The sequence below is a fragment of the Solanum pennellii genome, chromosome 8 (assembly GCF_001406875.1).
Source record: "Solanum pennellii chromosome 8, SPENNV200".
Taxonomy (NCBI): Eukaryota; Viridiplantae; Streptophyta; class Magnoliopsida; order Solanales; family Solanaceae; genus Solanum; species Solanum pennellii.
This window is the reverse complement of record NC_028644.1, coordinates 57,423,200-57,495,288: the sequence shown is the minus strand read 5'-3', so window position 1 is coordinate 57,495,288 and position 72,089 is coordinate 57,423,200. Positions and strand designations below refer to the sequence as shown.

The 72,089-nt window shown below is 35.3% G+C and overlaps 3 protein-coding genes and 1 pseudogene across 4 annotated transcripts; 2 read left to right on the top strand and 2 right to left on the bottom strand.

The window, feature by feature from the left end:
* Window positions 1–17,351: 17,351 nt before the first annotated feature.
* LOC107028019 (serine hydroxymethyltransferase 3, chloroplastic-like) lies at window positions 17,352–21,506 on the top strand. The gene is made up of 11 exons (XM_027919368.1): window positions 17,352–17,814; window positions 18,735–18,930; window positions 19,027–19,201; window positions 19,291–19,408; window positions 19,486–19,598; window positions 19,696–19,818; window positions 20,152–20,256; window positions 20,423–20,509; window positions 20,587–20,694; window positions 20,861–20,933; window positions 21,011–21,506. The coding sequence occupies exons 1-11, from the start codon at window positions 17,613–17,615 to the stop codon at window positions 21,283–21,285; spliced, it is 1,575 nt and encodes a 524-aa protein (XP_027775169.1). The 5' UTR covers window positions 17,352–17,612; the 3' UTR covers window positions 21,286–21,506.
* Window positions 21,507–24,830: 3,324 nt separating this feature from the next.
* Window positions 24,831–32,453, top strand: LOC107028978 (ferrochelatase-2, chloroplastic-like). The gene is made up of 9 exons (XM_015230246.2): window positions 24,831–25,283; window positions 25,837–26,173; window positions 26,282–26,425; window positions 26,535–26,636; window positions 29,498–29,601; window positions 29,726–29,852; window positions 29,997–30,149; window positions 30,814–30,914; window positions 31,761–32,453. The coding sequence occupies exons 1-9, from the start codon at window positions 25,198–25,200 to the stop codon at window positions 32,074–32,076; spliced, it is 1,470 nt and encodes a 489-aa protein (XP_015085732.1). The 5' UTR covers window positions 24,831–25,197; the 3' UTR covers window positions 32,077–32,453.
* Window positions 32,454–32,821: 368 nt separating this feature from the next.
* LOC107028979 lies at window positions 32,822–35,723 on the bottom strand. Of its 2 annotated transcripts, none has more exons than XM_015230247.2 (3): window positions 35,587–35,723; window positions 34,347–34,539; window positions 32,822–33,315 (listed from the first exon to the last, which is right to left on the bottom strand). In XM_015230247.2, the coding sequence occupies exons 2-3, from the start codon at window positions 34,526–34,528 to the stop codon at window positions 33,129–33,131; spliced, it is 369 nt and encodes a 122-aa protein (XP_015085733.1). In that variant the 5' UTR covers window positions 34,529–34,539; window positions 35,587–35,723; the 3' UTR covers window positions 32,822–33,128. The 2 variants fall into 2 exon arrangements, with proteins under 2 accessions (XP_015085733.1, XP_015085734.1); XM_015230248.2 differs by having other exon boundaries at window positions 34,347–34,556; window positions 35,587–35,696.
* A 5,874-nt stretch (window positions 35,724–41,597) lies between these two features.
* LOC107026768 lies at window positions 41,598–45,925 on the bottom strand (annotated as a pseudogene).
* Between the last annotated feature and the right edge of the window lie 26,164 nt (window positions 45,926–72,089).

The following is a 72,089-nucleotide window of genomic DNA, read 5'->3' as shown; positions in this document are numbered from 1 at the left end:
TCACATTGGAGCGGCGGGTCCTTACAGGGAGTCTCCCGACGATGCCTGAGATCCACAATCTCTTCACGAGACATCGACTGGAGTGGGCAGCACGTCCGTTGGGACGTTATAGTGAAGAGCTGGTCCGAGAGTTCTATGCATCCTACGTAGAGACTCTCCGATCACAGATTGATAGGCGGGCTGGCCCCGCCAAACAGGCCCCACTGAAGCAGGTCCGAGTACGGGGAGTTCAGGTCGATATCTCCCTGCCTGCCATCTGCGGTTTCTATACGGCGAGGGTGTTGATGCTACTCGGACCCCTCTCACTGCCGAGTTTGACTACAGGTGGCAGCTTGTTAAAGATGGTCAATTCTTGCGCGAACCATCGCTGAGAGAGACCACCAAGAGGTGGATGGCCCTGCACTTGTTTATTGATAGAGAGGGTGCCGACTGGGTGACCGAGCCGAAGGGGGCCATCAAGAAGGCCAACCTGACTTTCACGGCGAAGTTTTTGTGGTTGATTGTCCGCCACTGCCTTTCCCCCACAGCCGCTGATAATATCGTTACATGGGATCGAGCAGTATTGATGGCGGCGATGATAGCCGGGTTCGAGGTGGATTTTGCGTGGCTTCTACAGGCAGTCATGCACGAGAGGGCTTTTAAGGTCACAACTACTTACCCTTTCCCGTGCATGATCTTTTCTCTATGCAGGTCCGCAGGTGTGCCTATATGGCACGTTGATCAGCTCAAGACCCCTCTGGGCACCGTTGATGTCGGCCTCATCAGATGATGAGGCCAATGAGTTGGCTCCACGCAGAGGGCCCCGTCCAGAGCTGCCCCCACTTGCTGACGATCTGACTGATACGGTAGCCCAGTCCCACACGGCTACGCAGGAGGCATCCACTGACACTACCCCGCTCGAGTCTATCCCGGGTAGTAGCACTGCCCCGAGCTCCTCTCGCACAGCCCCTTTACCCGCTCTGGTCCCGCTTGCTAGGGTCCAAAAATTAGAGGCGCAAATGGCTACACTTCTGCATCATATCCAGCCGTGGATTCAGAGATCTATTACCGAGGCAGAAGAGCGTTTGGAGCGGAAAATGGTTCAGCATACAGAGCGGAAGATCGCTGAGGTTCACCAGCGCTTGGACGCTTTTGAGTTGCGGGTGCTAGCCCGGCCAGCTCCTCCGGTGGATGTGTCGACCCTTCAGGCTGCGGTCGACAGTCTTCGCGCAGATATTGACATGATCTTAGAGGCTAGGGTGCCTGAGTCTGAGGCCCCTTCTGTCGAGCTTGCTGAAGACACAGTGTTGACGGCCCTATTCGCCACCTCAGAGATTCCACCACCTCCCCCTCGAGAGCATGCCAAGAGGCGTAGAGGTCGAGCGGAGGATGAGAAGCGAGCACGGAAGAAGGAGCACCGTGAGATGGAGGCTGCGAGGAGAGCCTCGCTTGCTGAGGAGGAGGCGTTCCAGATGAGATCAGGAGAGTTAGCGTCTGGGGCGTCTAGCTCCCGAACTGTGGAGATAGCGGGAGGCACTGCTGATAGTGCTGTTGCTGCTGAGGACACCACTGAGGGTGTCCAGATTACAGGGCAAAAAAGTCACTAAAGTATACCTAAATATACCCTACCTTACCCTGAGCCTATGTTACAAGCTAAGAAAGTCCTATCGTGATCCTAAGGGTTGTATAGCGAGCTTAAAGCAGTGAAAATAAGGGCAAGCTTATGGCAATAGGTATGAATGACTGTGAATTTGTTCTGAGAGTGAGTGTTGAAAAGTAATCCTTATACTCAAACTGAAATCATTGTGTGAAAAATGAGGATTTTGTTTTAAAGTGAGGACACTAGTTGCATTACCTGAAATATTAGCACCTAGGTGAGAAATTGAAGAGGATAGGTGTTAGTGCATGGTGAGTCTATGTCATGGTCTGATTCCACATAATTCAAACCTAATAGTGATAGCATGCATAAATATGATGAGATTAATCGGGATTGATAGCCAAATGATTGCAAAGGATAAAACATGGATACTATTGTACAAAGATTGTGTATTGAGTCATAGTGCGTCGCTTGAGGACAAACAACGAATTTAAGTTGAGGGTGTTGATATACCGTAATTTCACGGTATTATTAATACTTTTTCCTTAAGTGTAGTGTGTTCAAAAGCCTTTTTCTTCTAATTTTTATATAAGTTTCTCTTTATTTGCAGGAAATCCATCCAAAGATGAATACGGAGGTTTTTGAGCGAAGAAATACAGAAGAGACCACCTACGGAGCTTGTGACGGTCCGTCATGCCTGTGACGATCCGTATGTGGCAGCATAGTGCAGCTGCTGAAGGAAGATGGGGAAGTCTGACCAAGTGTGGGGTTACGGAAAGCGTGACGGATCGTCGTAGCCATGACGGTCTGTCCTGCAGATTCGTAATGAAGATCAGAGAAGTAGCCCCAGTACCCATATTCCAAGAGTTCAAGTGTTTTGAAACGGAGTCCCTCGACGGACCGTTGTGCTCGTAACGATCCGTTATACCTGCCGTCGAGGGTAATGAAGAGAGCAGCAGAAGAAAGTTGCAAAGTATGGGACGACGGAGTCCACGACGGCCCGTCATGACCACGACGTCCCGTCGCGAGGTCCGTCGACCCAGCCGCGTTTTGACAGATTTCCAGCAAATAGAGTCCTTGTTTAATTAGGTTTTTATTTTCTATAAATAGTTCGAAAAACCTCGTTTTTGAGGTTAGACTCTGTATCAAATTTAGACCTTTGAATATTGTGAGACTCTTGATTATTTTGTAGACTCTTTGAGAGATTATTGATTATCTTGAGACTTTTATCATTGATTGTTGGTGACTTTTGCTGATTAATCAAGTGAACTTTCGGATTTTACTCTTTCTCATTGAAGTAACTACATGAATTCTTATATCACATATTCGAATATTGTAATTATGACTATGGGTAACTAAACTCCATAACTAGGGTTGTGGAAACCATAGGCTAATAATGAGGTAAAACTTAACTAAAATAACAATTCTAGAATAGTGTCTTGCATGTATTGATAATTCTTTCGCTTAGAAGTCTTTTTAACGGATGGCCAACGTTAGAACTCGCCTTAATGCTACTTGCCGGACCAAGGAGGTAGATAATAGGAAAAGAATTATCAACATAGATTTAGTGTATACTATCTAATAGGCTAGTATTGATTGGTACGAGGTAATAACTTAGTCAAATATCGAATACGATGCTTAATATGAGGTAAAGATAAGGGTTAGGATAGCAACACACGTAGCCGGACCAAAGTGCGGAGTGAGATTTTCTAGATGCCGGACCAAGGATTTAGAAATACATAACTTATCACTTTGCATGCAAGATACTAGGAAAGAATTGTTATAGTTAGACTTATCGAGTTATGAACCTGTGGGGAACACGTAAACCCTAGTTACTTTGATTAATTGATTAAACTCCAACATTCGAAGCTGTTAGTTGTCTCCTTTTATTTCGCTAGTTATTTTTATTTATTTAGGAATAGAAACCCCCCTTTTTATCATTTTATGCTTTCCAAGGAAGTAATTGACTGAACAATAGTAGTAAAAGATTGAAGTTAAGTCTAAACTATTTTCCTCGTGGGAACGATCCCAACCTCACTAGTTTGGTTATTTACTTAACACGACCGCTTTACTTCTTATTTGAGAAGTAAGTTTGAGCGTATCACTCCACGATTTAGAATTCAACCAAGTTCACAAATATCAGTATGAACTAATTCTAACAAATCAGTTTTTCTTTCAACTTGAAAATGAGGCCTTTTAGTGATCTTGGCTTTACTACAAGCCTCACACTTTTCAAAATTCTTTTTAACCATTGGGATTAATCCTAAACTACTCATAATTCCAACATAACGATCATTAATATGACACAAACGAGCATGCCAAAAATTAGTAGAAGAAAGCATATAAACAGAAGTAGAAGTTTTATTCATTTCAACATTCAATTTAAACATCCTATCACATGCATACCCCTTCCCCACAAAAATACCTTTCTTCACTATTACATATTGATCAGATTCAATAATCTATTTAAATCCTGCTTTATTAAGAAGAAAATTAGACATCTAATTTTTTCTCATAGAAAGAGTATAAAGTACATCTTTCAATGTTAATATCCTTCCAGAAGTAAAACACAATTCAACATCTCCCTTTCCAAGAACTTGAGTAGTGTGAGCATCACCAAGCATGATGGTTTTGGTCTTCTCAAAATGAGTATATTTTTTAAACAGTCTTTGTCATAACAGACATGACGGTTTGCACCAGAATCAGCCCACCATCCATCAACATTCTCAAACATGTTTATGTCGGTAATCACCGCCACAAAAGGTTCTTCGATAACGTTTGCCTGAGGATTAGGACCACGTTTCCGGAATCTGCAAAATCGAGCAATATGCCCACTCTTGCCACAAACAAAGCATGGTCCCTTTTCTTGAACTTGTTATTTTATGCTTGGTGATTTTCACCATTATTTTTCTTGGGAGGTCTACCATTATTTTTCTTGAATTTTTTCTTCTTAGGCTTTAAAGAAGTATTTTTGTGAGTTTCAGGAGTAGCATTATTCGAAGTAATTAAATTTACCTTAGATGTGATGTTGTTCTCTTCTGTTTGTAAAAGTGCATCTTGGCCCCTTGCTTCTTCTTCCATGCGGATTTCCATTATCAAGGTTTCAAGAGAGGTTTCCTTTTGTTTGTGGCGCATAGTTTTTTGTAATTCCTTCCAAGAAGGTGGAAGTTTATCCACTATGCCACAAACAATAAGGTTATCTCCAATTTTAACCTCTTCGGACCTAAGCTCTCCAACAATCATGATGAAGTCTTGATCTTGATCTACCACTGATTTGTTGTCCACCATTTGGAAACGAAAAAATCTACTAGCTGCATATTTTTTCGCTTTAGCCTCTTCGGTATCATACTTACTCTGCAATGCCTTCCAAATTCTTTTGCACTAGAGTAAGTTCTATCATAATAATCATAAAAATTATCAGATAGATAATTAAGAAGATAATACCGACACTTATAAGAATCACCATCGTACTTTTCCACTTTCTCTAGATGAGAAATAGTTTCATCATCATTCATAGTGGTGATGTCTTCTTTATTTGGATTCTTCTCGGTTAATACATAAGAAACATTGAGAAGACTTAAGTAGAAATGTATTTTACCCTTCCATCTCTTGAAATGGTTATCATTGAACCGAAATGGCTTGTTAAGATCTCCCATCTTGACATCTTTTTCCCCACGGTTTTTTCAATTGTAGCCATCTTGAATTCTCCTTAAAATTGTTGGTGAAAAAACTTACAAGAAAATAAAATTGCAAGATTATAATTGAAAATAAAATGAAGAAATTAATCTCTTCAGGCTGAGGCGCGAATATCTCGCTCTCTTTAAGGAGATTCAAGCTCACTGCAGCAAATGTTTTCACCGGTCCAGCAGTAGTCCTCTTTGACTTGTTCCCTCCAGGATACAACAGCCTTCACAAAGTATAACTCAACAACTCTGGACAAGAGTTGAGTCCAAAGCTCCACAAAAAAGAACACCTCCCTTCAACTAATAAGAACTCTTTTTAGACTAACTCTTTCACTCTTTGTTTTCTCTTGTGTTTTTTGTGTGTCCCAAACCAAATGAAGACCACCACTATTTATACTACAAAATGTCTTCCTAGCAATGAATAGGAAGATAATGGAGGTAGTAAATAGTGAAGATAATGGCCTTAGGAGTTTCATAGGTTACATAGGTTACAATAGGAGTTACATAGGTTACACAGGTTACAAAGAGTAATGGAGGAATTAAGAATGAAATAAAATGATGGAAAACCAATGCTAATGGATGATGTTGAAGTTATCCATTCCAATGTTTATTGGAATGTTTTTATCTCACAATGAATTCAACCAATAAAGCCAAAAGTAATGGCATTACATGGCTACCAAGTCACACATGAATAGCATGATTAAATTGGTAGTTTAAAATACAAATGCCTATCAATGGTCATTCTTATAACTCCAAATAAAGCAATTTAATATGTTAAAAATTAATATTAAAATGCTAATAACCTAACATGTCTTAAACCTAGCAGCTGAAGATGAAATTGTTAATGTAGGCTAGTTAGTTTTCTCTGTTCATGTTCATAGATATATGTTGCTTTTTTTTTACTTTGAAGTTCAAAAAGTGTTTTGAAGTATTTATTAACCTAACAATAACATATTTTTATAATTTGGAAGGATTTTGAGGTTTAAAATTATTTATTTTTGCTTTTAAATTTCTGTTTAGTATCGTTATGAATCTACAAACTATATATATGTAAGTGTGATATTAATGTCATTATTGTATCAGATAACTATGATAATAACTACATTAATGAAATATTGTCTGTGAAAAAAAATCATATTACGATATGATACAAAAAAGAATATTATGTACATACTTATTATGTACATGATACAACAAATATCAAATTTGTTTGTATCACAAATAGTGATACTATTTTTTTACACTTGATAAACGCCAGGTAATTTTTAAACAATTAAATATCTTTTGTACTAATCACAACATATGATATATTAAGTAATATTATTTATCAAGATGAAGTTTATATATATTACAAATATTATGAAAATCCATTCAATATATAAACACATGATATTATATTAATAAACTTAACACACTTAGTATATTTTAATTGGGTAAGATATCCTCAATTAATATTAAGTGAATTACATTTGCAAAAGGCTTACAAATTGAAGGATATGATACATAACTATGTTGTCAAATTTAAACAGGGTATAACAAACAAAAATTAGAGAACACATTGATAAATGATCCAAAAAATTTTATTGTATCAGAATCTCTGTGTAATAATAGAAACAAATGCTACACTATGAGAATTATTAAATAAGAAACATCCATGAAACTCTTGAAACATAATCATCATGAATCTTTTGGAAAGAAAGTACATGTTCTTCTATTATGACCTTCTTGTCCACATCGTCCACAACAATTCGTGTTTCCGGTTAGCTTTTCATCCACATTTTCTTCCTTTTTTTTTCTTGGTCTAGCAGGCATTTTTTTTTATCTTGGTGGCAAGACAACTTCTTCCAACAAACTTTTCGGAACTATCCAATTACTTTTGTCTGGCATTGGTTCCATTGGAACTGCATAGGTGTTGGCTAATGCATCAGGTTTATAGTAATCAGAGCAGTATGGGTGTACATCTTTGATATTCTTCTTCTTCAAAACAACCATTGCGTGCGCACAAGGTATCTCATCATGCTGAAATCTATCACACAAACAATTCTTTATCTCAAGGCAAACAATGTATCATATACCACCTTCATAAACTGAAAAAATGAATCCAGACGATGCAACAACCTGCAATAATTTTTCAAAAAGTTAGTGTTAGATTATATGATACAAAAAAATCTTAAAATATTTATACAAGATACATAATAATTGATACATGAAAAAGTACCTTCATTTTCGAACATTTTAACACGTTTATAATCAATATATCTTCAAATTTTCTCCCTAATGTTTCCTTTGTATAAGATGTTATTTCTCTATTTTTGCAGTTCCAAGAATCAAATAGAATTTTGTCTTCTTCAAAAAAATCCAAAAACAGGTAATTGTCGTGCATCAACAAGACAACCACTGATACATTCCGTAATGTTAGAAGTCATCATTCAACCCTTTTTCAGGGTTGCATGAGATCTAAACCACCTTTCATATCCAGCCTCTTCAAGATACTTTTTAACTCTGCCATCTACTTTTTCCACTTTAGCCATCAATTTTTCAAAACCCTTATTTCAAAAAGCCTTGGTCATCGAATAAAACAGATCACTTAGTGTGTTTCTACTTCTCTTGTAGTATGTACAAATATTTTTCCACAAGTGCCATATGCATGCAAAATGTGGAACATTTAGATAAACTATACTAACACTCTTAATTATGCTTTCGTTTCTATCAGAAACAACACACATTTTTTCTCTCTCACCAAATGCATTTTTGAACGGTGTGAAGAACCATGTCCATGAACAATCATTTTCCGTATCAACCATCCCATAAGCTAATGGTAATATGCAATCTTAACACAGTCAACACACAATATTAAGATACTTGATATATAATGTTGGCAAAAGGTTATTATTACTATTTAAAATAATATAATTAATCAACACATGACATATCAGCCCCATCCAGAGTACTTGCGAATACAAACGTCCCTTTGTAAGCTCCACTAAGATGTGAACCGTCATCAACAATAACAGGCTACAGAACTCAAACCCTCTCATCAAAGGCCTTAATGCAATGAATAGATACATAAATTCATTTTTTTCTGATTTGTGCATCCGTATATAAGAATTTGGATACACCTTTACAAACATATGTTTGTATCTTGGCATATGTTTATATGCAGGATTACCCCTTATCAAATCTAGTGCACGTTCTTTAGCACGCCATGCTTGCTGGTAAGAAATTTCAACACCATACAGTTCCATAACATCATTAATTATATCATTTGGAGAATGTTTTCTTTTATGATTTACCAGTTTTGGAGCTGTCAAAGCACCAATAAATCCAACAGTAGCTTGTACTTTACTTAATACCCTATCCCTTAATGGACATGTATGCTCACTTTTGAAGTATCTTACTTTGAATATGTCAGTGTTTTTCCTAACAGACACCTTTAATCCCAACAACAGTCCTCTGAATAACAAACTAAAACATAGCTGCAATTATACCATATAAATTAGTTAGTTATTAGGAAAATTGTATAATTTCAATGGGAAAGTTAATGCTTGATACATTTTTTAAGACTTAAAGCCAATGTATGTAAAGGTATGTATCATTTAAATTAACTTTATAATTCATATCAATATCCACTAAGTTTTACAGCTTTCAAACACATGTCAACATAATGATACAAAACAAATCCAATTGTCACAATTATAATTCCATCTTCAATGATACAAAATAATTTGTAATTGTCCCACTCAAATACATATACTCAGCAAGTAAATTAATTCAACAATTCTCGAACTTGATCCAAAATGGAATTCTCTAAAGTGTGTAAACAACACTTTATGAACATCACTTTTTGTATAAACAAAATTTAAATATGAAATAGTTACATACCTTTTTGTATCAGAACGTAACTCTAAAATTGAAGCTATTATTTATTTTGTATTTTGTCATTACAGCCACAAGAGTTGCTTTATCCCTGTACAATTGTTTCGGCTCCACATTTGTAATATTTGTATCTAATATAAAATTTTCTTTCTCCATCTCGGGTATGTAACAAGAATCACCAATGTTCGATTCAACAATGCTTAGATCATTAGCATCACTTTTTCCACCTTCAATACACATAATTTCACCATTGCTTGAATCAAAATCTTGTAACTCCTCTGCACTTTTATCATTCGTATCGACGCAAAGCGGATACATATTGAATCCAACCTCTTTCTTATTTATTTCGATGAACAACTTCACTCCATTATCATTCCTAATTATCATCGGAGAAGCATTGTCTTCTACAATATATCGGATGATAATATTTTTTTTCAATTCATCAATATTCGATTCAGTTGCAATGGCTGAGATTAGATTCATATTTGAAATATTTTCACAAACCACTATCCCATCACTTTTGTATTGCTCGTATCTAACCTCACTCTCCCATATTCCTGAATGCCTTAACAAGATTGAAATATTCATTACGGATATACACAAAATCACTTTCAAAGGAAATTATGAAACACGTTTATGAAAATCTTTTAGGACGATCACTGATTAACAATTATAATTCTTTTAGTATTTTATATAGACCAAAACTGAATGTTTGAAACAAGTAAGTTAAGGAGTATTTTATGGTAATAGTAACGGTAGCGTATTAAAAGTAGGGCTTAATTGAAATTTTAGTTTTTAATCCCCCAAATCACGCAAAAAACTGATAAACCTGCATAAAATATAATGTAGCATACATTTTAATTTTGTATCCGAAACTTAATAAAAATAAGGAATTTTTGTAATTTGAAAAAGAGTAGGGATAGGAGGTAATTTATGTTTTACACTATGTGGTTTACATAATTTTTACTTTTTTTTTCAACTTTTTCTGCATAGCTAATTTTTTTTTTTGTCCTTTTTTTGTGTATTTTAAAATTTATTTTCTTTCTTACCTTATTTTGCCTTTTAACTTCAATTATTTTTTTTTAGTGATTTGATATGATAATTCTTTAGGTTGGTAAACAGACTAACATTGGAAAGTAATTAGTGATGAAGTTATAACAAAGAGGAGGAAAAACTCCAAATTAAAAAAAAATATTGATGTAAAAAGCTAATACTTTCAATATTAAAGAGTATGTACCTTATAGATGAATTAGAATAACAATTATTACAAAATATGGATATATTTAATTGATTTTTCATATCTTATCTTTTATGATTTAGTGTAAAATTTTATTTGAATTCTATTCATAACCGCACGAATCGCAGCCAAGTATACTAGTATTACATAAGTTAGAACTTGGGTGAACATAAGACATAGAAATAGGGTGAACAAAAGACAACATTTTCCTGTCTTCCTCGATGGCTTCTCGAACAAACAAAGGGGCATTATGCCATACTTAAAAAAGAATATTTATTGGTAGGGTTCTTCTGAAACGTGCTAGCAAATCAGCCACTCCATTTTGTTCCCTAGGTTCATGCTTCTTGGTTCAGTCGCATTTCCATTATTTAGAAGATGTATTACCTCGGTTGAGTCAGGGGCAATGGTGAGTGGTGAAGGCTTAGGCTATGTGCCAGCCTTAGGCCATGAACTAATGTTGCTAGCTCTGTCTTTGTTATTGAGGTGGATGTAATTCTTGTGCTTTAACCTACTATCCAGTTGCCTTTTGATTCTCGGACTACACACCCTGTCCCTCCTTTAAAGGTGCTATAATCAAAGGAACCATCATCATTCAATTTTAGGCCAGCTGTCAGGGGTGCCAGGGGCAGAGATTGGCAGGAGATGTTATTTTCGACTTCGGATTTCTGCTAGGACCAAGAAAGGCATACTATGTTGCTCTATCAATTATAGACGTGACATTGACCTTTACCTTGATTTCTTATAGATATTGTTGTTACGATTAATTCAAATGGGAACATCTCGATTTAGTGAAAAGAGCTAAAAACTTCTTAATATCTTTAATACTATTGAGCCAATTTGGATTATTATTTATTTTTATTTTCTCGATCAACTCATGAAGGCCCAGAGTAATCCAGACCTTTCTAACTAGGGGGTAATCGAGGAGTATATGTTTGTTAGTTTCAGGTTGGCAACAGTTTTTGCACAAGGGGTCTATATCTGTACCAATGCTATGAAGATAGTTCCCTGTTTTTAGCTTCGATGGTTACATAGCCAGAGGAAGTATTTAATTTTGTTAGGGAATTATAGCTTCCAAATCCAATTAAAATTTAAAGGTTGGATCTTTTGGTGGTATCCTTCTATATAAGGGCTATGTAGACCAATTTGGTAGTGAAATTTCCTTTATCAGTTAGTGTCCAATTCAATTGTGTCGCACATGTTTGGGGCTTGGGGTATATGGATGGAGGTAATTTCAGAACTAAGATTCATTGATAATTTGAAATTAGATCTTCAAGTGTTTATGTCCCATTATGCATTACGTCCCTATCTTTGAGTAACAGTTCAGCTTTACAGAGGCGCCTATGACTCTGTACCTTAAGGGGTTGTATTTGAGAGCCATTTATCCTTCCAGAAGTTGATTTTGCTAGCATTTCCTAGGTCCCATTTGGTGTATTGTATGTTGTTTTTCCAGCCCTAGGTGATGTTTATCAAGGTCTTACTAACAGTTTTGAGGTGGTGCTAGTAGGTGAATAAGTCAGTATTTCTAGCATATTTGTTTAGCAAGAGTGAGGCCGAAAGAGAACGAGGAATCATAAAAAGGTGCTAGGCTAGTTTGGTAATAAGTGCTTTATTGCTTGTGCGACCAAGTTAGACACCCAACCCACTTGAATCCCTATCCTTATTAATTACGTCTCACTTTATCATGTGCAGTTTTCTCATAAATTCAGTGGTTCCCTAAACAAAGTCCTTTTGAATTCTATCATTGGTTTTTAATTTACTACAGAGCGGTCTAATATATTACATAACATGAGTTGCCATATGGTTGAGGAAGGATTTTACCAAGGTAGTTCTTTCTGCCATGTCGAGAAAGTTGGTTTTCCAATACTAAGCTTCGATTGAAGAATTGGAGGTCCTTTCTAAGTGGTATCCCATCAAAATTGGAACATCCAAATATGTCCCAAAGAAATTGTTGTGGTGGATATCCAGATCCATGGATATACTCTCTGTTACTTTGCTAAAACATTTTCTAGAAAAGATTTTTTCAACTTTTTGGCCTGACCAGTAGCAAAAAGAGCCTATAACTTCAGCAATGATTCTACAACTCTAAGAGGTTTTGGACATGAGTAATATTTTGTCAGCAAATAAAAGGTGTAAGACACTTGATCCTCAAATGCTAACTTTTACAGGGGCTCAGGTCTTAAAAGTGACTGGTTGTTCAATATGTTGAGATATGACCTCCATACATAGTATGAATATGTATGGGGACATAGAGTCTCCTTGACCAATTCCTCAAGTGAAGTTAAAGAACTCAACTCTAGTACCATTTATTAGGATAAACGATTGGCTAGAGCTAATGCTAAACATTATAAGGTTACTAAGTTTTTCTAGGAAGTGAAGTATTGGAGGGTATGCCTAGGGAACGACCACTCAATTTTATTAAAAGCTTTCTCAAGGTGTATTTTTGCCATGAAGCAACCTCTCTTCCCTTTCATTTTTCAAAAATGGGAGACTATTTCTTGTATAATTATAAATTTATCTGTTGCTTGTTTTTTTTTAGGAAGCTAAACTGGCATGGGGCTATTAGTTTGTCCCTGAGACCCCTTAATCTTCTAGATATAGTTTTGGTGATAATTTTATTGGAGGTATTATTATAGAGGTTGATAGGGCAAAAATTCTTAAGAGATGATGCAGTCTTGCACTTTGGAATGAGGCTTACATGAGTGAGACTTATGGAGTCGAGGATAGCTTCCTTCCAGAAGGCTTTTTGGCATAATGAGTACACCCATGGACCCACAATATGCCAATATTTTTTGTAGAAGAAAGGGTGGAAAGAAAAGACTGTGGATGTTATTTCCTCCATAGTAGGCAAATTACTAAGGAGAAGGTAATCCTCTTGTTTGATCGTAGTTGGACAAACCTTGGTAGTAAGGTTGTGTGATTGATGATGCTGCTTAGTGAACAATTCATTATAGTAGGGATGTGGTGAATTGGATAATGTCATTTTGATCATGAATCCAAGTCCCATCGTCTGTTTTGAAGGTTTGAATACAGTTTTCCTACGCCTATTCAGGTATTGATATGGAAGAACTTAGTATTTGCAATCCCCTCTTGTAGCCAGTATTTCTTAATTTAAGTTTCCAGAAATCCTCATCTTTTTTTAGAATTGTGTTGTAGTCCTCAATTAACCTTTGTTCCAATCCTAACTGTAAAACACTATTGAGGTAGTTTTTTTACTTATGAATACCTCCTATTTTATTAAGGATTACTCTCTTTTGGTGAAAAATATTCCCAAATGTGTCTCCATTCCAATTTGTGACATCCTTTTCAAAATTTGAAATAACTTCTATAAGATTTAAGGCACAAGCCGAAGGCTTATTGATAATATTTGGGAGCTTCGGGTGTGAGGTCCACATGGTTTCAAATCTAAAGATGCGGTTATTAGTGGTCACCTTTATATATTAAGGGAAAGTATGAGGGGGCAATGATCAGAGTGGGATCTGGGTAGGTATATAACTTGAGCATTTGGGTAGAGTAGCAACCATTTGTTATATGAAGGTAGAACCTTTCAAAAATAAGAGCTTTTTTTTCTTAAAACAATTATTTATCCAGGTGTACCGGCTACCCTTGAAGCCAATATCAATGAATTGGCAATAATTAACTATCTCAAAAATCTTCACTACTGAATAAATTTAAAGGGCTACCTCCTTTATATATGTACTATTGAGAAGTTCATTAAAATAACCCCTAATTAGCCATTTTCCATTGTAGTTATTATCAATTATGCATAGGTTTTCCCATAAGATTTTACGCATATTCCTGAAATTCTAGCATATATACTACTAAATAGCCATTGGTCACTAGAGCCATTTACCTTGATCATATCATGGATTTCCTGCTCAGTACTAGCTATTTCGTCGAGCTCCAAATTATCATCCCATAGGAAGACAAAACCACCAACATTACGTACTGCTACTTTGATCATTTGATTGAAGGGAAAGTAATCTAGCAAGTCTTGGTGGCTTTACATTTTCATTGTCAGTAATGCCACTAAAGGGGGACTATGTCAATCAAGTAATGCCCTAAAGTTCCTTCGGAAGTCTGCACCATTCCCACATCTAAAATTCCAGACTACTAAATTCATAGATCTATTCATGTGGTGAGGGGGGTTATCATTGCATCCAACCTTAAGTTCCTATCCGTAACCTTTTGGTTTTTCCTTATTATGAGGTTCATTATTAAGACGTAGTTTCCTATTTTTGGGTGAATGGGGTCTTGATATCTATCGAGCTTTTCGACAAATCGAGGGGACTAATAAGGATGAACTTTCTTTTCGAATCTCTCTCAAAATATCATGACCCTTACTTATTTTAACACTGAGACTTTCGTTCATGTTTCTCTCATTACCTCTAGTGCCTCTTCTATTTCCTCGGTGTTTGTCTATAACGGGGAAATTGGAACTAAGTTCAAACGGGGAGGTACCTACGAGGTTGAAACAACATTGTTCGTCGTCTCAATACCAGTGCTGGACACTGATCCCGTTGGGGTTGTAGCAGGTTGGAATTGAGTCACCCCCATTGTGTGTCCTTACATTATCCAATAGTGGTAAAGAGGATCCATGTTTTGTAGGCTCTAGAGGATCGGGGTAAGAAATACAGTTTTCGAAAGCTGCGGGGTTTGCATGGGTGGTGGAATGGGGGTTTCCCAGGTTGGTATATGGAAAAATGGCATGACCAGGGTTGGTAGTTCGTTGGGAGGTGGAACATACTCATTATCCATAGGTAACTGTTGTATGATTCCGTCACCATTCATATCCTATCCGACACCAGCAGATCCAGGAGGGGAGCACTTTGGATTATGATTGTACTTCTCTGTTGTCCATCAGAACACTGAAAGTTAGGTTCTGGTTTTGGAGACTCATCTCCATAAGATGGGATGGATGGAGAAGGTGGAAGACTCGCACACACTGGGTGGCCCTTGGTAGTTTTTAGCTCACCCAAAAGAGTTGTATCAGAGTATTTTGGTTCATTATCGGAATAGTAGGAGTTTCTGGGTTGTTCAAATGGTTGTTCGTTATCATCATAGAAAGGACGAGAGTAATGTTCTGGCCATTTTTATAGAGAGAAGAAGTTTGTAAAGGTGTGTAGGTAATAACTTTATTATCTGAGACTCCAGGTACTTACGAACTAGTAATAAAAGAATTATTAATGTTGGTCGGTATTCCTTAAAGGGTAAAAATTCTTGTGGGGTCAATGTTACTAGAAATAAGGGTTAAAAATCTTTGGTAGTTGCTCTCTTGTATACGCCAACTGGAGGCGTGAGTTGTCTAAATACATAGCTAAGGGGGTACCATATCAAAAAGGTTACCTTTGGAGTTATTATTTGGGGAAGTCGAAGGGGCAACTACTAGGTCAGTAGTAGTTGGGTGTAGGGAGTAGATTTTAGGAGGCGTGTGAGGTGTTTGGTCCTCAACCGCTTCTTCCATAAAGGTAGTGGCATGTCTTGGGTTTGGAGCAGTTGTTTTGTCATCATTACTAGCGTCAAATCTATCCTCAGATCTGGTGGGTACAAGCTATTATAGCGATTTGAAGTACCGGTTAGGTCCCAAATAGTGCGGGAAACTTTTAAATGTGAGTTTTCAACGTACTTATAAATTTGAGATTTAATAAACTTACAGGTGATTGCGTGAGATAATTTGACGTTAATACCTTCGCTTACCGATGATTGTGGAGTGGTGGCCTGGGGTTTTTGCGCTTGATTCATCCTCCCCTTTTTGAAGTTTACAAATCTTGCACAGAATGTCCGCACCCTCATACACTACCTTTTTCTTGAGATGGTCAATAAAGATATGTTGTTTAACCGGTATCCCAACAGGTACTTCAATACAAATTCATGGATATCTCTCTCTAAGTGTCGAGGATGTGTAGATGTCAGTTTTCACCAATCTACCAAGCTTTGTCCAAATTTTGCTAAGATTGTATGACAATAGTACTTTGTTGGCAGCTTGGGAAGACGTCTCCAAATGGCAGAGCAGGTTTCGTCCACCTCAGATGCGACGAAGTTGGGGTCCCATTTTTTATGGATAGAAAGAACCCATTAATAAACCATGGTCCATTATGTAAGGCAAGATGCATGTTTTCCTCTTTGAGGAATTTAACCATGTAGTAGTCATAGCCTAGATCAATGAGTATTATCTTCTCGGATGGGCACCAGATTTTTGTCAATTTTAAAATGGTCATGGCTTATCTTCCTTTCCATTTGTTTGATAATAACGGAGAAAGACCACGGTTTTTGGATCCTTATTCTTTCCTCCGAAGAGAGATGTAGTTGATTTCCTGCGTGGTATCCTTGCTCAATAATGGTGTCTATTGATTGCTTGTGGGTCCCTTTCCCGCATGAGTGTCATCAGTATCAATATCCATAATCGGATCAGTGCTTGTCATGTAGACTGGTTTAATAAGGGCATATATGAAGGACGGGAATCCTTGGGGGTATTTGAGGGTACTGGATCTACTATTATCTCGCTGCTATCAGATGGATCTGGTGGATTTTGAGGGATGTTTTCTAAGTGTGGCATTTGTTTCCTGCAGCGAGAATGTGCTTTTTCTCTCTCTAAAAGTGTTGGATTAGGGTTAAGAGCTTATCCCAACTTATTTTCCGTTTGTTAAACTTTGCAATTGTAATAATACATAAAAGATACCAAGCGTTCATTTTTTCATGTTAGAGGTCTCACGTTCGAAAATTCTTACTTTCTAGGTCGAGTTGAATGCGTCATACTTGCTTAGTGAGATCACTTCTCCTATGTGTTTCGTGAGAGTTATTGTATAGGAGCATAGTTTTTACCTTGTGTGCACCCAAAGAGATAGTAATTGCAGGTTTCATTTATCCTTTGAAAATGTCTTTTAATTTGATAATTTTAAAATAATATACTTAACAAAATGAAATTTAAAAAGTATTAAAATAAATAAAATATACGATTGAATTGAAATGAATGAAACATATTCGAGATATTAGTGCATGAGCGGCGCGCGAATTTCCAAGCTAGGGTTCTTTTTCTTCACCTTTTGTTGTTCCTATATATTTCCAGAGTTCTACAAACGCAAAACTGAAAATCTAGTGAAATTTCAATAAGGTTAAACGATTTATAATTCTTGTGAAAAATCTTCAGTTGAATCCCCTGTTTCCTAGTTACAATTTTTTTTTCTTCCTATTTGCAGAATAACTGAATTTTGAATTGAAGGGGTTGCTGTTAATTAATTGCATCATGGAAGCTTGTTGTGGAGCTGCGGTTATGAGTTCTCTTCAGCAGCCTCTTTGGGTTAAAGGGTCGGCTTTTCCTTCAAAAGGGGTTGCTGGTATTAATGTAAATTCGAGTCGGGTAAAGTTATGCTCTGTCAAGCCCTGTAGAGCAACTCCAACTGAATGGAGCTTGATAACAGAAAGGCCTACTTCTTCTGCTCCTGAAGGTAATTTGTAAATTTTGTTGTTTTATTCTATATAGTATTTGTATAAGAAAAGTGTTCTTTATAACTATTTTTGGATGTATAAAAATCTGTTTTTTATCGGGGGAAGAGGTTTTTTTTTTGGTTTGGTCAGATTCTCCTTTAGTGCAAATGGTGGTTGATGGACCCTTGATTATGTTTTTTATGAGGAGTCCTAGGAGAGTTAGCATTGGTGAGTTTGGTTTGGTTTTATGTATCATGGGTTTATCGGGTTTTCGGTTTCAAATAACAGTAAACTAATAAAGATATGTTTTATCTGTTTTCAGTTTATTAGTTTTTGATTTTTAATGGTTCGATTTTCGATTTAACCATAAGAAAATGCAATGTTCATAAAACAAATATATGACTTCTCCATACAATAGTGTAACTTTAGAGAAGGCTCATAAAACAGATTCAGCAGTAATAACTTACCTGAAAAGAAGTTTTCTTATTCTCATGATAGTAATAGGTTTTGACATTTTGTATAATGTGATGTTTTGAATTCAAAGTTAATGTGAAGTGTGAATTGAAGGCTAAAGGGAAAAGGCACTAATATTTAATTTAATATTTATATAGGGGTAAATAGTAAATTATTACAATCATTTACCAACGAGAGATATGAAGAGTCATCCACCTTGTTATACAGCACCTTGGAACAAAATGCAGAGACTATAATTGATGTCAGAACTGATTCTGATTATACATTTTACTTTGTTTTTCATTTCCCAGCGGAGATGTAAAAACTAATGGGTACGGAATTCAATTATGATGGACGAGGAATGTAAAAACTAACTGGGACTTAATCCATTTCTGGTGGTTACATATCCCTCATGAACGTGTATGATGATGATATTTACTTTTTAGACTTTCTTCATTTACTCATTGGTGTCTGCTGCATTCTCTAGGTGCTGCGAGCAGCTTTGAAGACTATGGGTTGCATGAAGCTGATCCTGATGTTCGTGCTATTATTGACAAAGAGAAGCAACGTCAGTTTAGGAGCTTAGAACTTATTGCCTCTGAGAATTTCACATCTCGAGCAGTGATGGAAGCAGTTGGTTCTTGCCTTACCAACAAATATTCTGAAGGGCTTCCAGGCAAAAGGTGAAGAAATTGATCATAGATTTTTCCTCCCTACAGAAAATGTGTCTTCTCTTATATAGCTTGTTAATTCAATTTTCTAGTTCTTAATTGTATCAGATATTATGGTGGGAATGAATACATCGATGAGTTGGAAACTCTCTGTCAAGAAAGAGCATTGGCTGCCTTTAGCTTAGATGGAAAACAATGGGGTGTGAATGTTCAACCATTATCTGGATCTCCGGCAAATTTTGCAGTTTACACAGCGGTTCTTAATCCACATGACCGGATTATGGTTAGTTATAACTAGTAAGCAGTTTTCTTATTATTGGTCTTTTAGTAGTTGCATGGACTGACATTTATATTGTGTGATTTGTACCTTAGGGATTGGACTTACCTCATGGTGGCCACTTGTCCCATGGATTTATGACTCCAAAAAGACGAGTTTCAGGCACCTCGATTTACTTCGAATCCATGCCTTATCGACTTGATGAATCTACAGGTAACAACAGCGGGCCACTTTAACATGTTGCATTTGGACTGTTCAGCTGATTGGAAGTCTGTTTTAATTCTACACAGGTATTCTCGATTATGAAATGCTTGAGAAAACAGCGAATCTTTTTCGCCCAAAGCTTATTATTGCTGGTGCAAGTGTATATCTGCGTGATTTTGATTATCCTCGTTTGAGAAAGGTACAATTATATAATAACTGGATCTCTACGTGTTAACGTCTTCTTTCTGTTTTCTTTGTTTGGGATATAATATTATGTTTCTGGTATATCCTGGTAGATAGCAGATGCTGTTGGAGCTTTCCTAATGATGGATATGGCTCATATCAGTGGGCTTGTAGCTGCTTCTGTACTTGCTAATCCATTTGAATACTGTGACATTGTTACTACTACTACTCACAAGGTACTGTAATTTCTTGCCAAGCTAATACTTTTGTTCTCAGCATATCCCTCCCTTCCCCGCTCCTTAAAAGAAAGCTAAATAGTTATACCAGTTATATTTTCATTGCACTTCTCTATCTTTCCAATGCGCTTCTTCTGTTAGATCTCCTACATGCATCAAGTCTCATTTTCCTTAGCAATTTTTCAAAGTAAGATATAAGAGAGTATACAGTAGATAGAGGAACTTTGGGAAGGCTACTAACTCCTCATCTTTAAACTCAAATGTTTTAGTAGTTACCGATTAATATTATATTATATCTGATTAACTATGCCTAACTTTGACTTGTCTGTTCAGTCTCTTAGAGGTCCTAGAGGTGGAATGATCTTCTTCAAAAAAGATCCAGTTCTGGGAATGGATCTAGAATCCGCCATAAACAATGCTGTTTTCCCTGGTTTGCAGGTCAGTTCATTTTCCTTTTGACTGTCCATGTTGCTCCTTTTGTTTTATGAAATTTATTCCTTGATTGCTAGTATCTTACCAAAGAAAGAACAGTGTTCTCTTTTGGACTCTTTAATATAATCTAGATTCCGTGAATTGATCTATGAATATTTTTTTTTCTTTGAAGGGTGGTCCTCATAATCACACAATTGGAGGACTAGCTGTTTGCTTGAAGCATGCCAAATCACCTGAATTTAAGGTTTATCAGAACCAGGTAAGAATTATGTCTTCTTTACCCAAACACGGGCTCCATCTGTTGGAATTTGACTTCATTTAATATTTATCTTGTAGGTGGTTGCCAACTGTAGAGCTCTTGCAAGCCGATTAATGGAATTAGGCTACAAGCTGGTCTCAGGAGGGAGCGACAATCATTTGGTTCTTGTGGATTTGCGGCACATAGTGAGTTTTCTCAATTATGCCTTCTGTTTCCCTTTTATTGTGAAGCTGGGATGGACTTATATTTTGTTGGTAAACAAAAACAAATTATACTAACAACAACAACGATCTATATACTAGTTTGTTTAAAGTAACCAGCATAGGTTAACCGTGTTCATTTGTCAATTAGGGAATTGATGGTGCTAGAGTGGAGAAAATACTCGACATGGCATCAATCACTCTCAATAAGAATTCAGTGCCTGGTGAGTGAAGCTTTTACGCAGTTCATTATTTTTTTAATGTTCTTTTTTCATTTACACTGTCAAAATCAAAATTGTAGGTGATAAAAGTGCACTAGTACCGGGTGGCATCCGCATAGGCTCACCAGCCATGACCACTCGAGGTTTTACAGAGAAGGAATTTGTAGCAGTTGCAGATTTTATTCACGAGGGTGTGCAAATTACCCTTGAAGCCAAGAAGTCCGTCTCTACTACCAAACTCCAAGATTTCATGAAGGTTGTTACATCCCCAGAATTTAGTTTGATGGATAAGGTGTTGGACTTGCAAAAAAGAGTCGAAGCTTTGACGTCGCAGTACCCTTTGCCTGGTTTATGAAATGAAGGCCAAATTGCCTGATGAATGATAATTACATACAAGGCTACCCTTTCCTCCTACCGAATTTTGCAATGTGTTGTTTAGAATACCTGAAGATCATCTATGTTTCTTCTCCTGGGAAATGTAGCAGACTCATAATCCATGGCTGTTGCAAAAACAATTGAATCAATTTGGAAACTATATCATGGAAATTGTAGTTAAGTTCAGTCAATTTGTTGGAATTTGAATATCTACAATCCTACATATGTGATTTCACAGTAAATGTCATGATGAGGCAGTGACAGAGTCAGAAATTTCGCCGAGTGTTAAATCTTTAAAGAGTTAGCGGATTGGGTACACAACATTTCTTTTACCAATCCACTAGACTATCTTCCTTTATTGTGTGAAGATTGTTCAATTTATAGTATATCAAGATATTAGACTGTATTTTACATACGGAAAAGAGCCTAAAATATCCTTGAAGTATTGGAAATGGTACACAACTACTTCTCATCCACCTATTGGCGGCAAAATACCCTCCTCATATATCTATTGGCTCACAAATATCCTCTCCATCCACCTTTGGGTCCAATTTTAGTCATTTCATTAACGGAGCACTATCTAAAATAATTAAATAATTCTTTTATTTATGTGATATTCAACCATTGGTTGCAATTTAATTATTTAATATAATTTTAAATCCATCCATTTTACTTATTAAACCCCCCGACTCAATACAAAGAACCCATCTACTTAAAACAACCCTAAAACTTTGTTCCCAAATAAACACTTCATTTCCCCAACCAAGTTCTTGATCAACGATAGTTGGATGTGAAATATTTTAGGACTTCAAATTGAACTTCTCAAATCTTTATATTCGTAAATAAGATTTAGTTAATTGATCCAATATCATCTTTTACACCTTATTCTTGGAGAAACAACAAAGCAATCTTCCACTGATTTATTACATTAAAACGTTTAATTATTCATCTTGACTACATGTACTCTACTGTGTATGTCCAATGTGTGTGAGAGAGGGATGGAGATTAATAGAATGAATACGTTAATACTCTCTTTAACAAATGCACACAAATTTGTTGGAAGAATACAAATAAAGCATCCAACTTTCATTGATTCAAGAACTTAGTTGGGAAATGGATTGTTTATTTGGGAACAAGGTTTTAGGGTTATTTTAATTAGACGGGTTCTTTGTATTGGGTCGGGCGGGTTTAATAAGTATTGGGGCGGCTTTATTTAAAACTAGAACTTATATTAAATAATTAATTTGCAACCAATGATTGAACGCCACGTAATTAAAATGATTATTTAATTACTTTAAATGGTGCCCATTGATAAAGTGGCTAAAATTGGATTCAAAAGTGGATGGGGAGGGTACTTGTGAACCAATAGGTGGATGGGAAGGATATTTTAGAGCTAATAGGTGGATCAGGGGTAGTTATGTACCATTTTCAATACTTCAAGAGTATATAATTTTCCAACGAAAAATGTCCATCTGACCACCCTTACAAGACTGTAGCTTCGCCCCTATCATAGGTGTCCTATTTCATTGTCCCATTTAAGTACCGAGAAAATTTCAGAAATGGCAAACATAAAGACATAATGAGGCTAGATAGCTATAATTTTAATAATTGTGTTTTATAATGATAGTTCCATTTGAATTTGGTATTGAGGCTGTATATTTCTATTTTTTTTCATTCTCCACAAATATCAAAATGTTAGGGAACTTCGCTTATGCATTTATTCACATAAAATCTTAATCATTTTAAGCATGTGTTTCATTTGTGTAAGATGGAACTCATACATACTTTAAATAATAAAAATAAAAATTGTGTTAAATGATCTTACTAGATCATTTTTGTTGTTTTTATATATTACTGATTAATATTTGTTCGTTATGACACCAGTTTTTTTTTTTTTTTTTAAATCGAATGAATTTGAAGTAAGTTTGAATTATGGCAAAACATACACATGTTTGAGGTTTTGAGACAACTTCTATATGTATATAATTCAAGTGCAAAATTTTAATCTCAGTTGAGTATGTTTAAACTATTTTCGGAAAGGGATAAATTTGTAAAAGTAAATAACTCTATAAGACATACATTAGTTAAATATCGACCCAAAAATGAATATTTGTACACTTTTGTTAATTTGACTAGGATTATCAAATTAATCCCTGAAATAAATGATTGGCCAAATTCATTTAGACTTTTATGAATTGATTTCAAAATCTCTTTAAAAAAATTAACGAGAGTGACCATTGTGCCATCTGACTTACTCTTTTAACCTAACTGTCAATTTAGTACCTAATTTAGCACAAGCAATTATTAAATTAGTGGTAGCAGTGACTACTTTTTTTAAAAAAAGATTATTAATGTGCGGTCACACAATTAGACCTTGATATTGTATACCAAAAACGTTTGTTCGAAGTACTCTAGTTGTCAATTTTAACAAATAAGAGAGACTTGACTCTTTTTTTTTAATTTTTTTTTATCATTTAACATTAATTATTCTAGAGTTAAGAGACATAAGACACATGTATAGATAAAAATTAAAGAATTAATAAGAGATATATTATTGGTCAAAAATATTGGTGCAATTTTGGTCTTCATTCAAAAGTGTTTTTCTTCTCACAATCTCTCACGTGAAGTTATTATATCTATTAAATATNTCCTTGTAATAGGTTAAAACAAACGAGGATTCAAAACTTTCAGTCTATGAATCTTGAATCATAATTCTTTTTGCTTACTGAATTCTAAATAGATTATTTATTCATATTAAGCAATTTATTTATATTTACATAAATAGAAAATTAAAGTCAAGAGTCAAAAAAATTCAATTCTAAATAGATTTTTACTTCGTTTTTATTTTCTTAGTTCTATTGTGGATCAGATATTTGAGTTAAAATTAGTTGAGTTAGAGTTGTCATTTGTTTGGTGGGGAAGTTTAGATTTGATGGGGAAGTTTAGATTTGAGAACTAAGCCAACTACCAAATTGGGCATTAATATAATGTGAGGAAAATGATGTTCATCATCTCAGTAATCCCATGCGAGACTTGGTACACTTTATAATTTGCTCCACGCAACATCCAAAACTATATGAATTAATTATTGTTTATATGTATTAGTGGTCTTGCTTTTTGTTTTATCATATCATTTATAGTTGCGTTGACACTTTTATATTGTCATCATTTTATAAAAAAACATAACCTTCTTTATATTGAAGAAAAAATAAATTTCAATTACAATATATATATATATATATATATATATATATATATTATGATGATTAAAAATTTCATACATAAATTATGAATAAAATCAATGTTAAAAAATAGATAGTTTTGAATGAGGACAAAAAATGTACAAATATTGCAAAGACGAAGGATTATTAGAGCTTCATGTGAAAACTCAAAATGACTTTGAGTCTTAACCCAAAGATGAGAGACTATTTTAAATTTTTTAATCCTACTCTAGAAAGATATTTATGTATTTTTTTTATTCATGATATTTTAATATGTTTGATCAACTAATATAAAACGGAGAGAATAGTATTTAATAGCACCTTCAAAAGAGAAAAGAAGTCGCAATTGGCGGTTTTGTTTGAAGAAAAATGGTGTTAGGTGACTTGCTACATCAATAGCTATGAACACGTCTTCGTTATTCCTCTCCTCTTCTTTTTTATTTATACATTTCTCTCCATCCAATTAGCTTCCATAAACCCTATATTTCTTTGACTCTTCTCAATATTTTACTTTTTTAGCCAACGCCTTTAATTTTTTCTCACAAAAATTTCCACAAACTATACTTTTTTCTGCATTTAATAGTATTATTTTTCTTTCAGACCCATAAAAAACTAGAATAAGATCTCTTTTTGGAAAGTTTTGATAGAAGAAAATCATCACATAGTAGATCATGGAAACAGGGACGATCTCTCGACTTCTTCAACCGACTAAGGTTCCAAGTTCTAGTTTTGCTAGTTTCACTTCTAACTCTTCCATGTAAGCTTTTATGGGTTTTCATTTTCTTGGAAATTCCTTTCTTTTTTTCATATGGGTTGCTGTTAAATTTTGTTATTGTCAATTATATGTTTTTGTAAGAATCGAGTTCCTTTTTTCTTTGTTGTAACGTTTGATTGATCAATTATATGAATAACTGTTTGAAAAGTCAGAATCTTGATGAAAGGTTTAGGATGTTTTGGGTTTGGCAGGTGAATGAGGTCATTTGTTATGCAGAAGTTGTTGGTTATTTTATAATCAAATACCAACTTATGATATGGGGAAAATGCTTTGCTTACATTATTTAGAAAGTTACTCTATAACTTTGTAATGACAATCTAATAATGGGAGTGTATCAAGTATGATGACTCGATAGATCTCGTGGGGAAAAGAATCTTTTTAATGAGGAGATGCACATAGATTTTTCATTTCCATGCTAATTTCAATGCCAAAATGATGTACTAAACTTTTTAATGAGGAGATAGACATAGATTTTTCATTTCCATGCTAATTTCAATGCCAGAATGATGTACTGAATGAATCTTTATCCTGGCAGATGCTGCTCGCGGACAAGGTTAATGCCTTCTTTCCATTCCTCACATGGTGGGCGAGAAATGAATTCTGATGAGCGAGAGATTACAATTTTATCTTCTGAACTCACTCTCAAAAAAAGCAGTGTAGTTGGGGGATTGTCTTTACATCGCCCAGTGCACAAGAGAGATGTAGTTGGCAAGACTTTCTGCTCTGTTGGATTGTCTACATATCCGGGGAGCATCGTTGAGTCTTCTTCACAGACAGCTGAAGAAAAGATCGGAGTGCTACTTTTGAATCTTGGAGGGCCAGACACACTTCATGATGTCCAGCCTTTTCTGTTCAACTTATTTGCTGATCCTGTATGCTAACAATCAGTCTTAACTAATTTTTTTTTCCTAAGCTGGAGATTTTGAGCAATTTCGTTCTTTGTTTGTGTTTATGCTAATGGTATGAATTTCACATGGCAGGACATTATACGTCTACCCAGATTGTTCCGATTTCTCCAGCGCCCATTGGCACAACTTATATCTGTTCTCCGAGCTCCGAAAAGCAAGGAAGGATATGCTGCAATTGGAGGTGGTTCTCCTTTACGAAAAATAACAGATGAGCAGGTATAGGAAAACCTCTTTTTATTTATGTGCTCTGTGCTAATAAATTCTTTTTACTTCATTATGCTGGTGTCATTTTCAACTTGTTAACCCTTTAAGCTCATCATTGCAGGCTAGTGTACTAAAAATTGCACTAGAAACAAAGGAAGTACCAGCTAATGTCTATGTTGCGATGAGGTACTGGCACCCGTTCACAGAGGAAGCTGTTCACCAGGTAGGCTTAAAATGCATCCTCCTTGGTTCTTCCAGTTTAAATTTTTTTGTCTTGATCTTGTCTGTGTCTTCTCTCATGTGCTTACGATAATCTCAACAAGTCATTAGAACACTAGTTTCATTTATATTTTTCAAATAAGTCTAATCTGTTTTGAGAGCTTGAACACGGGCACAATTCACAGAAGTACTAACTAACAAGCAAAAATTGTAAATCTTTCTGCTAAACAAAAATAAAGAATCAGTAAAAAATCGAGTAATTCTGTAAGGTAGGATAAAAAATGGTAGAACTATATGATCCACCACACATCTTACAACTACTTTGACAGTGTTTCTTAGTTTCTCTTATTTTGTTTCCTTGTGACATAAAATATATCTTCTGTAGCAAATATGCTACAAATCCCAGCTTGTATTCTACTGCATAATGAGCAAAAATAATGGTATACCATATGCTTTTTCATTCTATATCTATTGTATATATAACTTGTATTACATGTTCGCTGCAATTGTTCTATGTTCTGAGTTGCATCGTCATATTTAGACTTTGAGCTTTACATAGAAAATGGTGTTTAGCTCATCTCTACTATTCTTGTAGTTTCACAGGTATATGTAAATATATCTGGTCTTCTCCTTTTCCGTTTCTTTCAAGTTTCTTATGATTACACACCTTGTCTTACCCTAAAGCAATATTATCTAGGATCTTGATTGTAGAGATCTTCTTTTTTAAAACTTTTTGTTGGGGAAGTAGCAGATGAGTAATACTCCCTCCGTTTAAAAAAGGATGGCCTAATTTGACTTGGAACGGAGTTTAAGAAAAGAAAGAAAACTTTTTAATCTTGTGGTTCTAAATTAAAGTTATGTCAATGTACCAAAATGTCCTTTAATCTTGTGGTCTTAAAGATGTCATGTGGAAAGTTAAAGTTAAAGTGTTGCCAAAAAAGGAAAGGGGTCATTCTTTTTGAAACAGACTAAAAAAGAAATGGGACATTCTTTTTTAAATAGAGGGAGTAATTGATAAAGTTACAAACAATAATAACAGATGATTTTTCTACTTAATGGATCATGAGATATCTATTTTATTTGAATCTTCGTCTCCTCACCCAAAAAATAAGACATGAAAGGAGAAAAGAAATAAATAAGAAGAAAGGTGCCTCTCACTCCCTCCTCCCTTCATATAGTTTTAGGGAGGGTACTGAGCTAAAGGTTTTTGTGTTCTTAGTGTTATTTCCTCCTATCTCCTCTTTCGTCCTCCTCCTCCAAAGAAAATCTTCCATCTTTTGTTAATCCCAACAGTAATTGACTGGATTGGACTCATGTATAACTTAATTAAGTGCCATGTCAAATTGCTTCTTTCGGCTTGATTTGCTTTCAGCCATGCATGTTTAAACTGTCTAAACCTAAAGTAAATATTGTACGTGAAACAGAAGAATAAGATCTGTTACAGAACCCTATGTTTAACAAGAATTAAGCCTTAATCCCTAGCTAGTGGGGATTATATGAATCATTGCTACCCATTTCATTCCCATTTAGCTCCACTTCCAATCTTTAATACATTAGGTTCTCTAAGCCGTGAATTTTGCTAGATTTTCTATTGACGTATACAATCCCTGACGAAGACTAAGCCTTAATCTCAACTAGGGTGGTACTGCTAAGGGATCCTTTTCTTTCGCTGTGCTTTATTTTTCTCTAAGTTGCATGGATTTTCTGGGAGATTATTGGTATTTTGAGATAGCTTCCTATTATCATTACGTTTTTTCACACCTCGAAGGCTCGAACCCATTGCATCAGAAGGTCTACTTAGGACATGACCAAACCATTCAAGCCAACTCTCATTTTTATTAGTATGTGCATCTTTTATTGAAAAGTAAGGCACTACCCAACTATAAGAAATGTTTATAAGTACTGCTCATCATTTTACTGATAAAAATAAATTACTACTCAACTAAAAAAGTTCTGTAATTACTATTGAACTAAAATTGGAGGAATAGAAGGCTTTTTACAAGCAAAATCTGGATCGAAGTAGTGAAATTGAGGAACTCTCCTAAAGAAACCCTATTTACCCTTGCAATATGTTAAGATATAGCTTCTTATTTTTGTTTTTTGTTTTTTTTGGTTTTCAAATCCGGATAACGTCCATCTCAGTCCATGACTAGAATGTTTCACAGTATAAGCTAACTTGTCTGTCAATTTCCATTTATGAGGAGCTAATGTTTTATTTTGGCATTTATTTAAATCAATTCTGCTAAGAATATTCAGTGATATATAGACCTCCTCAAAAAAAATGTGATCTATACTATTGTTTACTGATGTTTCAATTGGTAGATAGACCCTTTTTGTTGAAACCTGGCCACATTTTGAAGATAATCATCACCTTTTTCATTTGTAAGAAGCGAAATTGATAGTTTTAGCAATTATGTGTTGTGTTCTGATTACATTGTTTGGAAATATTACCTGAAGAAAATTCATTATGCTTTCTTTTCATTAATTTGCCTGGATGAGATAGTTTTGGCTTCTGGTTAGCGAAACGTTGTAATGTGCTCTGTTTTTCTTAACAAGCTTGTAATACAACCTCACTACTTTTATGTACAAATATAGTCAAATAGTTATATGCTGATTCTTATGATGAACTGCCAGCTGTTTATTTGAGATTCTATATTTTTTTTATTTAAAAAGATTTATGTGTCGAAATTCTTGGGTGGAGCATGTTTTCTGCACCTACTTGATCCCAGCCAGCAGTTATCCTTTCAAGGACACCCAAATGAATAGTTGGGATTGAATGGACCTAAGAATCACTTTTCTCCTGTGAGCTGGAAATTTCATAGGTCTTAAGTTTGATCTGAATTTGAGTTCCCTGTTGTGGTGCAGATAAAAAGAGATGGGATTACAAAGCTTGTTGTACTGCCTTTATATCCTCAATACTCTATCTCTACAACTGGTTCTAGTGTCCGTGCCCTTCAGAATATTTTCAAGTAACTCTCTTTTTCTTTTCAATTTGGTTACTGCATTTATGGAGTCTCATGTTCTTAAATTGAAGTGTATTCACATACATTTTCCTGTCTCTGATCAATATCTGAACTTTTTGTGCACTCCCAGAGGAGACTCTTATCTGTCCAGACTGCCAGTTGCAGTCATTGAATCCTGGTACCAACGACAAGGTTACATCAAGTCCATGGCAAACTTGATTGAGCAGGAGTTACATAATTTCACTAAGCCTGAGGAGGTAGCATATCTTATTTCTTTATTTGGGTGGCCTTAGTTTCTGATCATCATGGTTATGCTTTTAGTTTGGTGATGAACCTTTCTTTATCATTACTGGGAATTTTTTACTATTTCCAACTCAATTCTAAGAGGGATGTATTTTCAGGTCATGATTTTCTTTAGTGCCCATGGAGTGCCAATCAGTTATGTTGAAAATGCTGGCGATCCATATAGAGATCAGATGGAGGAGTGCATTTTCTTGATAATGAAAGAGCTGAAAGCTAGAGAAATCAACAATGATCATACCTTGGCTTACCAGGTTTGTCCTAAAGCTCAAGTCCTCCTGATCACTTTTTGTGTTACCTGTATTCTCCACATTCTGCAATACCATATACATTCAGCTCTTCCTAATGGTGCCCTCTAAGTGATTTATTAGATATTGGAAATAAATGTATTTTTCCACGCTGCAATGACTCAAAGTTCAGTTTAGCCAAATTCTATGTGCTTTTACGGATCATTCCATATTTTTCTCCTTTTTTTTCCTTCCTCCTATTTTTAAAACAGTCTTTTCTTGTGAGGAAGATTGTAGGGGTTTGAGACAGAATATGACTCCCCTTTTCCCCAATTTACTTCTATTTTGTTCTGTTTCACAAAATATTACGTTTCCCCCAGAAATGCCAAAGGTTCATCCCTCAGTATTTCAGATTGATGTTAATTTTACCTGTATTATTTCAAATTTTATGTGACTTCTTCTCTACCAACTTCAGACTTTTTTACATTTCAGATATTCCTAACTCTTCTCCAAACTCGGTGTTAATAATCCTTCATCACATTTTACCCCTATACTATGTAAAATGAAGAGCAATTTCATTAATGTGGGGAAGTTCCTGTATACAAGGAATATACCAAAAACTAAATATAGTGGGATGAAGGTACTTTCCCCTCGTGGTGAATTAATTCAGTATTATCCTTTTGCATTCCAGAGTCGAGTTGGTCCTGTCCAATGGTTGAAGCCATACACTGATGAAGTTCTTGTTGAGCTTGGACAGAAAGGTGTAAAGTCTCTGTTGGCTGTTCCAGTAAGGTATGCATTCTAGCACCTGAAACTTATCTTCTCAATAAGTTATGGTGTCATGGGATCAAAACTCAGGTGCTATCAATTTATTGGGTGATTTTTTGTTAGATTAACAACCTGGGTTAGACTTTCTATGGGCTGTTTGCAAGTTTAACATGATCACATTTTGTTGAAAACTATTTCAAGTCTACTATGGTTTCTCTAGCCAGACCTGATTTGCTGGAGATGGTACAAGAAGACCACATGACTCATGGATCCTATTGCTACAAATTGGTAACTTGAATTTATTGAAAGGATCGTCATGTATGGATGCTAATATCTTGTGCATGAGAGGTTGGAGGTTTAATAATGTGACTATAACCGCGAGAACCTCTTTGACTAGTCAGAAGAAAAAAAAGGGGGTGAGATGTTTATATTACTTGTATTGTCTTGTAATTGTTGAGTTAGATGTATTATCCTAATGGTTCTCCTGCATATTCATAAAACTGATGTGGGATTTGAAGCGACAATAGCCAACTGTCTCTGAGATACATTTTAGGTTGGGGATTTTGGAAGGGACAATGCTTTTGTTGACTTGGTAGGAAGTGATGCTCTTGGTTGTGTGTGTTGTGAATGTCTGTGCAATTGGGCATCATGAAGTACAAATTGGAATTGTTTCACTGTGTATGAGAGACCCCTAATGAAGAACTTAAATTATCATAACCTCTTCAAGAGTGTTTGGCCTTTGTTGTCAACTAAGATACTCTTCTCATATGAATGTTTGTTGGTTTACTTTTTACTTGTCTGCCAGATAACACAATCTCTTGCTTTATTCTTGATATGTCACCTAATGTAATCATGCTATTGGAATTTCAGCTTTGTGAGTGAGCATATAGAGACTCTTGAAGAGATTGATATGGAATACAAGGAGTTAGCTCTTGAATCGGGAATTGAAAATTGGGGTCGTGTTCCTGCTCTGAATTGCACCTCCTCTTTTATAACTGATCTGGCAGATGCTGTTATTGAAGCATTGCCCTCGACAATGGCAATGTCAACGTCCACTGGTACAGAGGAAGAAGTTGACAATGATCCGATGCAATATTTTATGAAAATGCTTTTCGGATCACTATTAGCATTTGTTTTTCTGTTTTCGCCAAAGATGGTATCGGCTTTTAAGAAGAACATACTTTAGGGAGGACAGAGAGAGATCCTTTACAGAAATAGTACAGAGATCAAGAAGCAATATTATGGTGCTGCCTGGAATTTTTTTCGATTTTATAAACAATTTACAAGAGTTGTTTTTCCTACTAAAGATGCTTTTATTAGAGAGACTGGATTCGACCGTATTGAAGGTGCTAGTATTCTGTTTCTGGGGCAGCACTTGTGCATAGAAAGATAGCAAATCAGAGATGAAACAATCTTTGTGGCTTCAGTTTTAGAGACTAAAAATATCTTCTATTTTTGTAAATCTACGAATTATCTTCTATCATACAATAAATTTAACTTGATTAATCATTTGTAGAAACAGTATTAGTGCAGTAAAGCATCTTTGATAAGATACTTCTAATAGGTCGTCATGGGTGCAAGACATGAAAGCAATGTAGAGAGAAATGCAATGCAAGGTAAGCTTTGTCCATATTTGGAGTCTCAAGTATAGAGTTATAAGGCTTTACTAACTAAATGAAGTTGAAAGAAATATTATGGAAATAAATCGAATTCAAGGCTGATGAATCTTGCATCAGATGTGCCTTTCAATAAACAAAGCAAAACTTGTTCTTTTCAATTGAACAGCATTAACACATCATCAGTCATTGTGCAGTTTGGTACGTATAGTATAACGCTGATGGTCTTGTTCGGCCAATTCAGATTCATGCCGGAAAAACGCATTTAAGAGAGGCAAAATGCCCCCTTCCAAAAGCTCAATCAGAGACTTTTAGTTGAAGGAAGAGTGATCCTTGCATCGCAACACACCCCTTGTAGGTATAAGAATGTTATAGTGATAATGTGGATTTAATTATGTAACAAGAAACAGTAATCATGAAAACAACATGCTCAAAGCTGCTTTATTGAAGCAAACACAAGGCTCCTAACTCATCCTCTACGTAAGTTGTTCTTGCCAAACATCAAAATTTGAAAATCCGTATCTCGTTGGTATGTGTTATCCCGCACAAGTTAGAGATTGAAGATGATCTTTTATCGACAGTGATTTAAGTCATTCCTTTGAAAACCTAATATTTGGGAGATTTAGACATAATAACCAGTAATCGTGAACCCTCGACCTACAATCTCCCCAGCACAAAACCAAGCAAAACATTCTAGCCCAAAAAGAGCAGCAATGCCAGCATCCTCAATTTTCAGCTCCTGTCTGTGCTTCCACAAGTTCTTGACATCACCAAGTTCCTTCCAGAATGCTTGATAACGTCCAGGAATACTGTCCCAAAAAGAAGAGATATCATGAGTACAAGATGAACAAAAGGTATAAATGGAACAAGTTTTCTATCAGGAAAGAAATTGGAGCATATCTCTGATCTGACATAATTCAGTAATGTGCCAATAATATATAACGGAAGCATAACACTTTTTGCAACGGATAACAACGGCAAATGGCAGCAGAATTACTCTTGCTCTCAGCAAACCAAAATAATCCTCACAGCAGATACTAATTCAAATGGTCCAGTCATTTTTTGGGTGATCTGTAATATTCTATTTTCTTCGCAATGAAAATTCCAAAAGACAGTCCCTCTATCCCGTTTAACAGCATACTTCGCATATGGATTAACATGAAATATTTGGGGCACATAGAAATTCTCAATGCCACTTTCCAGTAAAAAAATCATCAAATAAATCAGCATGCCACAGAAAGCAGGACAGTGAGAGCAACAAGATCAAAGAGCAATACTCTATTTGATAACTCGCCTTGCAAAGTCATCAACAATTATGTTGCTTGGATCCTCCAGAGATGCTGTTGTGTGTGTGCTGATCCTCCAATAGTTATGCATTTTTGGAGGATCCAATAGGGGAGCCACGACGACTTTTATGGAGGATCCAAGCAACATAGATCAACAACAAATGCAAGTTCGAGCAACTTTTGTGAAGGGAGCTTAGAGAGTATAGGGTCCCGGAAGTTTTTTAAATAAAGAAGTGATTCCTCAAAGACGGATCATTAAGGATCCTAATGAGATGATAAAACAAGAAAAATACTACAACCACAAGATGATGAGCAGTTTGAAGTCTAAACCCTACAGCCCTAAGGTAACCTAGCTACACCCAACTTATGGATAACATGCATTCAAAAGAGTAAGAAGATAGGCCCAACATTTCCTACATCTGTCCATGTTGTCAGCTGATTACCAATTGAATACTTTCAAGAAATGGACAGGTAGATTGAAGCAATCATCATTTACTACCTACAAAGACTAAAGTATTTGTACATTAAAAGGATAGAAGTGATGAATAACAAACCTAGCTAAGCGAGTATAGAACACTTGTTTCGCCAATTGCTGGCATTTCTCCACAGTAGGTGGCTCTTGAATGTATTGTTTGTTCTGCTCCAACATCTGCTTGTAGTATGCACATCCATTCTTGGTCAAGAACTTTGAAGCTTCAACGGCTTTTGCTTTCACTATCGGCAGTTTTGATGCCATTGTTTCGTAACCTACAAATAATGATGCACTGTGAAAAACATTGTCACAATTGTTGAACATAGAAGAAAAGATATGAAAGTGCAAAATCTGCTAGGGTTTGGCACAAAGTACAAATCAAAAGACCAAATTATATGAAGAAACAACTATATGGAGAAGAATTAAAATGCATTTCAACTGGAATATATGGTGTAAAAACCATGTCAATCAAGTTCAAACCCAATTTAAGTTCTAACTCAAATGTAAAACTTTTTCGTAATTACTTTTCAGTTTTCATACACTAAATTTCTAATTATATACACCTAATGACAACACGTTATTGATAATGTTTACAGTTCAATGATGTCCTCCTCATGATAGCGATAATTTAGTGTCACGGTATCAGCCTGCGTCAAATGGCTGTAGCAAGGTCAAGTACACTAGCTTCAAAGCATAAGTCTGCTTCAAGACTCCTATTTACTTCTCTTATTTTTTAGTAACTGAGAAATCCCCAAGGGCCAGTATCATAAAACTCGGAACTCAGTGGATAATGGGCTCCCCACATTAACTATTCATCGCTACTCCTTCAAGTAACCGACATCAAAATGGAACATAAATAGTTCATTCAGTTTTCCTCAACATAGGCAAGAATCTTCAGCTTGCGCCTAGCTATGTCTGGATTATACACGAAACTTTTTTTTAAAAAAAATCACGGGCAAGGCATTTAATTATCAAAGACCCAACTCCTAACACATTTTCATACAACAAGTGATTGATTCACAATTATGAAAACTATAATCACTCTACAAGGACACATTTCATCATTGCACATGGAACAACTCACAAGTTCTAATTTTTTTATTTACCCTTTACAGAATTTCACATAATCTGAATTTTTCATTAAAAATGCAGTTTCTTTACCACCCCACAAACACACAAATATTTTCAAGAAAAGATTTCAACATAAATTGCAATTGAAAACATGAAATAAAACCTCAAGAAGGTGATTAACCTAATCAAATGAAAAATTGAAGGGACTCGAACAAATATTTAAAAGAAGAGAAGTAGAGAGAGTGAATCACCTGTAAAATCGAAATTGTGATGCCTCCTTCAGCTGTAGACAGAGATAGACGGAGGGTTTTGTAGGTGAATTAGTAGTAGAGTATATATATTAATATAAAAATACATATTTATTTCATCAATAAATATGCTAATCGTGTAACTTGTCCTATTCTTTAAGAAATAAATAAATAAATTGGAGTATGAACGCCTTAATGCTTATAATTTAACTTTAGGTCTATTTTAGTTTTGTTATCATTTTAGCATTAATGTTTTAGTCATTGATTTTTATTTATTTATTCACAATATCGAATTGTTATTCTAGTAATTTTTCATTGTCTCATTTTCGTAATTGTCATTCTACTCCATAAAAGATATTTCTTTAATTTATAATTTCTGTACATTTAAGAACATATATATCTTATTTATAAAATAAAATTAGTTTCTCATTTTTAACACAAAACATACTTATTTATCAAATAGTTTCAGCACCTAATGCTTATCATTATCAAGTTATCAACGATGTCTCTAAATAGACTCCTGTCATTTTAAAACAACAATTAATCAATTCTTTCATCTCAGTTAATGTAATGATATTTAATTGTACTCAAAAAATTTAATAAGTCATTAAAATTTAATGCAGATGTAAATTCTCAAAAATAACATAAGTGTTATAAAATCAAGCTCATAATATAATAGAAAGAGAAGAAGAAGAGAAGATGGAAGAGAGAACTTTTCTTCTTATTCATGTGTATCATACAAGGAGAATGATACCTCTATTTATAAGTAGAGAAATCACTTCAAAAGCCACTTTAATGAATGCCAAATTAATAAATATATCATTATCCCAGAGAGATTCATGTCACCTTAGGAACATACATATCTAAGATAAGGATAAATCTTTGGAATACATATCCATGATAAGGATATATAAGTTCATGAATAATGGACCATCCACTTAGTTCAATGGATCTATAACACTTCCCCTTGGATGTCCATAGATAATGTGTCTCGTTAAAACCTTACTAGGAAAAATCATGTGGGAAAAATTCTAGTGAAGGAAAGAGTACACATATCTTTTGCTACGCACTATTTGTTGCCTCATTAAAAACCTTGCCAGGAAAACCCAGTGGGACAAAATCTCGGTCAAGAAAAAAAGAGTGCAACACGTATTATACTCCCCTGATGAAAACATCACTTAATTTCTTGCGATGACGTCTCCAATCTTCGTACATTGTGGTTGGTATATTTTTTTCAAAGAAAAACGCACATTTTCGAAATATGATGTGTCATTATCTCAACCAGACGCACTCTCGACTTGCTTCACGGAGGGCTTTTATTCATGCATAGCAACATTTGCTTTATTGATCACCAGAATATTATTGGGCCTCCATATGCAAACAAATAGCGTGTTTGAGATTGTTCTTTATGCAGATCAGATAAATATTCTGCATCTACGTAACTGATCAACTCTCACTTGAATTCTTCGGAATAGAATGAACTCATGTATGTGGTCCTTCAAAGATATTCAAGTATATACATAACACCATTTCAATGTCCTTGGGGAGGAACCGAATCTTGCCAGTAATTTACTGCAAAACAGATATTTGGTCGAGTATTGTTAGCAAGATGCATTAGTACCCTGATTGCACTAAGATATGGAGTTTCATCACTAAGGAGCTCTTAATCCTTATCTTGAGATCAAAATGAATCATCATTTATTAAGCGATCTCACAATCATTAGGGTACTCAATAAATGTGATTTATCCATATAAAATTGTATCAAAACTTTTTTGTGTATGTGCACTGATAGACAAATATTTCATTTGTCAAATTATCAATCTGTAAGTCAAGACAAAATTCTGTCTTACCAAGACTTTTTCATAAAAATACAAGGACAATTAGGGTCATTCTTTTGTACCCTTTTCTTCCTTGACTATTTCAATCCATATAAGGATTCTTGAAGCTTTATTCAAAAAGTTTCTTTCAAACTCTTATATGCTTCAGATACCTCGATTACTTCAAGGATTTTTACATAACCTTCAGTATTGTCTAGCTAGACATGATAATTATTCATTATATGCATTCAAGTTTTCATATATTGTCAAATCAAAACAAATCTCATTGCATCTATCAGAGGAGAAAGCATCTCCAATAATATCAGATTTTTTGCGACAAACCTTTATGCCCAAGTCACAAATCGTACTTGATATCTTATGATTATACCATTGCATAATAATTTTGTACCCCACTGACATTATATCTTGACTTATGGACTATCAGTCCAAAATGTCACTCTTCTAAGTGAAACAAAATATACTTGAATTATGCATTTTACTTGGACAACCGTTTATCTGTTCACACTATATGATAGATTTGAATTCAAGATCCTCATTACAATTTATATCATTGAGTGCTACTTTATATCAAAGATACCGTCGACGATTATTTGATATCGATTCCAATATGACATAACTTATAGAGATCTCTTCAATTTTCATCATTTTTTAGGTACCTGAACCTTTTCCGAGGTTTTATGAAGTGTTATGTCAATGTGCTCTTTTTATAGTTCTTGTCTCATCATCATGACCATATTGATCATTTGCTCCTCTCCTTCTTCAAGGAATTTTATATTTGGAATCGATTTGTCTATTACGCTTCCGGCGTATCATTGACTCTGTCCTTCAAGGACTTCAAATTGAAGCATTTGCAGTTGAATTATATCATAGGGTCAGTACATTCATCTGACAATTGATTTGCAACATTATGCAAATGAATTATCACTTGAACTTAAGTTCACATATTTATTTAACGAGGATTTAGATAATTCATCATTAAACCTAACACATAATTTTCAGTTGTCAATCACCTCTCCCCCTAATGTTAGCTAACATTCATCCAACCTTATTTGGAAATTCATCTTTGTGCGTGGTGGAGAAATTAAAATCATAATCGCACATTCAATATTTTAGATGAAAAATTATTTGTGTTCCTGACCTTGAACCAATTTTAATGGGGAAACCTTGTTGGCTTGAAGCATACATGTGTTGCTACATGTTAAATAAAATTATCTCATACCAAATTTTATTTAAGAGTTTTGTTCTCATAACCATGATTTAGCTATAATTGGAGTTATACAATTTTTGCTAAATCAACCAGCATTATCAATATAATTTAATAATTTGGAACTGTGCTCTAAATTAAACAATTCGGGCAAACAACCTTACAAACCCCGATTCCTAAGTTGACACTAAAGCATATGTGATCATCGCATAGATGCATCCATCATATAGTTGCAAATGATCCACATGGCAGGTGAATGGGCCCATATTTATCTTTTTATATGTTCCAAAAATTTCACGGGATTACAATCCCAACCTTAGCTGGTACAATGAAAACAAGCAACACAAGAGAATTCTTGAAGAATCTTTTATTACTTCATCATATAATCTACATGAATTCTCAATTACATTTGCATCACATTTAAACCAGAATGATCAACCGGTCATGCCAACTAATCTTATTTCAGTACACTTATAATTTACTTTCGCATGTGATTTCATCTGTATGCCCACATTTGTATGCAACAAACAAGAGGAAACACTGGGTAACCTTTTAAATAAATATTTATAACCACTTCGGTTGCAGTAATCTGAAGATAATAAATATTTTCACAATTTATAGTCTCAATATTTACTTGTAATTCATCTGAAACTTAAAAATTTCTTTTGAGACTTACTACAACTCCAATATTATTTCTCTGGTAATAACATAATATTCCATAAAACTATCCATATGGTGCACATCTCCTTCAAGGAGAAACTTATATTACTATGTCATGGTCAAAGTATTACGAGCAAGACATTTTTCTTGATTTACTCTTGTTGTACCGTAGGTACACAACCAATGACAAATTTGTACTGCCCTATAATAATATTATTTTGATCATGACCACAACCTTATAGACAAAAAATATTTTCTGCCAAATAAAATTTATTTATTTTTTCAAACCTCCCATAGAGATGAGTTGTGACATTTACCATTTTTTCCCCAAACCTCCCATAGAGGTGAGTTGTGGCATATATCCAATCCATAATGATTTTATCACATCTTGACCCATTCTTATATAGAATGGTTGAGTTTTTACGATACTCATCACAAGTCACATTCTCTTCAAGGAATGGACTAATCCTTTATATGTACTTCATAAATTTGTATTATAAGCACATTGTCATGACTTTAAAATTCATCATATTTCCATGAAACACCTCAACATCACCTTGAAAGATTAAGTGTACCATCACTTTATCTTCTTGTCTTTTGATGGAGAATTTATAAACTTGTCAAATTATTGAGGCGACAACATTCACAAGTCCAATGATCTTTCATACCATTTTGATAACAAAAATTGCCTTCACATTTTGAAGGACTATTTGGAAAACCGATAATGTTATTCCTTTTATAATTACCATAATGATGACTATTATAATTCCGTCCCTTCACGCCCCTTTTCATATCGTTAATCGTTTGTCATCTTTTAGACTGGAGGAAGTCAACATGTGGATTTCAAAGTTATCATATGTTGCTACCACATTCTATTCAAGGAATGAAACAAATTCGATGGGACGAATTTCATGACTTTTCATCAAAGCCTTAGTCATCATTTATTCATCATTACAATGTATAGAGACTCAAACTCAATGTCTTATCTACACAAGGCACATTATGCCATAATTTTATGAGATTAGAATCCAATTCCTTATCATCATAGTGCCATAATTTTATGAGATTAGAATCCAATTCCTTATCATCATAGTGCATTAAAACTCAAATTGATGTCTTACCCACTTGGTGCAATAGAATTTGAATCTATCGTCTTACCCTCGATTATTAACATCATAGTCCTAGTGAACCTCTTAAATTTGCTCTTAAAAAATGTTAATTGAGTCTCTATTTCTATATTATATAATTTTCTGCACCACTCAACGATATAATTAGTGCAACTAAATTTAAAAATATAAATCATGAGAATTTAATAATTCAAGTATATGTAAAGAAAAAGTTAGTCAAACTATCTCATTAGCCAGAGGTAATGAATCTTCACCATACTACTTCTCCAGTATTTAGTGCAATCGGCAAATCATAATTAAATATAAAAATACTTTCTAAAGTTTATATATGATCAATTGATTTAATCAACTCCAATTCTGAATAATAGAAGTATGATAATAAATAACTTGGATGCATTTTTGGACAAACCAATCTTGTTTTTTTTTTAAATAAATTTTTTTGAAGGGACGAGGTGTACAAACTCTGTTGTCTCTCCTCCATGGAAATCATATTGCAGGTGCAAATCTTAGTGCTTATATTACTCTACACTCTTTTGTATCCAATTACAGGCTATTAACTTATAATTTGTAAGGATGCAATCCAATATCAGTTGGTTAGAGCATCGTGCTGATAATGTATTATAAAATCAAGCTCATAATACAATAGAAAGAGAAGAAAACAAGAGAAGTAAGATGGAAGATGAACTTTTATTCTTATTCAAGTGTATCATACAAGGAGAACGATACCACTATTTATAAATAGAAAAATCACTTCAAAATCCACTTTGATGAATGTCAAATTAATAGATACATCATTATCCCATAGAGATTCATGTCACCTTAGAAACATACATTTCAAGATAAGGATAAATCTTGAAAATACATATCATGACAAGGATATATAATTTCATGAATAATGAACTATCCACTTAATTTAATGGATTTATAACAAGAAGAAATTTAAAGATGCATTATTTTTAAATATTGAGGGATATTATTCTTTTTGAGACAAATTAAAATTAAGAATGTGCCAAGTAAAATGAAACAAAGAAGTACAAATCTTGAAACTGGACACATGCATAACTTCATATATAAAAATAAGTTTTTTTCCCAAAAAATGATTTTCAGCACTTGTTAATGCTTATCAACTAATTTTTAAACAGCTAAGTCGATAGAAGAAGGGGGAGAAGGGAAGTGAGCATTCCTACAAAGAAACATCCTTTTAAGAGTTCTTATATTAGAAAGAAGAAAAAAGGTTTGACCAGCATGATCACATAGGTACTCAAAGAGACAAACAAACTGAAGTTTCAGACTCTCTTAATGCACCAGAAACCTAACATAATACCAAAGTAAAGCATAACAAAATAAGGAAACAATATATAAGGGAGCTAGCTATCACTTGATCCTTCCAAGTAGCATCCATTAACTCTGAGGTGGGGCTTTTGGAACCCCCTCATTACTAGGTTGAACAGACTGGGATTTTTGGATTTGCACCACCATTGCCATCAGTAGAGTACGCTGCCGGAGGCTGCACATTACTGCCAGCATAGCCTCTACTGTAAGGTGGTGGCAGCTGTCCACAGTTAGCAGCCCTATACCCAGGGTGAGCTGTTGGAGGGCCATAAGAGGATGGAGGTCGCTGAGTCCCAGATTCACCTTGACCATAACCTGATTGAGCAGTTGCTGCCTGTGGATACCTGGGCTGCACCGGTGGAGGTTGGGCATAGCCACCTTGTGCACTAGAAGATTGCTGAGGCTGACCATAAGCTGGATGACTAATCGGAGGCTTTTGGGCTTGAGGGGACCCATAACCTGCTGCTGGCTGGGCGCCATAACCTGTTGGTGACTAGGTACCATAACCACCTTGGGAAGTAGGTGGCATCCCATACCCAGATTGAGTAGAGCCTTGAGATGGGTAACTAGGAGTAGGGTGGGCTGCTGGCCAGACTGATAGCCTTGTTAGCCCACTGATGACTGAGCTGGTGCAGGTGCTTGACTGCCATCACTACCATGTGAAGTGTTGTGGCCATCAGAAGTAGGGTTCGGTACATTCCCATAGCTCGGAGTAGCACTATAACCTTGTTGCTGATCATAACCAGTACCCTGATAACCAGATTGAGTAGCAGGTGCATGATATCCACCATAGCCATCTTGGGATTAAATCTGTCCCTGGTTATAACTTGTGGTTGAAGTTTGATTTTAACCATAGGCAGTAGTATCAGTTGAAGCAGCTGAACCTCCAGGTGTTTGTTGCTGTTGGGGGTGCCTGCTGACTATAGTAATCATAACCACCTGCCTTAGATGTTTGCTGATTTGGTGAAGTTGTTTGATCCCAACCAGATGCATATCCACCAGAGGCCTGTTGTGGAGGGTAACTAGGGTAGGCTGATTGAGACGTGTTATATTGGGGAGATGGACCTGGATATGTTCCAGGTTGGAGGTAACCATAACCATGTTGTTGCAACTGCGCACCAGGAGGAGCCCAGCTTGCAGGAGGTTGAGTTTGATAACTTTTTTGAGGATATCCTCCAGCTTGCAGGAGGTTGAGTTTGATAACCTTAATATTAGAGGAATTTTAGATTGGTTTTATTTACCTTCTTGAATAGGCTTGTTGCAACCTGCCTCACACAAAATCAAATATCCAGAAGTCTAGTATAATATTGAACAGATCAGTATACAAAATAAAGGGTTTATCCAGATTTTTGTATGATCATCAATATAATAACTTAAACGTAACATATACTTCAGACAAACCCAACCCAGCACCACCTAACCACCTCAATGAACATGTGAAGAAACTAATCAGAAAACTGACATAAGAAGATGCAATATCATACTACAGATATGTTTTACAGCTTGACCATTTACCCAAAATCAATATGGAGTTGTACTGAAGAGTGCGATACTGCACTCTCCATGACCACTTGAAAATAGAACTGAAGTATATGACTGAAAGAAAGAAGAGAGGACCTAATTACAACTAGGAAAAAAGCATGATTCAAATGAATAATACTCCCCTCAAAAGTAAAGCAGAGCAGGTGTTCATCTCCTTCATACATGGATAATTTGAAATGAATTAGAAAGTCCCATGGACTGAAACTGTAAATAAAAAACATGGCTATTAAATGATATCTGCAAGCTATTGAATTCAGATAAGAATATCCATTCATCACAACCTCAGATACAAGTGATGAACACCAGTCGAAGTTAGACTTAAAAAAGCTCAGCTCATCATCCATGAGCTTTAGCAACATAATAAGTTATAAAATATTGTGGTTTGAGCAATCCTAATTTAGAATTCAGCTGGAAACTCACTAATGCAAAAAAGTTGGAGAAGGAAAACTAGAACAGTTAGATAAATTGCAATTCTACACAAATTTAAATCAAGGTGCACAGTAAGAAACAACAAATCCACATCACAAAATACGACATAATCATACATACAACAACATTAACACAGCTGAAAGTGATGGATGGAACAGACAAATGTTAGCAGTCAGGGTGAAAGATTATGCAACTACAGATACCTCACTAGTAACTTTATACACTAACTGCTTAGCAGCCTCAATCTGTTCAGTTGACCCACTAATTTGTACTGTCCTTTCTGTTGATGTATCACCTGGAGGCAAGTGTAGATGAATCACCTGTGACAAGTTGGGAAAGGTAAGACAAATGACTTTGAATCTCAAGTAAACTGATATGTGATGCTAAAACCACGCAAATCATTACCTTGACAAAAGGGAATCGCTACCATGGAGAAAGTTGCAACACTAACTGCAGAAGATTTTATTATTACCTGAATACGCGCTCCAGTCTTTGCTTGCATATTTTTATGGTTTCACCTCCTTTGCAAATAATAAGACCAACCTAAAAGGATTTCAATAGGTATGAGAGATAATATAAACTGGAAACAGTGTATTGCATGATTAACCAACTACAGTAGTAAAAGTCACCTTGTTGTTGGCGACTTTCATTACAAAATGTTCTGCCCCAGCAACCTGTCCAGTCATCCTCCGGGAAACTATGCCTGAACCTTCTGCATCAGCCTATTAGATTTATATTGTGCAAGGGTAACACATTTGAAATCAGAAGAACAAGTTCAGTTTGGTTTGATTCAACACATGAAAGCACTTTAAGGTATAGTTAAGTTCAAGTATAGACAAATAAATAGTACCTCACAAAGAACGTCACTAATTAATTGTTCTGCCTTAGCAATTTGCTCTGGTGTACCCACGAGTTCAACCCCTCTAGTACGAGAATTTGGATCAGAATCCATGTCTCGAGTAACCTGAATCTTGGCTCCAGACTGTAGTTGAAGATACTTGATTGTCTCCCCGCCTCTGCCTATGATCACTCAAACTCTGGCATTTGGTACCTCAATCTTCTTGGTTGGCACCGGATAACCATATGAATTTGTCATAGCTGAATTAACAATGGGTTTGTCTGCATTTAAATATAATACAGAACATGTAAACAATAAGTGGACTCATAAGTAAAGTTGGCTACAAAGGGAATATAAGAACATCAAGAGATATAAAGCACAGGAAAAGTGACCGCACTAAAGCTAAGAAGAAGCAGCAATTTGCTGCTGATATTATCACTATAAGTTCAGAATACAACTATTGACCTGATATCATTAAAATACAAGTCATAATATTCTCAGGGTAAAAATTAAAAAGTCGCAGCAGCCATTCATTTCAATACCATGTAAATAACTATCAACACAGACCCAAAGTAAATGATAGTGCAGTAAAAGTTGGGAGATTCTCAAAATAACAAAATCTTACAATCTTACGATAAAAGAATGGATAAATGCACAAAAACTACACAACCATTTTCAAGAGTATAATAAAAGAACTATTAATAACAGATTAGAAAGAAAACTGTAAACATTTACATTTCCAGGCATGATTTTTTCATCGATTCCATCTATTAATCCAAAATCTACGAAGAAAATAGGCATAGATGCAACAAATACCATCTCAAAAGGAGAAAAAAGTGAGCATAAGACCGACCACAATAGCTATATTCCTTCTATTTAATTAACTAAACTCCGTATTCACAAAGGAGAACAACTAATCTGGAGAATCATTTAGAAGAAAATAAAAAAAATTATCTAATAGAAAACAAGAGTTAAGAAAAATAAAACTTACATTCGTCAGAATCAAAACCAGAGCCGTTATCTATTCAAGCTTTTTTGGGCTCCGCGGTGCTCAATAGCCTAGCGGCAATTTCCTGATCCTTCTGCTTAGCAAGCTGGAAATCATCCATAGGCATTGGGAACGGTTTTGTAAGAAGCATCAGGCGATTAGGAAGAAATCAGGGCAGAGAATCCAGTGGGTCTACGGGAAATGGTTTGTTCTTCCTCGTACTTCCTCTTATTGGTTCCAACCTCTGATGCGTAATGAACGTCCTCTTCCGCCATTGTTGTTGTGTGGGGAATCTGATGAGAAGTAGAGTATAAAGGTTTGAGATTAGAGAAAATTGGGGGAGAAAAGAGCTCCTTTTGATACTTCTTTTAAATCCCATAATATCTCTTTTAATTTTTTAATCTATATATCAAATTTCCTAAAAAAAAATATTGATTTTATTTATACTTGAAAAAAGTAAGAAATATTAATTGAGATTATGCACGTCACTGATGCTAAGAGAGTGCATACCAACTGAAGGGTGTCGCTAGAATATGGTTTAACTAATGGGAAAAGGAAAGAGCTGAGGGTGCACCGAATGTGAGTTGGGCTATGTTTGGGAGGCTTTCTTGGGGCATTTCTTTCCCCGGGAACTGAGAGAAGCAAAGGTACGAGAGTTCCTTACCCTTAAAATGGAATCTTTGAGTGTACATGAATATAACCTTTAAGTTCATCAAACTTTCCCATTATGCTCTGGAGATGGTTGCAGATATGAGGAGTGAGATGAGTCAATTTATTGTTGGGTTGTCTCATCTCTCAAGTAGAAAGGTAAGGCAACCATGCTAATAAGTGACATGGACATAGAGAGATTAGTGATTCATGTGCATGAAGTTGAGGAGAATAAATTGAGGGAAAGAGAAGAGTTCAGGAATAACAAAGCTAAAACGTCAGGTAATGAGTCCAGATTGGAGAAGAGTAATGCCAACCGGTTATCATTCCAACAAAAGCAAAAGGGACTTGCGCCATCATCTGCTAGTGCACCTGGTACTAGTTGCAATTTTAGATGTAGGCCTGTACAGTCTCAAGGTAGTGTGACACAAGAAGGTAGCTAGGCTCCTACATGTGCTAAGTGTGGTAGAAATCACCTCGAAGCGTGTCGTGATGGCTCCAATGGTTGCTTCAAGTGTGTAAAGAGGGTTACTTTATGAAAGAGTGTCCAAGAACAGCAGAACAGTGGAAAAAGGGGCATTATAGTCCAATCTTCTTCAGTTTCTCCATCAAACAAAGCTGCACCTAGAGGAGCTACTTTGGGGACCGACGGAAGAGCAAACTACCTATATGGTATAACTATCCACCAAGAGCAAGAGAATTCTCTAGATGTTGTCACTGGTATGATTAAAGTTTTTACTTATGATGTTTATGCTTTGCTAGATCCAGAAGTGAGTTTATCTTTTGTGACTCCATATGTTGCAATGAATTTTGATGTTCTCTCTGAGCAACTTTTTGAGACCTTCAGTGTTTCTACACCTGTTGGTGAGTCTATTCTAGGTGAGAGAACCTATGGTGATTATATCATTTCCATCAATCAGAAGAGCATCATATTTGACTTAGTTGAGTTAGACATGATAGATTTTGATGTCATTCTAGGTATGGACTGGCTAGTCGATTGTAGAACCCAAGTTGTTAAGTTATAGTTTTCTAATGAGCCAATTATGGAGTTGAAGAGTAGTTTAGAAGTGCCTAGTGGTCATTTTATTTCGTACCTTAAGGCGATAAAGATCGTTTCCAAGGGATTGACTACTGCACAGTATTACTTTACTAGAGGGTACACAAGGTTTTGTAGTATATTATGATGCGTCTAGAGTTGGATTGGGTTGTGTGTTAATGCAGAATTTCAAAGTTTTAGCTTATGCCTCAAGACATCTTAAGGTTCATGAGAATAATTACCCAACACATGATCTAGAGTTAGGAGTCGTAGTATTTTCTTTGAAAATATGACGTCATTATCTTTATGGTGTTCATGTAGATGTGTTCAATGATCACAAGAGTCTTTAGTATGTTCTCTAGTCAGAAAGAGCTTACTCTTCAACATAGAAGGTGGTTAGAATTACTCAAAGATTATGACATGAGTATTCTCTATCACCCATGTAAGGCTAATGTTGTCGCTGATGCCTTGAGCATAAGAAAGAATTAGCAAAAGATGTGCATCGACTTGCACGATTAGGGGTTAATTTAATGGATTTAAGTGAGGGAGGAGTGGTGGTGATGAATGGGGATGAATCATCATTAGTGTTTGAAGTTAAAGAGAAATAAGACAAAGTAACCTATTTTGCTTAAATTGAAGGCAAATGTTCGTAAGCAAAAAGTAATGACTTTTAAACAAGGGGATGATGGTGTATTGAGGTATCAAGGTAGCTTGTGTGTGCCAAGAGTGGAGGAACTTCAAAAAAGGATTATGGAGGAAACTCATATCTCTAGATATTCTATCCATCCGGGTTCCACAAAGATGTATCGTGATTTTACAGAAGTCTATTGGTGGAGTAGTATGAAGAAGGGCATTGCAAAATTTGTTGTTAAGTGTTCGAATTGCCAAAAAGTTAAAGCAGAGCACCAGAGGCCCGGTGGTATGGCTCAGAATATAGATTTTCTAGAGTAGAAGTGGGAGATAATCAATACAGATTTTTTAAGTTTTTTACCACGGTCTCGCAGCAGCATGATTCAATTTAGGTGATTGTAGATCGAATGACTAAATCAACCCACCTTTTGTCTGTAAAGACTACTTATTCAATAAAGGATTATGATAAGCTTTACATTCAAGAGGTAGTTTAACTTCATGGATTTCCAGTGTCGATTATATCATATAGAGGTGCACAATTCACTAAACAATTTTGAAAGGCATTCCAAAAAGGTTTGAGTTTAAATATGAACTTGAGTACTATTTTTCATCCTCAGACGGATAGCCAAGCAGAGCGCACTATTCAGACGTTAGAAGATATGTTGAGAGCTTGTGTTATTGATCTAAAAGGTAATTGGGATGAGCATACCTCTCATCGATATTACGTACACCAATTGTTGCAACTTTAGCATCCAAATGGTTGTGTATGAGGCTCTTCATGGGAGAAGATGCAAATCTCCTATTCGATGGTTTGAAGTTGGTGAAGCTGGATTGATAGGATCAGACTTAGTTCATCAAACAATGGAGAAAGTAAAGGTTATTCAAGAGCGATTAAGAACACCGCAGATTCGTCAAAAATCCTACACTGATGTTAGGAGAAAGAGACTTAGAGTTTGAAGTAGATGATTGGGTATGCTTCAAGGTTTCACCCAGGTGTTATGAGATTTGGTGAGATGGGAAATCTTAGTCCACAATATATTGGTCCTTATAGAATATCCAAGAGGACGGTAACGTAGGTTATGAGTTAGAGCTACCACAAGAGTTAGTAGTGGTTCATCCGGTATTGAACATTCCATTTTGAAAAAGTGCATATGCGATCCTTCACTTATCATACCTACTGAAGACATTGGTACCAAGGACAACTTAGATATTACTGTTCAGATTCTACGTCGTCAAGTTTTCGAGTTGAGGACCAAGGAAGTAACATCATTCAAAGTCTGTAGAGGAATTAGTTTGTTGAGGAAGCTACTTGAGAAGCTGGGGAGGACATGAATAAGAGATACCCACATCTCTTTAAGTCCAGAGAAGTTCCAAATTAAGGTACTAATACTTTTCTTGGCCTTTGTTTTTGGTTGGCTTGTTGTTTTTACATTTTTGCTTGTTAGATGTTACACCCTTATCCTACTATGAGTAATCTCATTCGAGGATGAATGTTCCCAAGAGGGAGATATTGTAACATCCCGTTATTTGAAAGAACTATAATTAGAAAGAAGACATTTTTGGAAATAATCAAATTTGGAATGTTTGACAAAATTAAGTAAGTATGAGTTTTGAGTCAACATTAAATGACCATAAATGTAACACCCCGTGTTCTACGTGTACTAGTTCTATGTGTGTGACGCTTAAAATTTTCCTTGTGGTATAGTTATGGACTTAGTTTCCTATGCTATTGGTGACAATAAAATATGTTTAAAGTTGTAATACCTCGTGCCTTCTAACACATATTCGACTAAGTGCACTCAAAAATAATTCTTACTCAGGAAAGGTGGTATTCGATGTAAAAGTCAAAGTGGTCAAGTGCGTATTAGTGCTACGATCTTGTATAGAAACTAAGATTGAGAAAATGGTGTAAAATAAGTGAGGTGCTAGCTTGACTAAATAATGCTAGTAGGTGACAAGTATGTGATGCACCCACTTAGATTTAGTGGGCTGCATTTTAAGTGAAAAGGGCAAGTAGGTGATGCACCTACTTAGAATAAGTGGTCTGCATTGTAAGTGAAAAGGGCAAGTAGGTGATACACCTACTTAGAATAAGTGAACTGCATTAAGTGAAAAGGGGAATGAGGTGATGCGCCTACTTAGAATAAGTGGACTGCATTTTGAGTTAAAAGAACAAGTAGGTGATGCACCTACTTAGAATAAGTGGACTGCATTTAAAGTGAGAAGAGCAAGTAGGTGATGAACCTACTTAGAATAAGTGGACTGCATTTTAAGTGAAAAGGGATAGGAGGTGATGAACCTACTTAAAAACTTGTGGCAGAACTTAAGGAGGTGATGCACCTGCTTACTTAAAAGTAAATGACCATAGTATTTCTCCAATTTATTAAGTGAAAATGTCTAAAAAGGACCTCTAAAGCACTCAAGCTTATCACATCTTCTTCATCACTTATTCTCCGAAAAATTTCCCCCATGGAAAGCCATTGAATCTCCAAGAGTTCAGGTCTATAACTTCACAATTAAAATCTGAAGCAAACCCTTTCTTTTAAAAGTACAAGTTAGTATAACATATCCCATCTTAAAGAATTCAAGTGAATAATCTGATTTAACATTAAGTTAAGGGGGAGAGAACAACCTAAACCTTGAAGAATCCAAGTCTTAGCAAGTGAGGTTTCTGTCCAGTAAGGTAATCTATGGAAATTTTCATCCCTCTCTTGTTCTTGCATTGTTTGTGAAAGATTTTATGTGTTAACAGAATAATAAGTGTTGTATCCATATAGTGTGATGTTGGAGGAAGGATTTGCTGGTTGGGAAAGCCATGGAGTGGAGTCCCCTTAAATTTTGATTCTGAGCTTGTTTAAGGTTCTTAAAGGTAGTGTTAGTTGGGACTCACAGGATGTTGATTGGAAGCAATATGTTCATATTTCTATTTCCTAGGGACTATTTTGTATATCGTAAAATAATGGGGTTTGGCTGGATATGTGCAAAGAAGTCATGAGAGCTTGTTATAGGATAAGAACAATCAAAGTGTAGTGATACAACCATTTAATTGAGTATTGCATGAGCTTACTTCATGCCATCCCTTTATATTCTTTTCGAAACATTATAAAGCCCGAGGAGGTTTGGAGGACCATATAAGAAGGATGTATAGTATATTAAAAAAGTTGGAGGAGAATGGGTGGGAAGAACATCCTTGATGGGATAAATTACAGATTTACTGCAAAATACTATTTTGGTCTGATCAAGTAGCACAAACTTGTTTATAAAAAACTAATGCTAATTCTTTTATTTAGTCCATTGTAGATAAATAGTCTGAAAGGAAGACAATTAACTCATAGTAATATCCAAAGTTTTGCCTCAAGGTATGTAAGACTATTCGATTTCCTATTTCTTTGGCATGAATCCAACACTTGTAAGCTTTTTAATTGCCTTTGGTAGTGACTGATCCATAATTTCAATTCCTACTCCCTAGAGCGTTAAAAATAGGTACTCTAATATGAGTTTATTACTAAATGTGCATGCTTACTCTACCAAGTATTAGAATACAAGGTTTAAACTTATTTCATCATCAAGTACCCTTTGCACGTATTCCCCTTGTATAAACCAAAGTGATCCTAGATTATATATGGTACATATGTGCATATGTTGGATATACAATCTGCCCATATCAAGCCAACTTGCTTCGATTGTCTAATCCTTCAGATATGCCATTTTGTCACATGTTCATATGTTCCCTTTATTGGTAATTACTACACATTGTGTTAGACTAGTATGTTATGTCAAAAGATGTCTACTTGCTCTACTGTACATTTATATGTACTTACTTGCAATATGTATCCGTCCTTAAGTTGAATCTCACACATTCTTCCTTGGTTCCACATTCATGTATACCTCGTCTTTGATACTAGTTAGTGAGTATTTGCTATCATATAGAGTTCAAATCTCGTGGCTGAAAGTTAAATGTCTTCACTTGGTATGTACTTCAATTTGAGATGTCAAAATGCTAACTGATTTATAATATCCTAAGTATTACGTTGGTGTCACATTTTCTTCCCACGTCATTTTCATTATTATAAGTCCATATTTATATGTCTTTTTGTACTGGTTAATAGTTCTAAATCTCAACAACGATTGTGACCACCAAAACAACAATCTCAAAATAGTTATGATTATCCAAAGAACAATCTCAAAAGAGTTCTGAATATCAAACAACAATCTCAAAGATTAAAGAATCTAAGTGAAAAATGTATGTATAATTATGGGTGGTAGTCTAGGGGAGAATGTCTACCATGAGGCGATCCCAATTGATATAGAAGGTTTGCATCTTAGGGGCGAAAGTCTGTCATGGCGTCTTTGATTCTCTAAGAGGTGTGAGGCGCCGACCCTTCAAAATCAGAGAGTAACTTGGGGCGCTTTGTCTGACACGGCTCCCCAGAGGTCAACATTCAGAGGCCTCTTCTTTGGGCTCTGAGAGAGGCCGCGCCCCAGGGCCCTACCCAAGTTCACTCCGACTTTTCTTCTTTGTTTTTCATCTCTAAATCCCCTATTTTGACTTGTTTATTTCCCCAAGCACTTAGAATATACTATTATATGAAAATTTCTTATCGAATTCACACCTAGAGTCATGGATTCGGATCAAACAACTCTTCAACAATATCAACGAATAAGGAATTCAATAGAATTTCAACAAACTCATTAAGAACTCAATTTCTAAGCTTTCAAAAACTTTAATTCGCTGAAATAAAACATGATTGGTGTGTGAGTGAACTAACCCAATGCTATATTATTTAACATAACTTGTAGGGATCACCCCTTGACGAAACCCATAAGCGATTCTTGAAGAATTTGACGATTTCCTTGCTTCTCCTTCTCTTTTCTCCTCTTTTTATCTCTTCTCTAAAATCCTAACCTATTTTAAAAAGCTTAATCTGACAAAGTTTAGCTTAGACCCCTAAGTAATTACCAAAAATGATTAAAAATAATAGGGTAAGGAAAAGACCAAACTACCCTTCGTAAATCTGGTTTTGACTTTCCTTAACTAGACATCCCAACTTCCAATGGACATATCTCATTTATACGAACTCAGAAAGTAGTAAAATCAGCGGCATTGGAAAGATTATTCCAAGATACCTCCTACGATATCTAGAAGCAAACTAACTCATCCTGAGCTAGGATTTATGGTCTTTTGAAGTTGACCAAAAACTCATCTTAACATACTTAAATTTTTTTTCCAGAATTTTATATTTTTTCCAAAAATTACTATTTCCAATTCTTAACTACTTCCTAGTTATTTTAATCATCGATATGTTACAGAAATTTACATAGAAATCTTTTGATTTTTGTTTTGGAACTGGAGAAACCTTGTTGCATGTTCTTGGAAGGGTGCTCACCTTTTTATCCCCGTTTTGCTCTAAGTTCAATGCATTTTTTGTGAATGATTGATTAGGATAGGTTTTGATTATGTTAATAGGCTTAAACTTACTAAAATTGCGTTATTTGGTGGTTAAACGACGTAGTGTAGGTGTCCAACGCATAAGGGAAAAGACCAAGTGACCTCTAACTTAAACTCTAGTGAGGCTTCATATGGGCCCTATGAAGGACCGTCTGAAGGACTATAACCCGTCAAGTGGGTCGTTGTCAGTTGGTCTATAGTAGTTGATTTTGGGGACCCAACTACGATCCTTATCACGGTTCGTGTGAAGGACCACATCCCATGAAGGTCTTTGTGAATTCTCACTTGGGATGAGTCTGGTGGCTCATGTCCATGGACCCCTCCCTCCATGGCCCGTAATCAAGACCACGACCCATTGAGGGCTTCCTGGCCTAACGTCAGGGCTTGAGAGGCTCTACCTCACTTCTACAAGCACCAATACGACCCATGTGGTGGTCCAAAGCCTGTGAAAGTCCCGTGGTCTACCATTTCTGGGCTGGGTGTGAACAATGGACAGGTTGATGGACCGTGGTTCCTTTCAAGACACGTGAACCCTGGCTTGGTTCACCTATTTTCTATTGTTCTTGTGTGATAACTGTTGAGGTGTTAAAATTAACCTCTAGTACTCGAGGGGAATAATTTCCTTAAGGGGATATTGTGCATTCAGTTGGCTGAATTTTCTTTCTTTGAGATTTTTTAAATATTTTTCTAATGATTCTATTTTCTCTACTACTTTTAATGTTCTAGTTTTGATAATACTCTTTAAACTTTGTTATTTCTTTCCAAGTTTTTCAAAGTTTTGTTCTAGTATCTTAGGATTACAAGATGAACAATAGAAAATACCGATGAATCCAATCGGAAACCTAATAATCCAACTCTAGTCGCTAGTTGTACCAAGAACCACACTAGCCCGTTGAGTATCCTCGAAGAGACTAAATATCGAGGAGCCGAGGTGTCCATTAAGTCTGTAGGAAGCTGGCATCCCCCCATACCTAGTGTCCTCACAAGGAATCGAAGCCCTAGTGATATGAGTTGACGTCCCATCTACGTCCATCAAACACTTGTTGTCGATCTATGAAAGGGTGATTTTAAGAAAGAACTTTGAGAATGATCGAATAAATTACATGTGATAAGGAATCAAAAATGGGATTTTCAAAGAACGTTAGCCTTCAAAGACATGATACAAATGTCTTCACACCAATCCGCAAGGCTCTACTAGATACTTACTTGCATACCATCTATAATGACAAGCCTATACATTTAATACCAATCTATCAAGTCCCAAATTCTTAGGTTATTATGGAATCTATTACGTCTTACTAGTAGGTAAGACAAACTCATTACCTAAAACTAGAAGAAATGGGCTATTGCGTTAAAATGAATTTACAAGACAAATAATAATGATAAAAATCAAATTAAAGGAAACCAAGAATCAAATCAATAAAAAAAATAAACCCTAAAGATATGGTATTGGTCGGTATTTGAGAAACTAATCAAAATAGAAGTACTATAATAATAATATATAATATTTCTCTGAAAACAAAATAAAGACTAGTCCTAGCCAAACGGAGGGAGATAGGCAACTTTAAATGTCAACAGCTCGAAACAATCCCCGAATCCAAAGAGCTACTTTTTACAAGACCCAAAATCAGCGGTGAGAACTCATTGTATGATTTGCAGAGTGCGTATGTATAGTATAAGTACCAATAAGTGGAGTCAACAAACATAAGACGACTGAGCTCCAAAGAAAAAATCAAGCATAAACATGTAAGAAGGGAGCATTTATCACAAGTAACTAAAGCAATAACTGGGAACTCGTAATACAAAACAAACTAATATAAGGAAAAAATGGTAAATGAAATAGGTAAATTAAACAAGGGGTTGTGCCCGGATGCGCTAGGCCAAAAACCTATTTACAACCAAACTCAACGAAGGATGACAACTAGTTGAGGGCATACTAATTGGATTAACCACAAATATCACATAAATGCCAAGAAGGCTATTCTAAAACAAACCCTACATGAAAAATATTAATTAGAAGAGAAAAAAAGCAGTATCTACCATCAAACAAATTATCGCCCTTTATACTACATCTAGTATATTATCAATCAAACAATAACCTTACCCAACCCTTATATGCCAGAATTTATACAACAACAAACTAAACCCGTACGCCCAACCATAAGACTAACAAGTACTGACAACAAACATTTATTGTTGTGGTAGGCAATGCATATTAATGCGAGTTATGTAGTAAAATTAGTAGTACCATTAGTGACAAGTGCCTCTTTCTAAGGTATGTACACCTACCTTTTTCTCTAAAAAACCAGGTTTGACCCATGTGCCTCCTTTTTAATGTTCAATGGATCACACATCTATATATACTTGCGTGGTCCCAATCCAAGTCTTACATAATCGATCCGGTTGGATCCGTTCCATCATTGTGGCTAGAGATAAAATAGAAGAAATAATATTGAAAGGATTGGTGGCTGTCTGGTCTGTCAAGTAAAAAGTGAGTGTATCCTCGATGACTATTTATTCCTGATTCCACTAATAAATTAGTAAAGCTAGTACGACTCCCATAGAAATTTCAATTAAAAATGATTTGGGCAAAAACCCTACTTCTCAAAGAAGATATTGAGAATCAATGATGCACCAAGGTCATACTGCATATCAATTGAGAATGAGAAATTAATCTAATGCATGCCATCAATATAACAACCCTAAAATGACTATGCTAAGTAATGCCTAATGTATCTAGAATGCCTAGATTAGACCGGGTTCACGTGGATTGATGCGCATAGAACTAGACCTCTGAACCCTTGCGACAGCCAAAACAACTAACTTGTGAAGTTAGTTAAGATAGGAAAGGTTGAGTCCAGCCATGTAGGGCTCCCGAATATGAAGATTTACTGGGATGAATCTTTACCGGATTTAAAAAGTGGAAATCTTAAGTTTGGAAGGTCTAGGGGTAAAATGGTCTTTTTACAGGATAAGGGTAGTATTACAATTACCCTAATACGTAATTAATTAATTAATTATTAGATTAATAAGGTAGAGGGGAATTTTGGGTAGAAAGGACCGAAATTGCCCATGGAGCAAAATCTTGCTCCACCCGGGTTCGAATCTAGGTGGGAGCAATGATTTAACTTGATTATTTATATTGGTGAATTAATTTAAGTAATTAATATTTAAATACTGAGTTAATAAAAAGGAAAATCAGATTATTATTATTATTAATTAATTAATTAATGGGGTGGTTTAGGTCGATCGACCCGAAAGGACCCAATCACGATGGGAACGTCATGGGTTCGAACCCCGCGGAAGCAACATTTAAGTGGGGATTGAACCCACAACCTCTTGAATGGATGCGAGAGTTAGGAGAAAAATAAAGGATAAAAATAAATGTGGTGAGTTGGGATTGAATCCACAACCTCTTGAATAGATGAGAGAGTTAGTAGAAAAAATAAATAAATGTGGTGAGTGGGGATTGAACCCACAACCTCTTGAATAGATGAGAGAGTTAGGAGAAAAAAATAAAGAAGAAAAATAAATGTGGTGAGTGGGGATTGAACCCACAACCTCTTGAAGAGATGAGAGACTTAGGAGAAAAATAAATGTGGTGAGTGGGGATTGAACCCACAACCTCTTGGATAGGTGAGAAAGTTAATAGATAAATTAAAAGAAAAATATTGAGCTTGTGGGGGATTGAACCCACAACCTCCTTGCCTTAAAATGAAAAAGGAGAGGAGAACAAGAAAGAAATATTATGGGGTTGATGGGAATCGAATTAGGGTCTCCCAAATCTGAAAAATGCAAGTATCAAGTTTAAAATAAGATTAAGTGTTGTTCAAGGGATTCAAAATCGGGTTCCCTTGCCCAATTCCGTATTGACACATAAGTCATACGTAAACAAATATTTAATGACTGCTGCCTCTAAAGATCAAAATCAATATCTTGGCATATCTACAAGATGCATAAGTCTTGTATCACATAATTTTGGGTAAGCATGAATCACTTAGACAAACTATGAATGAAGCCTCATGGCTTGTATGTGTGTACTCATAAGTCTAGCATATGTTTAAAATTAAGTTAGCCTAAGATGTATGTGATAAAATGATGTAACCCTAGAAGGGTTAAGTAAGAGTGTGAAACACACTAAACGGTCAAGTGCATTGACATATGATGAAATGAACATTCACGTGAAGAGGTGCATAATTATGAAAAACAAATGTGTTAAAGTTAATGAATGAGATGACAATATGATAAGAGGCTAATGTGAAATATGAGAGCAATCTCAAATGAGCCTACGTAAATGTTACCAAAACGTACTCACCTATGAGAGTGTAAAGTTAATGAAGAGACCAGTCTCTATGAACATTCTAATGAAAGTATTGAAGTTAATGCATATTTAATACTAATGATGAGATGAGAAATCATCTAATGAGCTATGATGTCCTCATGCTAGAAGACAAATTCCATGATGTATGGGTTGAATGTAATGGAACTTTATACTGAGCACCGATAGGCTAGCTATGAGCGATGATGCCTTCCTACAGGAAGGGCAGAGGTTCACGTAACTCTAATAAGATGAGACTGTCCGGCATGCCAAGTATGGGTCTCCTTATATCTCCTAGTCTTTTAACCTATACTGCCAATATAGAGATCTAGCAGGGTTCAATTCCCTATAACGCTAGTATGTTTTGGTTCACTTTGACCGGTGATTCCACCTCTTTTCGGTGTGGGGATTACACACTAGATTTCATGATGCTCACATGATCTATGTCGGTTAATGTTAAAGTTCCCAAATAAAGAATGAGGCTAGCCTCGACGAATGCACATAATGAAATGAACGATACCAAAGGTGTTAGGATAGGATAATCAAGAGGTGAGCTAGACTCAAGTAATGACACTCAATCCGCAAGACTCTACTAGTTACTTACTCAAATACCAACAATAACGATGAGCCTATATACCTCTAGTACCAATTTGTCAAGACCTAAAATCTTAGGTTATGATGGAATCTACGATGTCTCACCAGTAGGTAAGCCAAATTCATATCCAATAACTTAAGAAATGGGCTATAGAGCTACAAAAGGAATTCAAAAGACAAACAATAATGATAAAACCAAATTAAAGGAAACGCAAAATCAAATCAATATAGAAAACAAACCCCAAATGTATTTGAGAAACTATTAATATAGGAGTAAAATAATAATATATAAAAATTTCTCTAGAAAAAATAAAGACTATCCAAACAGATAACGATAGTCAACTCTAAATGTAAACAGCTCGCCCCAATTCCCGAATCGCAAGAGCTACTTTGCACGAGACCCAAATCAGCGGTAAGAACTTGTTGTATGATATGCAGGGTGCATATGTGTAGTATGAGTACCAATAAGTGGCACTAAATAGACATAGGTAAACTGATCTCCAAAGAAAAAGCAAGAACAAACAACAGGTAAGGGAACATACATCACAAGTTACTAAAACAATAATTGGTTACTAGTATTAGGTAACAAACTGATACAAGGAAAACAGGGTAATGAAACAGGTAAATGAAACATATAAATGAAACAAGGGGACATACCAAGATACGATATGCCAAAAACCTATTTACAACAAAACTCAACGAAGGATGGCAACTAGTTGAAGGTGTACTAATTGGATTAACCACAAATATCACAGAAAAGCCAAGAAGTCCATTCTAAATCAAACCTACATAAAAATGTCAATTAGAAGAGAAAAAAGGAAGTATCTACCATCAAACAAGGCATCACCCTTTATACTACCTCTAATACACTATCAATCAAACAATAACCTCATTGAGCTCCTATATGCTAGAAAGTATACGTACTACAACAAACTAAACTCGTACACGCAACCATAAGGACAACAAGTAAAACAACAAACATTTATTGTGGTGGTAGGCAATGCATATTAATGTGAGTTATTCAATAAAATTAGTAGTACCATTAGTTCCAAGTTCCTATTGCCAAGGTATGTACACCTACTTCCTTCTCCCATTAACAGTAAAGTAGGACCCATGTGCCTCCTTCTTCATAATTAAAGGATCACACATATATATATACTTGCATGGTACGAATCCATGGCATACATAATCAATCATGTTGGATCCGCTCTGTCATGGTGGCCAGAGATAAAATAGAATAAACTATTTAGAAAGGGTCAAAGATTCTCTGATCTGTCAAGTAATGGGAGTGTATCCTCTATGGCTATTTATGTCACATCCGGGGAGCAGCCCCTAAAAGTAACATGGCGTACTTGACCTCTGGGACGTCTTATACGAGCCCATAGTGATCATTCATCGCATTGTCATAGGTAAATTTAGGAGAAAAGACATAAAGTCACTACTCATGTTGTCTCGGATTTGCAAAAAGACACCTTAACTTTGCAACTGTCCTATTACCCCATTAAACAATTTTGAACATATATTATTGTATCATTTTTCGATCATCCCCAAGTTTTAAAAAGCAAGTGTTTTCACACACCAATCATTATATGACACATGTTAATTAAATTTAAAATGTATTTTTTATCTTAAGTTTTTCCTTTATCTTTTTTTTTAAACTTTATTTCTCTCTCTTACTTTTTGACTTTTAATTTTGATTTATCTTAAAATTCACATCATCTCCCACATCCACATCCCACTTTCAAGTGATTTATTTTTATATTATCTTTTTTTTTTCACCTCCTACACCCCATGTCATATTGAACCCTACTCCTTTTTTTTTTATTTTTCCTTTTCTGGTCAAATTCTTTATAAAATTCATATTATTTTTTTAGAATTTATTGAATTATTGATAGAAAAATTAAATATTTTTCTAAGAAAATTTAGAAGGTATCATAAACTACTCATTTTCATATATATTCAAAATTAGAAATGATAATTTTAAAAGAATCAATTAATTCCCAAAAATTGAAAGAACTTAATTGAAATCGGATAAAAAAACAATATGATACTTCCTAATTATGTTTATCAAATTGTTTGTAATTTAAGAAAATATTTAGATAAAATTTTAAATTAAAGAGAGTAAGATTATAGTAATAAAAAAGGAAGATGAAGTTGTGATAAGAATGATGACATTGAAAATAAGAAACTTTATTGGATGGAGATTAGATTGGATTTCAGAAGAAGAGAGAAGAAAGAAGAAACAGAAAGGAAAAATAAAAAGGAAAACAAGTTAAAATAACATGAAAAATAAGAAAATATATTTTATAATAAAGTACTTATAAAAAATAAAATTATATTATTTATTATAGGCAGCTCACTCTCTTTGAGAGAGTGCACACCACTCTCTATGTCAGGTGGGCGAAAAATAATATAATTATATCTATTCAAAATTGTTTAGTGGGGTAATAGGACGGTTGCAAAGTTCATGTGTCTTTTTGAAAATTCGGGACAACTTCAGTGTTGACTTTATGTTTAATCTCTAAATTTAGCGGAAAATTTAAAACTTTTCATAGCACTTCATATGCTAGAAACTTCACTTCATATATATAAAAAATATTATAAGTACATATTTAAACCTTAAGTCTCTTTTCCATCCTAGACACAACATGATTAGAGTACATTAGCGACACGACCCTTAAGACATAATACATAAGTATGATATTACAGAACTTTACAGTAAACCATAAGTTGACATAGGACATCCTTGAATCTTAAGGATACCTTTTGCTTGAACTTGGGAAACACATACAAGCTCCTCAATCATAGAGACATCCTTTAAGCATCCATAACCTACACTTTGTGTAAAAAGTAGAGAAGAATGGAGTTAGTACAAGAATGTTCTAAGTATGATACATGCATTTAAAAGGGGCATTTCTTGAAATCATACTTCATGCCTTTTTGAGTAATTCTTCATAAAATGATTATACAATAGCATTTGTATCATTCACATACTTCATATAGACATATTCAAAAGACAAACATCATAAAAAATCACATATAGAATTTAGGTCATTAACAGTGAGCACTTTCCCTTTAACAGTGAACATCTTTTTCTTTAACTTCCTAACCTCCCAAGTAATCCTTTAGTGATACTTGGTGAAATGCATCATCTGAAGGCCACAAGGAATCATTCATACAACTTACATAAGCAAACATATACCATCATAGAAGCACAATACATCAAAGACACATTTAAGAGAATATCATAAGAGTATCACAGTAAGCTACATCAACTTGCACATATACTACTTCACTTCACATCAATGTCTAATAAGACCTTCATCATATAGTCATTTAGACCAACATAGTGCATATAAGGAAAAGACTCCATCACATAGATCTATTAGGGCTCATACCATGCACTTCATCACAACAAGTAGACAATTACTACAAATTCATACATAAGCAAGATATACATAGACACATGCATTAGAACACCTTCCTAGGACTTCCCTCAAGATTCACTTGTGCAATGCATAGGTGATGTTCCATACCCCACCTACACTAAGCAACTACCCTTAGGTTATCCTAGTTAGAGTCCTTACTTTACTTCCATTGTCCATCTCACTTTAGGTAAACTATAGCCTTAACCGACAATAAGACCATGTGAGCCAAACAGGGAATTTGGTATCCTTCCCTTACACCAAAAGGGGGTATCTTACGTGCCAAGGTAAGATATGAGTACCATGCTAGCATATTAGGTGATATCATTTGCTAGAACCTATGAGGAAACATAGTTATGGAACTTGGAGGCATCATGGAAACATCAACTCTAACACCCTTTTTGGGTCATGAGGCTATCCACCCCATGAGCTCTATGGTGACCTACCTTCCTACTATGGGAAGGGACACCCCTCATCTTCAAGTTCACTCGGTGCTAAACTAATTTCCCTTTATTAAAAGCCTTTAATTACAATACTTTATAAAACATAGGATTTAGGAGATTTACTCCCCATATGCTTAGCTAATAGGTTATAGATGAGAAATCATTTCATCAACCTATATGATGTGAGAAAATATTTCATATGGACATAGCATATGTAAGCATCTATCTAGTTTAGGATACTCTTGAGCACACCTTAAAGAGCCCCTTTATTGACTAGATCATCATACATATGTGTGTGTACATACTTGTGAGCAAACCTTTCACATAACACCTTTAGACCACACATGTTCATACTTTACTTCATTCATGCACAAGTGTACACGTGTAACTATATGAGCCATGCTTTCATATAAACACATTTAGACACTAGGTATAATCATACTTCATCATACCACATACGTCACATTATAACATGTAAGACGTATTCATAACATGTTCATACATTCACTTTCATGTACATAGAAACCAAACGTAGGAACTATCCTATCAAGGTACACATGTGCAATGCAGAAACAAGGTGCCATACCCTTGCCCATAATAGTACACCTATCAAGTCATCCTAGTTAGATGGAATTCATAACATACTTCACATACATTTACCTTTCATGCATAGTAGTAGATATCTAGTGAATATGAGATCAACCTTTCATTAGACACCATGACCCTTTACTACAATGTAAGCATGCATAATGTGTGAGTGTGTGTGTGCATTGGTCAATATGATCACATAATGGCTATCAATAACACCTTGAGTCATCCACCCTCTTAAGAACACAATGCACAACCAACATAGACCACACAACACAATTTAGCATAGGAGGCAAGACAATCTTCACATTACATTCAAGACTCATAACCTTAGCTATTCACACATTCAGATAGGGGTATATGGGTAGGGGTAATCAATCCTTAAACACTTCATTAATGTCAGCACCTACACATTATCTTAACATAACCATTTACATGCTCATGACATTAGCAACACAACCCAGATCATAGTTAAAATAGGAAACTAGGCATAGTCTTCACATAGGGTGATTCATCACCAACACACATTCATAGAATAGTTGCCTTCAAGTCCGTGATCACATCACATATATATTGGTAATAAAGTAAACACTGCCACCATAAGTGGAGCATACCACATAATGTCATACAAGGCTCAATAACAATACTATAGAGAACTAGAGAAGTATAGAAGTAGAGCAATTCTTACAAATCCTTTAGCCTTTGGTCATCATTGACCATTACTAATCTTTCATCAACAATTCAAGTATAGGGAAGTAGCTAAATATACTTTAAATCATAAAATAAACCATGCATAAGCCACTACAAGACCATGCTACAACTAGTACAATACATCACCAACATACTAATAAAGTAGAAGGGCATGGATCTTTAACCAAATTCAATTGCATTGAGTATCAATCATATTTCATCATAAGTTTCAACCAAGGGAAGAATCTAAGAACATCATGATCAAGTATAAATCATACATTAATCATAATAAGATTCAGATCATATTAAGTCCACCACATCATCAATTCATAGAATGTGAAGGGAAGTTAATCTCTTACCAATTCTTCATCACTTTGATTATAAATTAGTCATACTAACAATTAATAAACAATACACATAGAGGTCAGTAGTTAAAGATACCATGGATTAAAAGAAATCTTACTACAATTGCCAAGAAATCGAGATTGCAGTGAGCATCATAGAATTACAATACAGAGGAATTAGACATCAAGTCTTCAAGCATCATTCCACATTGGATACCCACACATAATTCATCATTATAATATATTATAGGCATTAGCTAAAGTACAATTAACCCAATACCAACTCATGAACCAATTCCTGTGGAGTCGAGATATATCGAACTACATTAGCAATTTATAGAAGATAGGAGAACATGCATCGATACTATCTAATATTCAAGCCTTGATCCACATTGGATCCATTAAAATATAATTCATAATATATATATACGTGATAGTCAGTTTTTATCAATCAATTTAACATAATCGAATTCCTCATTCATGCATTATAATGACAATGTTACAGTGATCACATAGAGGCATAGGCTAGTCATGATCAAATCTTCATACATTGATCCAATTGGATCATTCATAAACAATTCATCATCAATATACATAATAAATAGTAGATATAATCAATTCAATGTATTAGAATCACAACTCAATCAATAACAAGCCACGACCACAATGCCCATGCAAGGGCTAAATCGATTTTGGGAAAGGACATGGGTTCACAATGCAATTAGATTGTTTTTCACGTTAAAACCAATACATTATCATAAATTGATCATGATTAAACCTTTTAAAACATTTTTAGAAAGAACCCATGGCTAGATTGAAGAAGGAGAAGTTTGATCATATTTTCTCTTTGAAAACTTTGAGATTAGCTCTCCAAGTGAAAGGTTACTTAGAGATGAAGGATCACAATACCTTTATATAGAAGAAAACCTCTAAAAATTGAGGAAATCCATATAAATCGAAGCTCCAAGGTTTTCTCGTGCTTTACCTTCAATGGAGGTTTCTAGAGAAAATTAGTTTTAGAGGGAACGTCTATTTTGAGTGAATTGAATTAGGTTCGGATTGATCACGTTTTTGATCCCTTAAATACACCAAAAAATAACTAAAAAACCTATTATTGTTAGGTTGGGACGAGGGGTGAATTTCCCATTCACCCCTTTAATGAAACAGTCGCTAGGTAGCAGTTGTAGGCCACCATCGACGACCAGTAGGTCCATCGACGGGCCGTCTGTGGCTTCAGTCGATGGGGTCTTGGACTGTTCTTTGGATAAGACTTATACAGGCTAAGTGACTATTGACGAAACCCCCATTGACCGGCCGTTTGTCAACAAACGAGGCGTCGTTTGGTTCAGTCGATTGACACTGCCAAGGCAGTGTCTCGACAGCCCTTGGGTCCTTCTTGTGGTCCTTTTTGTGGGGACCTTAAGAAGTCGTACTTGGGTGTTTCAAACGTGAATATATACCTTAACATGTTGTAGAACTTCCATGCATGTTTCAACCAAAATGAACACGTTAAAAACACATCCAAACATGTATGGCACACTCAAGACACACATGAACGTCTCAAGGGCTAATTTTCGAACATATTAGACGTTCTTGAATGTTTGACCTTCAAACTTCATGAAAATCAACACACTACCTATAAAAATCATTTTAAATCATAAAGGACCTCATAAGCTCATGACACACGGATAATCACATAAAAACACATAAGACCCCTTAGGTGACTAGTCGTCGAACGTCTTGGTCATCCCTTGATGTTTGACTTCCAAATGACTTCAAATCACCCAAGCATACTTTAAAGAATTGTATTAACATGTTAACAAGCTTATAGGAACAAGTGAGGCTCTAGGCACCCTAACTCATTTTGGGGGTCTTACAATTTATTTGAAAGTCTACTTATAAAGTAGTAAAGCTAGTATGAATCCCATAGAAAGATCAGTTAAAAGTAATTCGGGCAAAAACCCTACTTCTCAAAGAAGATGCTGAGTAACAATGATGAACCAAGTTCATACTATAAATCATGTGAGAATGAGAAACCAATGCAATGCATACCATCACTAGCATCAGAAAAAAACATCCAAATCACAAATCGTAGAAGGCAAAAGACAACAATACTTCACACCTAAAACATAGAAACTAACCATGAATCGCCCGATATGACCCTAAAAGTAAATCAAGAATTATTTGAGTCTTAATTTGAATTTTTTGGGGTGTTTGTTCGCAACAAATTTTTGTAAGCGCGGATAATTAATTGCAAGCAAAATAAATAAAACAAAAATGTAATTTTATTAATAAATTGTGTGAGTACAATTTTTTTGTTCTCTTGATTCTTCTCTCCTAAGTTTTTCATGATTCGAGGTCATTCAGTAGTGTATTTCTCGAATATAGGATGATGTAGACCTCCTTAAGATGTATTTAATCTCCAGGAATGTCGGAAAGTGCTTCGTCGTTGCAAGTTGATCTCCAGGAAGAACTCTGTTGATGAATCCTTTGAAGAGTCATGTAATTGATGTTGTAGCTTATGTAGACCTCCTTGAGATATATTTGATCTCCAAGAACGTCGGGAAGCACTTTGTCGTTGCAAGTCGATCTCCGGGAAGAACTCTATTGATCACTCCTTTGAAGAGCTATAAAGTTGATGTTGTAGCTTTCTCCAATTGAAAAATGCTTGTTGAAGTGTTTTCTTCATGCCTTTAAATGTTATGTGCATCCCCTATTTATAGTTGTAGGGGGTGGACAAGTTTTGTATGAATTAAATCCAATAAAATTTGTGTTTCTACAGATGCCCCCTACTTCAAGCCTTGTTGAAGTGTAGGTTTGCCGACACTTGGTGAAAAGACTTGAAGTATTCATGAATGTGTTTTTTTATACTTGTCAACGTGTATGCTTGTCGAATTTGACGACGAAAATTGATGTCTTTATGAAGACATTGTTGAGACTTCAAGAGTATTTGTTTCTTGTTATTGCATTCTAACTAGGTCACTACAAATGATTTGTTTTTAGTGATCTCAATTTTTTTTATTTAAACATTCTTGCTTGACAACCATGTGAACTCTCTACATTGATTTCAAATAGATGGTTTTAGTGAATAGTAACATTGTGTGACCTTCCTTTCAAGGTGTGAGAAGAAAAAGAAGATCGATTGAATCTTGAATCAAATAAAAGGAATATTGACTTTACTTTGGTTGATTTTGTAAAAATCATTATTGACATCTTAAGACTTATTACTTTCCTTTTGAGTGCTAGCAACTTCCATTTAGATGTTAGGAATTAATAGGATTTTCTTCTTCCAATTTTACCAAAACATTCCTTGTACAAGAAATAAAAATTATTCAAAGGAACTTGTATATAAGAATCTCCCATGTACAAAGGATTGATCAAAGAATCATTGGAAAAATAATTCTAACCAAATCAATGTGGAACTCCAAATTTGGTGTCTTTTTTTCTCAATTTCATGCAGTCCCAACAAAATTTTTGTTTCTTAGCATAGATATGTCCAAATGATGAGCAGCTTGGTTTGGAAGAAACAAAATTTTTCTTACTGATACCTATCCAAATACCAGCGTTAAACACCTCCCAAATTGACGGGAATCAAATTCTGAAGTCAGATCCCAAATGTGTTAGTTCTTCTCACACCTATGCGCAATCTCGCCAAAACATCATTTTTTTGGTGTAGGAGCATTCAAACAATGAGAGTCTTGATTATGGAGAAACTAGAATTTTATTACTAGAACATATCCAAAAATCAAAGTTAGAAACCTTTCGAATAAGCTTGAATAAATAATTTCCATAGTTGGATGCCAAATATGACAGTTCTTCTCACAGTTATGCACAATCTTGCAAAAACATCATTTTTTTGTGTAGGAACATTCAAACGATGAGAGGCTTGATTCTGGAGAAACTAGACTTTGATTACTATGACAATTAGAAACCTTCTGGATTGGCGGGAATCAATTTCGAATTTGGACCCAAAATATGGAAGTTCTTCTCACGGCTATGCGCAATATCTCCAAAACATAATTTTCTTGGTGTAGGAACATTCAAACAATGAGAGTCTTGATTCTGGACAAACTAGACTTTTAGTAATACAAAATATCCAAAAATCACAGTTAGAAACTTTTTGAATCAGCAGGAATATATTTCCGAAGTTGGACGCCAAATCTGACAGTTCTTCTCATAGTTATGCGCAATTTCGCCAAAACATCATTTTCTTGGTGTAGGAACATTCAAACGATAAGAGGCGTGATTTATAGAAAAATTAGACTTTGATTACTACGACATATCCAAAAATTAACATTAGAAACCTTCTAGATTGACGGGAATCAAATTTTGAAGTTGGACCAAAAATCTGTCAGTTCTTTTCACGGCTATGGACAATGCCGCCAAAACATCCTTTTCTTTGTGTAGAAGCTTTCAAATGACGAGCGGATTTACTCTTAAGAAAATAGATTCATGTTACTGTGGCATATCTAAAAATCCATCTCAAACTCTTCTTGAAGTTGGTCTTCAAACTTTTCCATTTTCATCACGGATTTGTGTCTTTTTTATTTTTCTTGTTTCTCTTTCTTGCAGGTAATGGTTATAGTTGCATCTTTATTTGCATTTACATGTTTCTTAAACATTGGAGATTGATGTTCAAGATCCAATTTTACCGTTATTCAAAACTTCGTGCTATTGGCACCGCTATGTCGAACAAGATTGTTGTGTTGCTACTCATGTTTGTCATGTCATATTGAAGGGTCATGCACTTACTACATGTGTCATCAAAATTAGATCAACCAAGAAAAATTAAAAGTTTCATGAAGTAAGCACCGATGACTACAATTTTATATTATTATTTTTTGTTTTAGGAGCCTACACGAAGTAGCACGAATTGTTCATATGATTGGCGCGGAACCACTCATCTCATCCTAGCAATGTTGATAGAAAACTCACTTGACGCATTCACCTTCCTTGTAGCCTTTAGAAACTTTCCACCTCCATTTTCATTCTTCTATTTGCGGTTCCACGAGAGAAACATTTGAAGTACTTTCATTCATTTCCGACGAAAAAGCACCTGACGTGAGGATGGTGAGAGAAACATCCGGTGTAGGCATCCAAATATCAACAAACTAGATTGTGGATAATCTCATTGTTCAAGTTGTGGTGTGGATTGACATCTTCCTCTAAATTTGAAGAATACCTTGTAACAAACTTTTGACTTTTTGGGAGGCATATGGAGCTCAAATTTCTTAGACTTTGTGATTTCAACTTTGAACATCTTTGAAATATATTTATTTTCAAATGTGGAAGCCATGGAATTGCAATACAGTTGATCCAAGAGAAACAGAACTCAACATCTTACAATATGACAAAGTTTCATTTCAAAATTTCTTCCACATTGTTTAGAGTAAAATTATGAAGATGCTTTTGAATTTTGATATATTTTTCGCAGCTTTGCGCGATTATGGTAGAAAATTCGTAAATTGGAGTAGGAGTATTGAAATCATGATTTTCTTTTTCCGTTGGAAAGATGAATCAAATAACTACACACTGTATAAAAATCAGGGTCAAAGACTTTGTGGATTGGTACAGATATTGCTTCAAAGTCAACTTATGTTTCTGCCTTTCTCAACTCTTCAGATTTGCACGACTTTGGGAAAAAATCAATAACTCCACGGAGGAGCCATGAAATAATGTGATTCTTGTTTCTTTGTAAGAATAACTCGTAGACGTACAACATACAAAAAAATTACGACCAAAACCTTTACGAATTTTCACAAATATGTCTTTGAAGTCTGCTCAGTTAATTTAGAAATCTGATAGTCTATTTCGCAGCTTCAAGAGGTCGAGGTAGAAACTTCATAACTTGGCGTAGAAACCTCTGAATCACGAGATGATTTTTATGTTGCGAATAGACTCCAAACTGCAATATATGTGAAAATCACGGTCAAAGCCTTTCTGGACTTTTACAAATACGCCTTTGAAGTTAGCTAAGATGTCATGCTTAACTCTTCTCCTTGTCTCATTTGTGATGCATTTGAACTCATGTGCTAGCTACATAATTTTAAAGAGCTAGTGTAAAGATCACGCATTGCCAGCAAACTCCCTTTTTTTTATTCATGTGACTGAGCTTAGAGTTATTACTCCAAGTTCCTACATAACTCGGCGAAGAGGATCAAATCATATCGTAGTTCAGGATGATGAGTTTTTTTTGGGTCGAACACAGTTTATACTCTTGTAAGCAAGGATTGACATGCAGTTTATGCTCATACCTTTAGGAGCTTTGTAACTTGCAGTTTAGGCTCGTACGTTGAGGAGCATTTCAGGGAAGAATTCCATCAATGTAACTGGCCTTGTAACCTTTGATGAAGCATTAATATACTTCAGTTTGGAGTTGGATTTTATGCTTTCACATTGCCGAAGCTGATTCATAATATATTTTGTGTCGACTTTTGAAAGTCGGAGTTTAAAAGTCCCTTGATGCTTCTGCCTTTTGTGAACGACCAAAGTACAAGTATCATCACTCTCTTCATTGAACAAGGCATCTATCTTGGATGTGTTTGTTGTTTTCTTCAAAACGGAAACTTCAACTGATTCAAATCTTCCAAACTGTAGTATGATGACATCTTCTTCAATTTTTAGCGATGTCACAGGACGTAGAACTTCTAAAATTGAATCATAATCTAGTTTGACACTAGCATGGTTTGTCTCAGCTATCTTATCTGTCAATGATGATACTTCTCTCTCGTACCAATGTCATGATCTTTTTCTTCAGAGTGAAGCATTTTGTGATGTGATGACCGATAATGCGGTGAAATTTATAATACATAGGATCATCGATTTTATTGGATTCTTCGGGTCGCTTTCACTCTGGGAGTGCAATGACTTTCTTGGTTAGTATCTCGTGAAGAATCGCAGGAACATCAGAGTCCAGAAAGGGATACTATTTTTCTTGTAAATCCGTCAAGGTATATTAATTTTTCACTTCTTGCATTTGCTGATGTGCTGCAATATCTTTGAACTTTTGTGTCCCGGAAGCTTTCATAGAAGTTGTGGTTACCGCCATGGACTCATTAGTTGTGTATCTAACGACTCTTTGAATTGTATATCTTCGATTTTGGATCAAAAACATGCGATGTCTTTTCATGTCTTGCAATGCTTAATTCCATGTCATGAGTGTGTGTAGCTAATTCTTCAAAAGTTTTAGGCTTAATTCCTTGAAGGATATATTGAAGGTCCCAATGCATTCCTTCTATACAATTTGGACTGTAGAGATTTCAGAAAGTTGATCCTTGCAATCTAATCTCAGTATTCTCCAACGATTGATGTAGTCCACAACGAGTTCATCCTTACCTTGTTTTGTGTTTGTCAATTCCATCATGCTCATTATACGGCGGGTACTGTAGAAACAAATGAGAAATTGATTTCTAATTGTTCTCAACTACCAATTGATTCAGGCTCTATGTCCATATACCAATCAAAGGTGTTTTCTTTTAAAGAACGAACAAACTGCTTGACTAGAAGATCATCACGTGTACTGGTACTACCAAAAGTCTCGACAAAATGGGCAATATGTTGCTTGGATTTCCCCTTTCTTTAAATTGCTGTAATTTTTGTGGTTGGTATCCAATTGGCATTAGTAGACCCTGGATTCACTTAGAATACAGATTTGAATATCCTAAGGGACTTTGTGACAGACCACCATATTCAGCTTTAATTGTGTTTATGATCATATCTTACAGTTGTTGAACTATTAGAGTGGCAAGTGAAGTAGATGTTTTGCGCTTTGAGAGTCAACTGACTTGGTGACAGAATCAATATCAAATTTTTCTTATGTTTTTAGATTGTGATGTGACTCTCTAGAGTTTTAGAGATCTAACTTGCTTATAAGTTGCGCGATTTCAAGATTTTTGTCATCAATAAACTTCTCCAAGGCTTCAATGGTTTCCTCTATCATTGCAAACTTCTCTTCCATGTCAGTTGTGTCAACCACAAAAGAGTTAGCCTTTGTTGAATTTGAAGAATCTGTAGAACTTTTAGATTCACCAAAGTTGAAGCCAGAGTGAGAAAGTTCATCAAACAACTTTGATGCAATGTTGCCCCTAGGGATTGCAGTTTTGAGTGTCATTCGAGATTTCTCTTTCTTTGCATCTCCAAGGAGGTGAAATATACAGATCTATTCAAGGCACTTGTCTTGAAATCGCGTCGAGTGATTGGATCAACATCAATAAAATCAACAAATGTGGCAACAGTAGAGTCCTTGCACGAAACATCATTGATCTTCTTAAAAGTCATTGCAGAGTTGAACTTGTTGTTTTCTATTTGTAGGATTAAGAGATGAAGAGCAGAGTTGGTCCCACTGGGCGGCCCAAATTTATTCTCAACAAATTTTTCATAAGC

Excerpts from the sequence above, each read along its gene's own strand:
- LOC107028019 (XM_027919368.1), top strand. The coding sequence starts at position 17,613 with ATGGAAGCTTGTTGTGGAGCTGCGGTTATGAGTTCTCTTCAGCAGCCT. Across the intron at positions 19,819-20,151 it reads TTACTACTACTACTCACAAG|TCTCTTAGAGGTCCTAGAGG; the intron begins GTACTGTAATTT and ends TTGTCTGTTCAG. Across the intron at positions 20,510-20,586 it reads TTAAGGTTTATCAGAACCAG|GTGGTTGCCAACTGTAGAGC; the intron begins GTAAGAATTATG and ends TTTATCTTGTAG.
- LOC107028979 (XM_015230247.2), bottom strand. The coding sequence starts at position 34,528 with ATGGCATCAAAACTGCCGATAGTGAAAGCAAAAGCCGTTGAAGCTTCA. Across the intron at positions 33,316-34,346 it reads TTCTATACTCGCTTAGCTAG|TATTCCTGGACGTTATCAAG; the intron begins GTTTGTTATTCA and ends TTTTTGGGACAG.
- LOC107028978 (XM_015230246.2), top strand. The coding sequence starts at position 25,198 with ATGGAAACAGGGACGATCTCTCGACTTCTTCAACCGACTAAGGTTCCA. Across the intron at positions 25,284-25,836 it reads TTCACTTCTAACTCTTCCAT|ATGCTGCTCGCGGACAAGGT; the intron begins GTAAGCTTTTAT and ends TTATCCTGGCAG. Across the intron at positions 26,174-26,281 it reads TCAACTTATTTGCTGATCCT|GACATTATACGTCTACCCAG; the intron begins GTATGCTAACAA and ends TTCACATGGCAG.